Below are 72,089 nucleotides of genomic sequence, written 5' to 3'. Positions count from 1 at the left end.
ATCAGCAGGAGAGAAAGTTAAGAACCACTGAGGTCCATTTTGAAGAACCCTAAACATGTCCTGATTCAAAGGCCTACACTCAGCAAAGTGCAGCATGTTCGAGAGCACTGAAAGAGCAAGGTACCTGGCTGGTGAAGCCACATGGGGACCCAAAGTTCCTAAGGACTGTTTTAAAAGTCCAGAAGTCTTGACGAAACGTGATCAGAAGCTGCTTCCGAGGGCAGGTCTAGAGTGCAGCAGTGGAGTTGCATTTTGCTATACAGGTGTCCATTGCTGGTTTGAGTTCCAGCCATTGTACTTCTGATCCAGATTTCTGTTAATGAGTATCTTGGAAGGTAGGAGGTGATGACTAAAGCTCAATTGCTTATGTCCCTACCCCTTGAATGGAAGACTCAGAATTCTGGGCTCCCACCTTTGACCTGGCCCAGATGTGGCTGCTACAGGCATTTTAGGAGTGAACCTTGGGAGGGAGATCTCTCCTTTTCTCAATATTCTCTCTCTCTCTCTCTCTCTTTCTCTCTATATATCTCTCTTTCAGTTACACATACAATGAAGATAAATACATTAAAAATTATAGACAGTGCCTCAGGACTCAGTTAACCTTCCATCAAAGCAGAGGAGTCCAAGGCAGCTACAGAGAAATTTTGTAGTTAGTTTTGAGTGTCTCCTTGGCTGAACTGAGGGGCGCCTTGAGAACAAGTAAAGCAATACATCTAGTTGTGTCTGTGGAGGTTTCAAAACACATTGGTGTCTGAGTCAGCCAGTGGTGAGATCTAGCCTCACTGGGATGGGCTGGCTTGTTGTAATAAGGGTAAGGGAAGGTTAGATGGAATGGGAGAGCAGAAGGAGGAAAGTTTCTTCTACTCTGTCTCTAGTTCTTTTTTTCCAGAACAGAGTACATTTCTCCTGGTGCCTGTGTGCCTTGGACATCAGACTCCACGTTCTTTAGCATTTGGATGCTGACCTCCAGGGTCTTCTGTGTTTTCTTTGGGCATGGAGGGAAGATCATTATCCTTGTTCCTAGGCTTTTGGCTCCTTGGACTGAGCCATGCTGCCTACAAAATTCTGTAGCTATTGCGTTGGTAGATGACCACAGTGGAACTTCTGAGCCTTTGAGATTATGTGAGCCAACCCTGTAATAGATCTTTTATTATATATACATTGTATTGGTTCTACTTCTCTGCAGTACTCTGACAGGCACACGGACTCTGAAATCTGAATTTTTTTTTTCAGTTAAGTGTGTTGAGAGGTTCAAACTGGATCTAATTTAATTTAAAGTAAATAAAATATGAGATTCCCTAGACTCTGAATTCTTAGTTCTCTGGAGCCTTCACATCTGCTACAAAAATATGAAATGCAGTTCGGTCTCTACTCTCTGAAGGAGCTTACAGCCCTCTGAAGAAGACAGATGGCAAATACAGCACATTAAGTGATGCTTCCGAGGCCAGCACATGGTGCAACGAGAGCTCCAAAGAGGATTAAGCAGGCAGGCTTCTTGGAGCAGGTGATGTTTGAGCCAGACTAAAAAGGATGAGTGTTTGCATGGTGAACTTCACCTGTCTCTGTGCTGCCTGCCTGTCTCGTTCCATGGAATCCTTTAAGCAGCAAAAGGCATCTTGATGGCAAAGGTTTCTTCATTCTTCCAGGTAGATTAGGCTTTTTTGCCTATTTGTTAGACTTGACTTAATATCTCACCTTGTTTTTCTCCCACATGTGTACTTGCCTTGTCTCCTGAATTGAATTCTATTAACTTCCCATATCTGTGTTCTTTGCATGCAGCACTCAATAAGGTTAAAGTAAATGAAATGAAACCTAATTCTAAACAATAAACACAAAATTTGTGTCTTCACCTTTTCTTGTCTAGAGCGAAGCGTAATTTATGACAAATAGTAGGTGTTCAAAGAGTACTTGTTGGAACTAAATTGAAGGATACTAGATTTTACACCATTACCAATACCTGCAAGGCCATAATCTACTTAAATAGCAGAATGTTGAACGTGTAACTGTTGCTGAAGGACTGCACTATTGTAATAATATGGAGGAAATAGTAGGGGGGAGGGAATAAGAAGGGAGGAAACGAAGGTGGAGCCGGGGATCCCTATTACCTACAAAACCATATCATGGAAAACAATAGCAATACAAAAATGGAAAAAGGTAATTGAATTGAAGATACAGAAGAGAGAGTTGTGAAGATAAATGAAGTAGTTCCACAAATGTCTTTAACAAACATGCTGGGGAATTCTACTTTCCTGGGCACAGAATTTGGTCAGATTCTCCAAACTGTGTTACTTTTTACAGCTTTCTGGCAATATTCTAGTGAAAAGGGTTGAGTTATTAGAAACAGCAAAGGAGCTAACCTGGAGTACTCAATTTAAGATTTCATGCAGAACCTCTGATTTTGTCCCTTCTGTGCAGGTCTACGCTTAGGATTTGGGGGAGAAAAGCGCATAAGACAGATGCCAGCTCATGTTCTTACAGTAACTCAGAGGATTCTCTCAGTCATTCTTTTAGGGAGTTACTATAATGCTTATTTCACAGATAAGAAAATAAAGACTCAGCAAGGCATTTCTCAGAGGTCCACAGTAGGTGAATGGGAATATCACTAATGGAGCCCTAGTTCCTCTTATTTTAAAGCACACATTTTATCTTTGAGAACAAATGAAGTCGTGAATGGAGACTCCAGAGACAGAAGTTTAGCTGAGAGGTCTGGTTATCCCAGTTCTTATGACATAAAAGTTGGTCTGTTACCACCAAATATCAAGTTACCAGGAGATGGCAGACCTGAGGTATCCAAAGCAAGAGAAATTCTGGAGAAAGAGTTCAATAAGGTGATTACAAGCTGAGAATTGATTGAAAATAGGCATGAAAAATGTGTTGAAGTGTGGAAAGAAAAGTAGGCACCCTGAGGAATAAAATGTAACAATTTTTTTTGGAGCAAGTCTACGTATTTCTGGAAGAACTAGTTGATCCAATCAACCACTGAACTCATTTATCAACATTTTATGCCACTAGTGACATAATTAAGTAATAAAAATTATTTGCTTGGAAATGCAACAAGAAGAAAAACAATTCATTCAGATGTTCCATTTTTTGAAGACTTTAGCTTTAAAAAGCCTTATATTTTTTTTGAAGTGAAGCATAATATTGTTACCTTCAAGTCCTCTACTGTTTGAATATAGCTATCTTTACATAGTGATTGTCTATAATTTTCCCATTTATAATTTTAGTTCTTTCCTGGCATTTACTAAACATAATCATGTAAGCTATTGTGTTATAATTAAGGACACTACTCCCTCTCAGAAAATAGAATTTCAAATAATGCATAAGTGAAGAAATATGTGACTGTATATTAGCAGATATTTTTAAGTTAAAAATGATCCTCAATGCAACCAGATATAAATAATAAGATTTTCTTTGCCAAATATTCCCAATCTGGAGTTGTTTGGCTGATGTAGAGCTTCTGAAAATGCATTAGAAATATGCAGTATGGGGCAGACATTTGACCAAATGGTTAGAACACTTATTAGAAGGACTGTATCCTACACTGGGGGGTCTCTGGGTTGGATAACCAGCTTTGGTCCTTGACTCCATCTTTCTACTAATGAAGACACCTAGAGATGGTGATGAGGACTTATTCAATCTGGTTCCTGCCACCCACATGATCTCTTGGCTGTGGCCCCAGACGGGGGACCTTGTTGATATTTGAAAAGTGAACTAGCACATGGGAGTTAGTACCCTCTCATAAATAAATAATCAGCATATTAAAATAGTAAGTAGGGCTTTTAGCCTTAGTTGTTAAACCTGAAACTTCTGTTTAACATTAGATGGATTACAAGTCCCTATTTGTACAGAGATGCTTGCTTTTCCTAGCCATATCTAATAATCTTTTATTCAAGTCTGTCTTGTTTAGAACTTACCTTGTTCAAGGCACTATTGGTCTCTGCCTTCTTCCTTATTGCTTGCGTCAGGGGGTCATTGTTGGCCCAGGGCAGCGTGTCTGGGTGGTGATGGCTTCTTTTTGCTCAAACTATTTTTTAGTTTGCCACAGGTGTTTTATTTGGTTCTTGAAGTGCAATAGGGGTACTCTCACTTCTCAAGAGGTGCCTTGGTCGGCTCTCAGTGTTCATGAAGTATCACTTTGCTCTAGCACATAACTCCCTGACTATTCTGAGATCATTCCTGTGACAATTGTGACATTATCTCCATATGCCAGCAGGTAGGCCACACCCTTCCGTTGGTATTTAATCTGCTTGTCCTCCCAAGTGGCCCCTCAGTGCTTTCCTGTTCGGCTGCCTGCTGACTCACTTCCAGGCTTCCAACAGCCCATAGGAACTACAGCCAGCTTCTCGTCAATTAAACAACATGTAAAAGCCCAGGAGCTCTGAGCCTTTTGCAATCTAGACAATGTATGCACCATTTGTATTTCCACTTTACACAGATGTTGGCCTTGTTGATTTTTCAGACAAGACTCAAGATTTTCAAAGTACACCAGTGTGAAAACTAGATACAAATTTCCTTATTGTTGGGTTATGGTCTGTTTATGCGGTTTTGAGTTATGACCTGAATTGTGTCTTCCCAGAAATCATCATGTTGTGGCCGTAAGTACTTGTATTTCAGGATATGACTGCATTTGGAGATAGAGAATTTTGAGAGGTGATTTAGAATGAGGTCTTTAGGGTAGACCCTCATCCAATGGTGATTAACATTCTTTTGAAAAAAGGAAATTAAGTCAGAGACATGAAGGGTGGGAACATAGGACAGGTGGTGGAGGTCCCAGCAAGAAAGTGGCATGTAACTTGTAACTGAAGAAGTTGAAGTCAAAGTTCCGATTACTTGATCTTGAACACCTCCATAACTGAGAAATACATTTCAATTTTTAAAAAATATTTATCTTTTTATCTGAAATGTGGAGCTATATAGAGAGGGAGAGAGAGAGATATCTTCCATTTGCTGGTTTTTATTCCTCAAATGGCCTCAGTTACCAAGTTTGGCCAGGTTGAACCCCAGAGCCTAGAAGTCCATCTGGGTCTCCCACATGAGTGGCGGGGTTACAAGCAGTTGGGCCATCCTCTGCTGCCCTCTAGATACATTAGTCGGGAACTGGATCAGCTGTGGAACAGCTGGGGTTCCAACAGGTTCTGAACTTTCTATTGTTTATGTAAACCAGTCTGTGGTGTTTTGTTATGGAAGTTCTGGCAAATGATTCTAATGTTTTTCTCCACATTAAAATTCGCTGCCTCTGAAAGTTAACTTTCTTTTATGCTTACAGTTCAGTTAGACCTTCTTCATGGCAGATGTAGGCAGTGCAGGGAGAGGGTTAGTTCCTTGTGTTCACATGCAGTACCCGTTCTAACCCATTTTTGGGCTTATGCTGACTAGAATCATCAATGTTTTGCTCAACAATCTGGAGGCTTTGTCGTCAAATTGGATGACTGGGAGAAGACAAAAACAAAGTGAATCTTTAAGTTGCAGATTTCAACTATGTTATATATCATCCCACTGAAAATGGCATGTTAGTGTGTCTCTAAATGTGTGTGTGTGCGCGCATGTGTGCTTACAGCCTTCTAGAAAATGATTTCACAGCTCTCTTCACATTGTCAAAGGCATTTATGACCACAAGAATGTTTAGATTCACCACCTTATGATATTTAAAATACGATCCCACTTCAAATATGGAATTTACATATGATTTCAGAAATATAACTGGCATGTAAAGTGAGAGCAGAATGTTTATCTTCAATAAATGTAAAATTTTATCATGCTCATTTGCTTCATTTTTTAAAAGAAATCTTATCTAATTTGCCATGCTAAAAGAAGCTAATGTAAACTGAACAAACCCTGATTCCATCTTCATGCTTATCCTGTCCCATGTGAAGAAATCATAAAATCATACTGTCGCTTTTCCTGAGACAGGCCATAGATGAGAACTCCTGTCAGAGGGGAGACTTCCAGCCTTCTCAGTCTTAAGAAACATACATGAATTTGTGTACTGTATACATTATCACCTCTTATGGTTTCCTCCTTAAGAGCCACTGCTGATGAAACAAGGAATGCAAGATTTCAGAAGTGGTCAGTAATGGCCTAAACTATCGCCCCCATTTTGATGTTTTTATTCTTTTCCTCCTCCTTCGGCCCACAACTAGCATTCTGCTCTGAGAACTTGACTTGACCACCAACCCTTGCCATTGATAGTTGTCTAGGCAAGAGTTTACTAGCTGGAACAATTATGGCACTTGTGCAAAAATGTGGAAATGATCCATTAGTTAAGAAGCTCATGGGTTGTTTATAATCTTCTAACTTTGTGCATATCATACCAAAGTGATAAAGAAAGTAACCCTGGCCACAGGGAAAATCACAACATATGTGGTTTGACCTTGGAGTGCCCGTGTTGGGACTGGGCCTCCTCAGCTGATGTTGCCTGTGCAGTGGACTGTATGCCCAGATGCAAATGTGGGTCATGACAGCCAGCTCATCAAGGTCAGCAAGGGGATGTCAATTCCCTCATAAGGATGGAAGGCAGAGCAAGTTGGACAGTTTTCATTGCCAAGCATTGCGTTATGTTCCTGGGTCTGTGGATGCATTAAGGTGGACTTGGTTGGTCAGCCAACAGATGTTGGAAAGATTTTCTCAATCCTGGTGTAGTGAAACCAATGATATCTCAGAATGATCAAAACCACCCAAGTCACACCCTCAGAACACTCTTCCCAACTTTGGGGTTCCTAAAGTGTCATCAAATGACCATCCCCCCCATTTCCAGGTACTGATAGCTTGACAGCAAGGAGGAGTTATCTCACCTTTCCTTCCTGTGGATACGGGCGGCAGGGGGTGGGGGGAATGAAGCATTAGTCCAACCCACATTCCTCTATACCCTGACCCTCCCCACCCTAATTTGAGAGCCAGATGGGCATGCACTCCTCCCAACTATGTAAACAATGTTAAAAATAACAGCAACAACAACAGAAGTAAGTATATGTTTGGGGAGAGGGAGAAATGGAAAGACTGGAGCAGGTAATGTAGTAGAAGAAAAGGGAGAGAAAAAGCCCCAAATGACATGGTTGTGTTTTCAGTTTTCCTCAATGCCTAACTGCATTCTTGTTCACGGATTCTACTGGGCAGTTAAGCATCTTCACAATCGTTTATCACTTTTATGTTCATTAGGCCAGTTATTTGAAAGGCAGAGAGTGAGGGAGGGAGAGAGAGCAAACTGTTACCTCTTAGTTTGCCTCTCAAATGCCTGGGGGCTGGCATCATGCTAGGTCGATACAACTCTCCAAGGACAATTATTCCCAATACCAAAGCCCCCTTCAAAGCCAAGTTTGCATTTCTAGTAATATCTCTCTTACTTTAAATGTACACACAAACACACAAGAAGTCTTATGGCGAACAAATATCAAAGTTTAACTTTTGACATATGTGCCTTTTTAAAATTTGGAGTGAAAGCAAGGGCTTCCTTTATAAAGTTAAAATGAATTTTAGTTTACAAAATACATATAAACTTCTCGGAAGAGATTGTAGAGAGTGAGGAACCTTAAAGGTGTTGATATCAATGGTTTCCTATTGATCTCAGCTGAGATAGAATTCTCCAGGAACAGCAAGTCCAGGGGAGGAGTGTGAGCTGGCTCACTGTCAGGGCAACGAAGGCACTAGCCCTACAGATCCTGATTGGGTCCTACTGAAGTCGAGAAACTGCTGGAGTCACCTATGACTTCTGCTGCCATGAAGATATTTCTAAAGGAAATGAAAAATACCATATCCTTCATTGGCAAATGGAGTTATTCTTAGCAGAACTCAGTGAACAAACTCAAGATTTGTAGAAGTTGAGGCTGAGTGAGTCTAATAAGCCAAGGGTACCTGATTTCTTTAGGGTTTATTCAAGGGAAATTCTACCACCTCAAAAAAGGTAAATATCAGGCTTATTGATGGGTTCTTTAAAAATGTTAAATGGTACATACATCTGATAGAGTCCTGATTCAAGTATTCCCATTAATTCTCCCTTCCCTTCCTTCCTCCTCTCTCCCTCCTGTCCTAGATAATGTATCAGGTATATTACATGTTTCTCAGTAATTCTTTAAAAGCCTCGGTCAGCATGAACTATGTGCATATTTTAATCATAGTAGGGTTTTCTGCATATCTTACTGTAAAAGTGTTGATTTCCATGGAGTCAATAATTGCATCTGTCATACAACTCCTTTAATACTTTGGGTGCTGGTGGGTAGTCCTCAGTAAACATACTTCCCCTTCCACTTTGAGGATAGATATGCTAATGCTATTTTCAACTTAGTGACAAAGCTCTGGCAACCTCATGTTGTGTGATTGTTTTAGTCTTTGTGTATTTTAAGAAAAGTTTGAGTCTGTTGCCTAGAGAAATTTGTGTGATCTTTCCAGCAGATCTCTTACCATGCTGATAGGGTCTGTATGCATGGTCCCTCACCTTCCTGCCTCTCCCTCACCTGTGATGGGGGCTGAACATAGCAGAAGCAGCTTGAAGAAAGGGAAGGGCATCAGGAATGAGGAACAGAAATGGCTAAGTATAATTTTTGTCCTGACATTCATTTATTCATTCTATAAACCGGTTATGGAAACTAATAGCACGTGAGGTATTTTTTTTCCAACTGGGAGAACAAAATGGTTAGCATAACACAACGAAATAATGCCTAAATGAAAACAGCCCAAGTTTTGCTCTTGTTGACTCAAGTTCTTATTTAGGGAAAGTTCAGTGTTTTTGAGTACATGGACCTGTGGAAGCAGGCAGTGACTGATAGCAAGTTTGTGAATTGGCTAGGCACTGCTTAATCCCAAATGGATCTTATCACCCTGGTTTTGGAATTACCGTTCTTGAGTGGCAAATGTCACACCTGTAGACAAGTTTTCACATTCTATTTTATTTAAAATGTGAATTTAAAGCACTCTTAATAGAGGAGCAAGGCCTAGGGGGCCTAAGGTGTCTCCCTTTTAGTAGCTCCACCAAAACCTTTCCCGGAGAACCACCAGGTGGCACCTGTAAGGCGCAGATGGAGAGGGCCGTTTGCCCCACACCCACAGCTGTGTGCTTTCCCCCCTCCCCGTGGGCTTGTTGGCCAGAAAGCTAAGGAGACTTCGTCTCCACCCAGCCTGCGTGATTACATACCCCCTCCTGCCGACACCCCAAACACGCCAAGGGCGGATGCGTCTCCACGCGCCCAAGCTGTCAAAGGCAAGTCACGCGTGTGGCAAGCAATTCGACCTCAGTCTCTCTCCGTGACCTGGAGGCTGTCGGTGGGTGACCTCCAGCCGCTCTGAACTGAGAGCCTAGACCTTGCCTGGTCTCGCCGACCAGAGCTGCACTTGGGCTGAGGGCGAGGAGTGACGAAACAACTGCGCTCCCCACTCCTCCCTGCCCCGCCACCAAGACCACGGCGGCCAGGAGGTTAGTGGAGGTGGGACACGGCTCCGCTCGCCCCTCTCCAGGGTTGGGGACCCCGCGGCCAGCGGCAGTTTATAGGCGTCTCTTGCAGCCGGTTGGTTCTCTGTGGCTTCTGTTGCCCCGGTCCTCAGCTTGGCAGCCCCAAGTCACCCCTCCCACCACTGAGCAATCAACCTCAAAGCCCAGGCGAGGTGGCCTTCCGCGCGCGCAGGAGGATGAGAAGCGTGCGCGCATTGTGCCCTCGGAGTGTGGTCCTTTAGCTGGGGTGGGAAAGGCCGGGTCGTCAACTCAGCTCTATCAGTAGCTGGAGGCGACCTGCGCTAGTCGTGCGTTTGTCGCTGCAGCCTTTGCTGGTGACATTGGGAGGAAACAGCTTAGAGCGGAGAAGAAGAGGAGGAAGGGGAAGAGTGGAGGGAGTGGGGGCGGGGGCAGAAAGTAGCTGCGGTGCCAGGGGGCGTGTGAGAGGAGGAGAGGCAGCCGCGCCGCGACAACTTCTCCGTGGCGCGCGCGGCGGGGCGAGCGGCCGGAGCCGGGGGAGCCGCGACCCGCGCCCGGCGCCGCCGCCTGCTCGCTCTCTCCTGGTGCTCGGCCCCGGGTGCTGAGGCGCTGCTCTATAAATAGCAGGTTACAGCTCTTTGTCAGCTCGCGCTCACTGGCTGGCGAACGCAGGAAAGTCGGGCTAAAGTGTCTGCCGCCGCCGCTGCTGCCGCCCCCTGCCCCGCTACCCCAAGTCTCCGGTTGAGGTAATGACCTGCGTGGGGTCCGAGGGCCCGGTGGGCAGTTTTACAGGATGGGGTGGGGGTGGGTGCGGGTGGGCCCCGGAGAATGTCTGAGAGCGTGGAGGGCGCGTCTTGGAGGGGGGCGCCTGTTTTACGTCAAGTTTCTCAGTCTCAGTCCCGTCTCGCCCTCCGAGCGAGCCCTGCCGCCCTGCCGCCCTGCCGCCCAGGGTGAACGGCGGGCCGCGTCTCCGGGGCTTCTGGGGCGCCGTGTCCCGACGCTCACCCCTTTGCCGGCGCCCCTCGCCCCGCCGCGCGCCTGGTCCTACTCGCACGCGCGCACTCGTGGGGCCCCGGGGGAATCCGGCCTCTCTGACCTTCCGAGGCAGCGCTCCACCTGCGAGTTCCCCCTGTCCCCCAACTCCCCCCGCCGGAGCCGTGGTGGCCTCGGGCTCCTTCTCACACCTCAGCGAATCCCAAGCCGCTAACATCCTGGAACAAGTGGTCCTTAAGCGGGAGTGGGGAGTGAGAGCGACTGACTAAAAAGTCTTCTCCAGGACCACCCTTCCTCCCACCCTCAACAGGCTGTGCTTGTTAGCACGCATCTCTTGTCCTGTGCCAAAGAGAGCTTCTGGGACGTAAGGGCTCAGGTCTGGGGCACAATTGGGAGTTAGTTTGGAGTCTGAGCCACGCATACTGCAGGTCCCCCAGGCTTTTCTGGCGTCTCCAACAAGGCCCCTGCTCGTTCTTGAAGGGACACTGCCAGGCTTGTAACCTGTACCAAGATGAAGACCTTTGAGCAGCTCACACCATATTCTACCCCTCCCTGTGCCTTCTAAGCGCGGCTTTTGCCTGCCAGGACACTGGAGGGAGGGACCCAGCAGTTTCTGTCTGGGCACAAGAGGCTCCTAAGGATGAGAAGGTGCATACTGATTAGGTTGTTGGTATTGCTACACAAAACTTATTGGGAAAATCTGGCAGAGTTTTCTGTTGCTCTTTTTCTAATGCTACAGACGGGCTGACTCCTTGACCCTGTAGCTTCTCCTGAACCAGCTGTCCTCCGTTGTGAAATGGTTTTGGAAGTCAGTAACATTAACAGGTTTACAACTCCAGGTGTTAGGTTTTGCTTGTCTCCTCTCAGTGCAGAAGTTGGCTTTTGAAGGTGTAGTTCTACAAAAATAAGGGAAAACCTAGGAGACGAGGATGAATTCATCCTCCCTCCTTCAAGATAGGCACCAGCTAGACCTTTTATAGGTTGACAAGTGCGTGTCAAAGACCTTGCTGTTAAAGGAGTTTTCTTAAGCAGTTCTAGATCAGAAATGGTACGACTACTGAGACGGTAAGGCGGGAGGAACCGCCACCAGGGGTAGCTGGCTGATGGTGTGTAAGAAGTTGAGTGAGGAGAGGCATTGGCAAGTGGGCACTACCAGCTCACGGTGTGAAGAAAGGCATGGTCTGGTGTTCCTGCGAGATACTCTCCATGAAACATTGCTATGAAGTCAGAGTAAATGATCAATTCCTGTGCGGTAAGCACCTGGGCATTGAACAGCATGCTTTGTGGATGCGTAATCCCATCAAATGCTATTGCAATGAGATTCAGTGCATTTCTTTAGCATGTTCTTCTGAAGGTTGTCCTTGAGAGGTTATGAAATGTGCCTGTGTAGAGAGGCTAGATGTTCAGTGTTATTAGGAAGTGTATTTGCTGAGTGAAATGCTGCTTTCATTTTAGAAGAATGCTCTCTCTGGGTAGGCGAATCAGTGAGTGATAAACTAACGCAGGGAGAGTGTGCCTACCTGTATCTGCGCTTCACTTCTGCTTTCAATACAGAACAAGATAGAGACCAAGTTTAATTTTGTTCGCCAGATATTTAAGGAAACAATTCAGTTAGGTGGGAATACTTCCTAAATATTTATTTGTGCTCCATTTTGGAAGTACAGATGGGCTGAATGATTTAATTCCTCATAAAATTTTTGCCAAAATACTAATTGGTTCTTGTGCTGAATGCTCTTGAGTTGTATTTAAACATAAAATAATCACATCGTATTTCAGTTATGTGAAACATTAAATAACGTGGCTTAGAGAAAAATCAGAGCTTTGTTCTCAGTCGTGCAAGTCAAAAGTAATTTATTCCTTTTCTGAAAACTTCGAGTATCTTTTGGTACAAACATAACAACTCCCACATGCGTAACATGGCTAGCTTTCATTAACTTGAGGCAGAATCCAAGAGGGCAATATAAGGAGAAAAGAATGCAAGCTGTTTTTTGTATCTCTTAGCAACCATACAGATGTCAATTACTTTTTCCAGGTATGTATCTGGCATCTGAGAATATAAAACTAAAGACAATATGGAGTCATAATTAGTAAGGAAGGTGTTGCTGAAATTATGTTTTATGATTTCATAGTGAAAATGATCATGAATGCTAATATTAGGTATATAAGTATCATGAGTTTTGTATGGAATAAATTGCACAACATGGAGATATCAAAATAGATGAAAATACTCTGTTTCAAATTTCAGGCTGAATAGTCAGTTGAAAGATAGACTGTGTTCTCTGCCTTGATTTTCAACTTGCCTTATCTTTTTAAAGCCCTGAAGAATCTGATCCTTAGGCCATTTTTAACTACTTTTTTATGTTGACTTAAAAATCTTTGAGAGTTCTTAGGCCATACTCATAGGCATAGATGGTTTAGCATTTAGGGTTATGCAGTGAAGTTATTAACTAGATAATATGTTTTAAACATTTATTTCTAAATATATACAAATTATGCTATTTGCCATCTACTGGTTTACACCCCAAATTCCCATAATAGCTGGAGTCTATAAACCAAAAGCCCCAGATTCCAAACAGGTCTGCCATGTTGATGGTAGTTACCCCAGTACTTCTGCTATAGGTTATATTCTATAGGTTATATGATGGCCTATATTCTATAGGTTATATTCATATTGTATATGAATGTATGTGATTATACACACACACATATTTAGCATAGAACTTTTTCTTACATAAGGTACAATTGTATTATCTTCTTTCCCATGGACCGATTGATATAGGTGGTATACCATAAAATCCACAAAATATCTAGAAGCTATACTTAAGATAATTTTACAGTTGACTTTATAATCTTTTAAACATTGACTTTTGTGGTAAATACCATTTTAACAAGATATGAAAAATTAGAATTAAATAGAGTATATATTCTGTTTCTTGACTCCCAACGTTTTGAGTAAGTTCTGTCTTTTGCATCAGGTAGCAGAGTGGGACAAGTAATAGCCCAGTAGTTTTCTTAATTTGGGGCTGAAAACTTTAAAGTCTCCTATACAGAAGCAAAGGAAATGGATTTGGCAGTCATTTGGTATAACTGACTAAAGGAAGTCTTGAGTTTTCTAGATCCTGTGATTTTGATCAGAAATTCTTTTGGGAATTATCTAAATTAATGACTTTCAAGGGGGGTGTAGGAAACTTCCCAATTAAAGGGAGAGGCTTTCACTTCTTTTCCCTGCATTGCTGGATATGAAAACCAAGTCTTGCAATAGGTGTCACAATTGAGTTACTCAATGCTTTTCTCTATGATTTTCAAGAATAGTAAAGTTCAGGTGGAATGTTCAGGCAGCTTTAATTGCAAAGCAGATTATAAATGAGGAAGCAACAGCAATGAGAAACACCTTTCAGGATAAAAAGTTTAAAAAATTCTGTATGTCAGCTTTTTATATTTATGCATTCTAAAGAGAGCCTGAAATACTTGTGTTTCTTAAAAGAAAATGAGTGTTTCAGTTTCTTCTGATTAAATTCTTCAGTGATTCATAGATCATACAGTAGCATCATTTTCTTCAAGAAGGTTCTTGATTTTATTTTCATTTCTTCAACGACACATTAGTCATTCAGTAGTATGTTATTTAACTTCATGGTGGTGTTAGTTTCTTTTTTCTTCCTGTTGTTGATTTTGTTTTGTGGCTTTTAATTTAAGGGGATGTATAGTAGCTGTGTAATGGAGACTAATATATCTAGTAAGATGTTATTTAACTTCATGGCATTGTAAATTTCTATTTTTCTTCCTATTGTGGATTTTGTATTGTGGCTTTTCATTTAAGGGGATATACAGTAACTGTGAAATGGAGACCAATATATCCAGATGTGAGGATACATGTAGTGTGTATCTCCACTTCCAAAGATGGACTTACAATGAAACTGTTTACTATATCTTGACAATAGGATGCTGAACTCTCTGCCATTGTCCATGCCTGCAATGATGGACCTATGACTGTGTATGAAGAACTATACTTTAATAATGATATAGGGGAACTCAGTGGAGGGTGGAATTGGGGAGGGGATAAAGGAAATCCCAGGAGCCTATAGAACTGCATCATAAAATGATAATAATAATAAATAAAATATTTTTAAAAAAGAAAATGAGTTTTTAAAGTTAAGGGAATTGTTAATTTTTGTAAACTTTTCATTTTGTTAAATAAAAGCATGGATATTTTCCTTTTTTAAAAAAGTTAAGGGATAGTGATTTAGAAGGAGTTTTTTCATTGTTGAAAATGGAATTAACAGAAATATACCACAGTAGTTCACACAAATGGGTTCCCTGACCATAGCAAAGTCATATACTGAAACCTTTCCTTAGTGCTTTCTGCATGGTTCTTGTTTCATTTTCATGGGGATTTTTTTTACTTGCCAAAAGGTCATAGTGAAGATTCAGCCACTAATATAACCAAAATACATGTAAAAGCAGATATTGGAAAAACAGATACAAACAAAAATGAATGCATTGTAAGTCGAAATTATAGCTGGCAGATGAACAGAGAGTACAGCTGTTTTCAAAGAAAGTCTTAAAATATAATTAACAATAATATACCTTCCAGTGATGCCTCTTGGCACATGTTCAAATGCCAAGCTTGAGATGGCCACATGTTTCACTTACTGATCATGGGGCAGGTGCTGTGGCAGTGTGGGTTCATGCGTAAAAACAGCTGCCTGTGGCACTGGAATTCTGTATGGGTGTTGGTTTCAGGCCTGGCTGCTTCACTTCAGATCTGGCTCCCTGCTGATGTGCCTGGGAAAAGTCATAGAAGATAATCCATGTATTTGGGCACCCAAACCCATCTGAGAGATCTGGAGGAGGATCCTGGCTCCTGGCTTTGGTCTGGCCTAGGCTTAGCTATTGTGGCCATCTGGGAAGTGAACCTGCAGATGAAAAATTCTCTCTTTATGTGTCTCTTGTGTCTGCCTTTTGAAATATATAAACTGGATATTTTTTTAAAGAGCTCAACATATATTATGTTCATACTAGACTATGCTAAATATTTGATGCACTATGTGAAAAATCATCTTGTTCACAGGATGTTTCCTGGGTTTGATGATAAACATTCAAATTTTTATATTTGCTAATCTAGTCAGGTCTTGTTTTAATTTGTGAGACAGGGTGTTTTTATGAAATGTATAATCTGATTTAGTTCCTATATCTTCCTTCTGTTGAAGAAATTATGATTAAATAGCTTTTTGATCTGTCTGAGTAAAAGTGCTTAAAACATAACATTTTCACATTCTTAAAGATATTCTTTGTACATTGGTGATTAAAGAAGCATTCAGCACTAGGTGGCAGTGTGTAATGCTTAGATGCCTTAGGTAATTTTCAATATGAGAATATATTCATTTCTAAAGATTTTCTTTTAAACAAAACTTATTAATAACAAAAATGAGTTAGTAATATTAAAATAAGCATTCAATCCTAAACCTAAATCCTTAGGACTATATTTAGAAGATTATTATCTGTAATACTTTAAAGAGTTGATTGTGATATTTAACACTCTTATGTGGCATCTGTGTATGTGAGGAACTGTTAGAATTAAGTACGGTAATTGTGTAAATTCAGCTTCTGGCTGGATAAAGAAAAGGGAAAATCAAAGAATATTATAGGAAAAAAAATGTAGATATTCCAAAATAGACATTATGTTGACTGTTGGCACTTTAATCTTCATCCCCTCCTAACACTGGCTGAGCAAATACCTTTTTCAAGTGTCAAAGTCTAGCATGACTAATTTCTTTTCGTCTTGTAACCTTTGATACAACCTGAAAAAAAAAAGGGTGTTGGTTAACTCACTGACACTTCAGCAGATCCCTCTGTAACAGTGGACGTTCTGGTCAGCACAGTGACCAATCGGGCCAGTCATGTAGCATTGTGATTTGTTAGCCACAGTGACATCTGGATGTCATGTAAATAATTTCTTGTTGTCATCCCTCTCTGTGGTTGAATGATTAAGCAATGGGTCACAGCAGCGTTGACCTTCCAGCCATCTGACTTGTGGAAGCTCAGGAATAATACAGCAGGCTTTTCCTTTGTGTTCATTGGATGTGGCTATTGCACAGTGGAACCATGGGGAAAAAGGTGGTCAGCCTACATTGACATAATTAAGAATGTGAACATTTTGTTAAAAAAAAAAAAGCTTTGTATTTTGTATTTGCTTAAGTTGTAGGTAGAGGAATAGAGACATAGAGCATGAGCTCCTGTCTTCTGGTTCACTTCCCAAATGGATGCAGTGCCTGGGGCTGGGCCAAACCAAAGCTAGGATTTCTCCATAAAGGATAGGAACCCTGTTACTTGAACTATCACTGCTGTTCCTCAGAGTGTGCATTAGCAAACAGCTGGAGTCAGGAGCTAGACATATGAGCTGAACCAAGGCATTCTAGTATGGGTTTCTTTCTATGAGACTCAACTCACTCTCTCACTCATTTTTACAATTATAAAATATTCCAATGGTTAAAAAATAGAGTAGGGCAATGAACGCATGTCCTTATCAGTCACCTGGAATAATTGTCCAATCATAGCCATCCTTGTTTCAGCTACAGTCTTAGTCACTTCTCACCTGTAGCTTTTGGAAGCAATGCCGAGAAATCACATCAAAAAGGAATGCATGTGAAGCAGTTATTCACAAGAATAGATGGCATATGAAAGAAAATCTCAGAAACCTTGCAATGAGATAAATTAAGTATGTGATTAGCTTTTTCATATAGAATATGGTAGACTTTATGTAATACAGAACAGTGTTCTGTTTAGGACCTATATGATATTTTTAATCTTTGGAAGTATACAGCAATGTTCTTTGATCTTGTTAGGTATTTAGTATGTATATGAAAAATAAATGAATTAAGATTCTTAAATATTGACTGCATCATTGTAGTTCTTTGACATAAAGCATTACATTTGTAAGCAGTAGAAATAATAGATTCCACAGACCCATGGGATAAAGGAACTTAGCGTGACTCAAGATTTGACATTTTTCTTTTTTTTTTTTAAGATTTATTTTATTTTTATTAGAAAGGCTGATATACAGAGAGGAGAGACAGAGAGGAAGATCTTCCATCCCCAAGTGAGCGTAATGGCCTATGCTATGCCGATCCAAAGCCAGGAGCCTCTTCCGGGTCTCCCACGCAGGTGCAGGGTCCCAAAGCCCTGGGCCAACCTCGACTGCCTTCCTCGGCCACAGGCAGGGAGCTGGATGGGAAGAGGGGCTGCTGGGATTAGAACCGGCACCCATATGGGATCCTGGGCGTGCAAGGTGAGGACCTTAACCACTGCGCCACCACGCCGGGCCCTTGACATTTTTCTTAAAGGTGTGTGACCTAGAGTAATTACAGTGTTACTGAGGTGCAGGAGTCCAGTTCCAGCTGAGTTCGGAGCTCGAGGAGGGTGCATGAAATAGGCATAGGGAAAAGAAATGGACCACTACAGTTCCAAGATCATTGTGGACAATGCGAGAAAGCTGTCCACTTTATTTATACAGGAGCAGTCACAAGCTCCGGCACAGACCTTTTACATCATGGTGTTGCATCCACTCAACCACAGAGTGTGGCCCCAAGTAATACAATTAAAAAATTTCTTTAGGGGCAGTTTGACATAGCTTCAAGAGGGGCATAATGTAAAAGAGCTTGAGAGGTGAGTGGTAAAGGATTACGCATTCCTTGCTTATTTCAGCTTGCCAGCCCCCTCTCTCCCCCCCCCCCCCGCCCCCTCCTCTCCTCAGGTCTGGGCTCTAACCTTGGCACTGCCTGTGACAACCAGACCCCTACCTTGAATTATCTGTGGGTTAGTAAGGCTGGGGTCTTGGTTTATGAGGATTGGGTTCATTGGCATTAGTTGCACATTAGGCCTGTAAGTTCACACCGTTTGTTAACTGAGCAAGGAAAGCAGGAGTTACAACAGCAAGAAGAATTGCAGTTATCAATGAGCCATGTTTATTTTGGTTTCAACTCTACAATGGACAGGTGGGTGCTTCCGAAGATAACTCTGCAAATTGTTTCACCCTAAGATAGGGAATTATCCATTCTGATGTTGCAGCCAGTAGTTCCTCAGTAGACAACACATATTAATCAGTAATACACTCCTGCTACAATTCTTATTTTACAACTTATCACTTATTGGGAGAAATACATCAGAAGAGAAAAACAAAGATCTAAGACAAAAAGTTTCAAACATTAAATCCCCCTATAACTGCAGGCTCTACAACCTCATAAACAATCAAACAATAATCTAAAGTATATCTTTATGATAGTAAAATCGTCCTATATTTCCTCTAGTTAAAAATTATGAAAGTAGCTAAAACAACTACATTTTCTATGTTCTAAAGAATTGTGAGGACAGGCTAACATTTAAGGTCACAGTAACCGTATTTTTTTGCCATAGCAGGATGGCTGTTAGGGTTATAGTAACAAGATGACCTTTAGGGTCCCAGTAACTATATTTTTGTTATAGCAGTTTCAGCCCATACTCTCATCACTTCCATTAGTTTGTAAAATTCTTACCAAGCCATTTCCCAGAAGACATGCTCTATGTCTGGGCCAGATTTCAGGGCAATGGGTAGGCACACAGCAAGGTGTACAGAAACGGCTTGGGTTTAATTGTACTCCTGTGTGCAGTTAAAGGTTCACCCACCAAGACATTATCAATAACATTAACTTTCAAGCTCATGTTTGTTGCAAAAGCCATCTCTCAGGGGCAAACAATGCCTCAATAGATAACAAAATTCTTAGTGGGGTGGTTGAGTGTCTATACAAAAAGAGTGGAACTGTGTCAAGGTGGTCAGAGAGAAATCTGCCAGGCCCTGCCAAACAGCTGTAGGCTTCCCCGGGCCCTGCCAAGCAGGGAGCTGTTCTCTTCACACCTTCGTGTTATTCACACCTACTGCACGGACCCCAGCACTGAGGTATGAATTTAAGTTGCAAAGTTATAGGAGGTAGACTTTGAGGGTGTGAATCTAGCCAGTTCTTATAGTCTCAGTTTACTTTGTTCTCTGATATGATATATTATGGTGTGTTTGGGAAATTGGGAGTCTGAAACATTGCTTTTTCCCTTTGAGAATTCTAGGGATCTCCTGAAATATACCTTTTAGATTTTGTAAAAGTTCAAATTTCAAATGAATAGAATTTTTCAGTTCTGAAAAAATTGACAGTAGCCACTATGTATGTAAGTCTTTCTGGAATTATGTATTTAAAAGAAAATCCCACTGTAGAGAAAACAGTTTGTTTCTAAAGGATTTATGCCAGGTCATATTTTTCTTGTGTATAAATTATGTAGGGAGAAAAGCACCTGTATCATTTTCTTAATATTAGATGCATGGCTTGTTTGACTATTTTTTAACTTAATATGTTTACTGGGTTTTGTTTCAATGACTCTTTGACAATCTATTAATGCTATTCATATCACTCTTCCTGTTTGATGTGGATAGGAATGAAGAATGGCTTATATGACTCCTACTTTGTTTCTGTCTCTTTTTTTTCTTATTTTCATTATTATAGAAGAAATATATTTCCACTAAGAGGAGAAACAAGTAAAGAAAAATCAAAAGAGGCCTGCAAAGAATCATTCAAAGACGTTAGTATTAACATCTTCTACATCTGCCTAGGTGTTTTTTTTAAGAAGTTGAAATTATAATGTGTATATGGAGAAAAGTGAATGTTCTGCTGTTTTCCATTTACAATTGCATCATCTGATTCAGTTCACTTTGAGAGCTGCTGTTTGCCAGGTGCTGTGTTAGACCCTGTTCTGCTTCATGGCATTGAATGCGAGAGAAACCAGCTTTTCCTAGGCCTGTGCACACCCTGTCTTTTGGATTGCCATCTAGTAGTGAGACATATGAATCACTATTGTTCTTTCATCATTCCTCTTAGACTTTGAGATTGTGGGTAATGTTTTGACTGTTTCCATGCTGGGGTGAGTATTTTCTGTATGGCCTGATTACCTCATTTACCTGTCACGTTTTTCACAGTTTATTTTCTGTGGAGTGATTTCTAAACATGACATAAAAGGAGTGAACCTTTTAAGGAACCCCCTGCTTATTGTCACAATGTTTTCCTGAAAGCTTGCACCCATTTTCACTCTCCTTGGAAGTACATAAGTCACATTGCCATCCTCACTAGCACTGTGGACTCTAAAAGCAGAGCAATACCATCACTGTCATTGTAAAGATTAAGAAACACATTTAGAGAGACCCAGTAACTTCCCTGAGCTTTGACAGCCAGCAAGTGATGGGGTTGGTTTGTGGACCAAGAATGATTTTGCTTTAAAGACTGGGCATTAAAATACTACATTTAAAATTTTTATTCCTGTTGATTTTGTTTTATGGTTTTTCATTTTAAGGGTGTGTATAGTAATTGTGAAATGGAGATTATCATATTCAGATGTGAAAATACAATGCATTATACATCTTTACTTCCAAATCAAAGATGGATTCCCAATGAGACTGTTAAATATATCTTCAATAGGATGTTAGACTCTGCCAATGTCCATATCCACAATATCAGGATGCTCTTAAACAGTGGAATGCTGGACTTATGAATGCTTATGAAAGACTATACTACTGTAATAATATAGGGGAAGTCAGTGGGGTGGGGAAGGGAACTTAGAAAAGGGGTAAGGGAAATTCCAGAGCCTATGGAATTGTACCACTAAAAAAAATGGAAAAAATGTTACATTATTCTTCTACTGTTTTCTCATGGGAGGCTGATCATTTTTGAAGTGGCTATTTTAAAATTTAAGCTTAATTTTTTAATACCAATTCATACATCTAGTTGATTTTTATATGATCTTCATTTTCCCTTCATCAATTTTTAAGTGCCCTCTTTAAGATTATTGACCTTTAGTCATTTGTGTGATTTACATTGCTGCTGTTAGTAACATACAAAAGGTTGGAAATGGGATGGACCTAATCCAGTGAGTCCAGTGGGTGAAGACACTGCTTGTGATGCTGGCATCATGTGTCAGAGGGCTGCTTTAATTCTCAGCAATTTGATCCAGATCTCTGCTCTTGTGCACAGGAGAGCAGTGGATAATGACCCCAAAGACTAGGATGTGCTTCCTTGTATTAGAGGTCTGGAAAGAGTTCTGGCTACTGCCTTTGCACTGAATCAGTCCAACCTGTTCCAACTACTTTAGGAGTAAACTAGTGAATGGAAGATCCCCTCTCTCCTTTCTTTCTGTCATGTTGCCTTTCAAATATTTCCTACACTAATTTCTCTAAAAAAGAGTTGAAAATATGTTGTGGTTAAGTTGAATGTTATGTTTTCTGGTGTGCTTGTTTTTGTATAGAAAATTCTTTCATTTGGATTCGTTGAATCATGTAAAATTTATGGAAATTATTTTTTCTTTTTTTTTTGAAAGATTTATTTTTTTATTGGAAAGTTAGATATATACAGAAAGGAGGAGAGACAGAGAGGAAGATCTTCCGTCCGATGATTCACTCCCCAAGTGAGCGCAACGGCCGATGCTATGCTGATCTGAAGCCAGGATCCAGGAACTTCTTCCCGGGTTTCCCACGTGGGTGAAGGATGCCAAAGATTTGGGTCATCTTCCACTGCTTTCCCAGGCCACAAGCAGGGAGCTGGATGGGAAGTGGAGCTGCCAGGATTAGAACCGGCGCCCATATAGGATCCCAGGCAAGTTCAAGGCAAGGACTTTAGCCTCTAGGCCACACCGCCGGGCCCGTAAATTATTTTTTCTTAGGCAACTTATATTGAATTGCTTAATGACAATTCAAAAAAAAAATCAAGTGCATCTGACATTTTTAGGGTATTTGGATTCAAATCACATTGTGTTTATTTTTCTTAAGCTAAATATTTTCCAACATCAATTATAATTATTCATGTTTGTTACCTATTTGTGATTTTATCACTTTATATCACACATATGCACCTACTCACACATAGTGGGTTTCTGGTCCTGGTGTTATCTTCTAATATTCTTTTTTTATTAACATCACACAGGCTTCAATGCAATGCATTTTTTCATACCGTTTGATTTTCTCTTTCTGTAAATAAATATGAGTGATTACAGATAATTTTTTTGACATTCTTAATGATATTTTTTCCTTACCAGTCTTAGAATGGATTTCTAAAGCTCCACCCAAATATCTTTGGATTGTAGTTGAAATTCCATTGAGTTAATGGATGAAATTTGGGAGAATTGGCCACCTTGGATTAGTTTTCTTACCTAGGAACCTGATGTATCTCTAAATAAAGTTTTGATTTTGGAGACTTTCATTCTATGTAGAAAACCCTGAGTTGGATGTCAGTTATTGTGCCTACATGTTTTTGGTTTTCATGATTCACTGTTCAAACTGATGAACCAATTTTGCATCATCCCTTTGTGCTGTTGGCCCATGTTAATTGTACTCATTGAGGTTTAGATGTTTGGTCTGATATTATCTTTTTTTAATTATTATTAATTGTATTGCATTATGTGACACAGTGTTATAGGCACTGGGATTCCCCCCCACCCCTCCCCGAACCTTCTCCCCATGGTGGGTTTCTCCACCTTGCTGCATTACCACAGTTCAAATTCAGTTGAGTTTCTTTCATTGGAAGTATTTACCAAGCACAAAGTCCGGCATCTTATTATTCCAGTGAGTTCAGCGATTTCTTGGTGAGACCATCTCTAGTCTGAAGGTAAAGCCGGCAAACTATTGTCCCAATCAATTAAAAGCCCCAACATAACATCAACAACCATTTACAGCATTATGGCATTAATTGACATGGTATTGATTACCCTACATGTTAATAAGAAAATGCAGGTTCTTAACTGCATCCTGTGACTTCTTTATAGACATTTCAGTTTTGGTTTATATTCAACCGGGTTCTATACACCTCAAAATGTCTATAGATTACTATTCAGCTGTCTTGTGTCTATTTTCATTTTAGTATTTAGCTGTTTATAGTGTTGGAGCATGATTTTGCTGAACCTGGTTGTTTTTCTGGTGGTCTGAACTGGCTTATAACTCTAGCAAGACATATGTCATCAGTTTAAGTGTAGAACATTTTTTTTTAGGAGGGGTGTGCAGAGAAATCCCCAATACCCCAGTGAGGCCTAACTAATCTTTGTGTCCCACCTAGTGAGGTATGAATGAATCCCCACTGACTGTTTCCTGTCTGATTCTAAGCTTTCCTTGGTGTTATCTGTCTGTTCTAGGTTTTTTGTTGGTTTGTATGTTTGTTCAATTGTTTTGAGGCATTTCTGGAGTGATCCTAATGGTCATCGCAAGAGAGGGTGGGGACCCAGAGCTGGAGCTAGGCGAGGGCCAGAGAAATCTCGCCTCCCTAGTCCCGAAGGAAGTTTATTATTCTTCTGTTTCTGCGGATCATTCAGTGCTCCTGGTTGTTATTCCGATGACGCTGGTTTCTGCATGGCAGAGTTTGGACTTCTTCCATCCCCTGTGGAAGCTCCAGATGGGGGTGGGTGACCTCAGAATTTTCGATCTCCGAAGGTACTCCTGTTCCCCGTAGTCTCCTTGGCAGTTTGGATGTAGTCCTTGGTGTCTGTACTGATGGTCTGATGTTATCTCATGGTCCTCTGATGGACAAGAGAAAGCCTGAATATTCCTGTTTCTAAATATGAGACTATAATCTAGTATTCACTCTACATTTGGTTTAAAATATTTTAATTCAATTCAGTTAAGATACATGTAGTCACCAATATGAATATGGTTAAATTTCTGAAGTGGCTCAACAATCTTGTGTTTATAACATTGTCCAAATTATGTATTAGTTATATGTCAGCATAGAACAATGTAGAAAACATTGCTCTATGTGACATTTTGTTCCTTGTTTCACAACTGACAAAAATTCCATCTAAAATAGTCCATTTTGCCTTAAGAAAATGCAGTGACAAGACTGGGTTTCTAGCCTAAAGCTGTAGTTTAATCATTTGGGAAGGTTTTCTAGTGAGAGAGATTTTTTTTTTAAAAACTGAAAACAGTCCAGATATATTTTTATACATACAGTTTGCTTATTTTTTTCTTAAATGCTGTGTCACCATGTACTCCAGCTGTCTTCATTCGATCATGGCATATGAACAATTGCTTATTGGAGGCATGCAAGACAGAATATCTTGCTTTATTTATTTATTTTTATTTCATTTTATGACAGTTTCATAGGCTCTTGGATTCCCCCAACCCTTACCCACACCTTCCCCCCATATTGAATTCCTCCATATTGTTACAATAGTACAGTTCATAATCAGTCATGATTCCTTCATAGTGGGCATGGACCATGCAGAGAGTCCAGCATCTTGTTGTCCAGATAAATTCAGCAATTTCCTTGGGAGACCATCCTTGGTCTGAAAAAAGAGCTGGCAGAATATCATCCCCGCCAATGAGATATGACTACACATGTTCAGCAACAGGAAGAAACATGGAAATTAACAACATCATGAAGTTAATTGATATGGTATTGAGTGACCAATGTGTTATAAAATTCAAGTTTTTAACCATATCCTGTAACTACTTCCTTGACATCTCAATTTTAGTGTATTCAAACTGGCTGCTGTACACCTTAAAATGGTGATTCAGCTGTCTTGTGTCTTTTTCATATTTGTATTTAGCAGCTTATAGTATTCAAGCATGATTTTTACTGAACTTCACGAATTTTAGGATAGTCCAAACAGGTCTATAACACGCCATTTCTTTTTTCAACAATTGAGGAGCAGAACAGTTTTAGGAGGGGTATGCAGAGAAATTTATGTACCTTAGTGAGGAGTAACTGATGTTTGTGTCCTACCTAGTGAGGTATATGGTAGTCCAAACTGATTTTATCCTGTCTTTTCTAAGCTTTCCTTATTGGCCTCTGTCTATCTATCTGATCTAATTTTGGGGGCTCCAGAGCCCCAAAGGTCATAATGACAGACACTGCATCCATCAAGAAAATAATTAGGAATTACTACAAACAACTAGTCCAACAAATCAGAAGACCACCAGGAAATGGAAAGGTTCTTGGACTCCCACCACGTACCAAAACTTAGCCCAGAGGCAACAGAAGATCTGAACAAACCTGTAACTGAGGCAGAGATTGATTTAGTGATTAAAGATCTCCCAACAAAGAAAAGCTCAGGCCCATACTGTCTCACTGCAAAATTCTACAAACCATTCCAAGCATAGCTAACTCCAATCCTCTAAAATCTTGTAAAAACAATAGAAAAGGAAGCAACCCTTCCAAACTCATTATATCTTCCTTTTTTCACAGGCCTTCTCCATATATTCTTGAAGCTGACTTATTTAATTGCAGATTGGTGTACCCCAGTATGATGATGTGCTCTCTCAGAAAGATGCAATAATCAAGTGGAAGAAGTAATGTGTGGAGGGATCCTCAAACCTACTCATGTATTCTTCCAATTCCAGCTATTAATTGCTGGGACAATTCTGTGCAGTGAAAGTGTGTGGGTGATTTATGCATGAACCTGTGAGCACTGGCAATGTAGTAGAACAGCATTTATCTCCTAGTCTAGCATTGTAAGGGTTTTCATATGAGTGGGTAAAAAACTAAGATTCTGTGACATCTGTTTCCCATATCAGTCCAGAACTCAGTAACAAGTGCAAACCACTGAAAAGTTTATACTTTTCCTCTGTTAAGGTTTTCTAATTTCTAAGCTTAGGTTTATGTTTCTTTTCGGTTGAGTGCTTGAAGCAGCAATACATGAGCAGTGACAAAAAAATTCCCTCAAAGCCTCAAGGGAGATTTTCTCCCACTTGTTTAAATTTCCCTGTCAGAAGCTCCTGGTGATGTGACACTAAGAACAAGTGTGAGAGAAAAAGTTTAGTGCAGATACTGTCAAGGAAAGAATCTGCAGTGAGATTCCAAGTCAGACATTAGACCTGTGATTTTAACCCACATAGGTGTATCTGCAGTGTTTTCTACCTATAGCATGTTGGTTCGTGTAAATATAGTCATAGCAAAGTAAAAAATCTAATATAGACATAAATCAAGATAATGCCATATGGACTTTTAATGTACGTCTCTGTTGAATCTTAGCTTGATCAACTTCTCAATTTGCTTGGGAGTAAGGAGTTTTAATTCTGGAATGAAGAGAAACTTGGGGAAAATAACAAACTTGGTCAATTGAACTCCACAAAATATGTTTGAGAAATAGGAGTGATATGCAGCAGTTTTCGAATAATTTTTCAGTAGAGAAGTATCTGGAAAGTGTTAATTGAGCATTCCAGAAAAAAATAATCATGCCAGAGACATTAAAAATCTGGACACATTGTTATTTGGTGGCAGAAACTGCATATTTCCTATTTATATATTTAATTATTCATAATTTGTTCTCTACATACTTCCAAAAGTACTTGGAGATGTTTTAGAATAGAAATCCAGTTTTTACAGAAGTTTAGTAGTAATGTAAAACATACATATTTGGATCTTGACTAAAGCATGCTTTTAAGATTAAATTTCATTATATGAATACTAACAAGGTGCTCAAAGTAGGAAAATACATTGTGACTTTAAAAACTACTGCGTATCTCCCTGTGATTTCAGATAATGAGTCATTTAAGCTGTTACTTAATTTTGTAAAGCTACCACCAGACTGTCTAGTTAAGCTATTTACATGAGGCGTGATGTGGAAGATCCCTGAGCCCACTCGAACAGAAATGGCCGATGTTGTTTGCATAATCCACACACCCTAGCATTAAACATAGTTGTATTGTATTGGAAAGACTGCTGCATTTGTTAAAGGACAAGTGTAGACCTTTGTACTTGTAAAGAAATGCTTTACTGACTATGACAAAGTCATTGTCTTCTACCTGACCTTACTTCTTCATCTGTCAAATAGATACAATCAATATCTCATGGATTATAGGGAGAATTAAGTGAAATTATGTGCAAATATGAGTTGTAAAAACAGTTAAAATAGGGAATTAATACCAACCATTAATAACCATAATTTTAAACTCAAAATAGTCATCTGGGGTTTAATTTTAACTTTTACACTTGATCATAGCCAAAAGGCTGAGAAGCAATTAATTGTCACTTCTAATATGTCCATGAAACTTGTATTGATTAATTTACAGTGGAAGTAGATGACTAAATACAATTCCAAAGCAGATATTTGTATTTTAAATTACCTATATGATACATTTTGAGATAGTTGACAGCTTAGTTACTATACAAAATGTTATAGTCTGTGTAGCACAGACCTTATGGATGACAAAAACAAGTTTTAAAAAATTGTATTTGACTTCTATAGACAGAGCTGGGAAAGAAATGTTTTCTTAAAACAGTATATCATAGAAATTGAAAGTATAATTATTGCTAGAAGGTACTGGGGGAAAGGAATAGATGGAAATGGGGGATGAGGAAAGACTAGTCAAGAAGTACTAAATTACATTTAAATACCTGAAATAAGTTCTGGGGTTTCATTGAAAAATGGAGTGTAAATGGGTAATAATGAATTATATATTTCAGGAAAGCTAGATGGGAGCATTTTTGTTTTCGTGTCAAAGAACTATACATGTTTGGACATCAAATACATATATGTACATATCACATGACATCTAAAACATGTGTGTAAATTTTATGTCAATCTTGACATTTTTAAGATTCAAGCATTGACTTTGGCCATCTTTAGAATACTATGTGTTCCAGTGCCCAGCATTTCTCCAACATCTTATATCTGGACAATTTCATTTATGTGTATTATGTTCCTAATGCCTCTGGCATTTGAACTTACATCTTCTTAACTGAAAAAAAAAAAAAGAAATAGATTACAGGTTTCTGAAACTATCCTTTATGGATGTTATCTCATAGAATAAAACTCTGATAAAATATTAATTGCATATATTTCAACATTAGTGGTATTAGAACAAAGTGGTTCAATTTCTGAACATAAATATGTAAAGTCAGGACACATAATGATAGTTTCACCTTCTGTGCCATCATGCAATTCATGGTTTACTTTGTTTCTTGATTTTCTTGATGTTTGTATTTGATCTTAATTTCCTTTGCATTTTGATTTTGTATCTTTATTTAATTTCTTGCTTGAGATTGCAAACTTTTTGAAAATGAGGAAGCTATTAAATGAATCTTTTGGACCCAGTTCCCAGTGGAATCCATATTACCTACCAGTTTTTTTTTTTAATAAATAAACAGCAGAATGGGTTTAATTTACTTGAAAAAGTAATATTTTAAAGGTCATGTTATGGTGAAGACAATAGAACTGGAAAATGAGGAATTGATGAAATAAGATAGAAAATCATGCTTTTCGATGAAGGTCTAGGTGAACTTATATCCATTATGAAAGCTTCCCCTATATTAGAAAAGTTTCTGTTGTGCTTATGTGTGCATACATATGCTGCTGCTGACTCGAGTTGGCGAGGGTCAGAATGAAGTTGGAAATGGGAGCTAGCATTTGTGGAAGGTCTAGGTGTTAGATACTTACAAATACTTTCTTCTTGAATATGGTTTGCTTTTCTGGGGAGGACTTTCACTGCATCAGACTTCTTTGAAATAGAATCAATGAAATATTTATCATACTTTGGAAGGTGGACTATGGAAAGCTATTTTGAACTATTTAAACAATTTTTATCCTTATAAGAATGAGTAATTTCCTGTCCTCTCTATGAGAACCAGTAATAAAAGCTAGAGGTAAGGGCCAGTGTGATGGTTCAACTACCTTATGCTCTGCCTGCCATCGCACATACCATATAAGTGCCATTTGTGTCTGAACTTCTCCACTTTGCTTCCAGCTTCCTGCTTATGGCCTGGGAAAGCAGTGGAGGATGGCCAAAGTCCTTGGCCCCTTGTGCTAGCACAGGAAGGGGCTCTTGGCTTCTGGCTTCAAATCTGCCTTTCCAATAATAAATTTATAAAGAATTTTTTTTAAGCTAGAGGTAAATGGGTTGAAAGAATAAAGTGTCCTTAAGGAAACTCACATAACTCTCCTATACCGATAGAAGTAATAGCTAAAGTTTCATATTATGTTTTCCTCATATCTTTTTTTAAAGGTTTATTTTTTTTAAGTGTGAATCTAATTTATTTTGTATTTGAAGTTCTCCTTTCCTGAAATCTTTTCAAATGGCTTCAGGTGGAGAATCACTCGCTTTTCACATCACTCATGTAGTTGAGTCACCAACCACAGCCAGCCACATTTCTCAGAAGCTACTGAACATGGTGGCTGGAAGGGTGAAAGGCCAGATGCAGTGCTGCAGGCTCAGGTGCTCTTGAGCCCTCCATGCCTGGGAAGAGTCCAACCTCCAGGATCTCGTTCCAGCAAATGAGTGCCTTCATAAAGAGTAGGCACAGGAAACAGTGTGGATTTCCACCAAGGCTGCCAGCTGCTGCTCACAACACAGGCATTGTGCATCAGAGTGTTGGTTCAAATCCTGGCTAATCTGCTTCTATGCCAACATCTTGCTGTGAAGGCAGCAGACACTAGCCTAGGTGTTGTGTCTGCCACCCATGTTGGTGACCAGATGGAACTCCAAGCTCCTGGCTTGTGCCTGACCCATTCTCAGCTGTCCTGGCTCTGAGGGAAGGGGCAGGGAAGGGAGGGGGAATGAACCAGCAGATTGAAACTCCCTTTTCTCTCTCTTGGTGATTCTGCCTTTCAAATCTATAAATAAATCTTAACACAAAACTTGTTGCTGAAGTATCTATCTTATTTGCAACGCAAGACAAGAACAGGTGTTTCTCAGTGTTACTGTGTTCTCACAAGTGGTTTATGTAGTTGGATTCCTGAAGGCCTTCCTGTGCCTGGTTGAATTTATTGCTTTTCTGGCCTCTGTGGAGAGAAAAGTCACTTCAAAAAGATAAGCTTTGGGCGGTACAATGACAAACTCTTGTATTTACACACTTTTGTATTTTTTTTTTTTCTGGAGCCCATGGAATTTGCTTAGCAGATTTAAAAGAAAACCATCCTCTCTGAAATCTAAATAGAATCTTATTTAAATTAATTCTACTCACATCTGTGTCTCAAAATTTGACTTGTTTTTTAAACTTTTGTAAAACTTTCCATGAAATACATAAATTGTTTTTTAAAAACGATCCATGTTACAAAGTACTTGGCTTGGCTTACAGGAATTGCATATGTAATTGTACTGTTATTTAGATTACAACCTCCACCTGAATCCTTCTTTTTTTTTATTAATTGCATTGCATTATGTGACACAGTTTTATAGGTACTGGGATTCCCCCCACCACTCCCCAAACCATCCCCCATGGTGGATTCCTCCACCTTGCTGCATTGCCACAGTTCAAGTTCTATTGAGATTCTTTCATTGCAAGCATATACCAAGCATAGAGTTTAGTATATTATTGTCCAGATAAGTTCAACGGCTTCTTGGGGAGACCTTCTCTGGTTTGAAGGTTGAGCCATTAGAGTATCATGATGATCAATTAAAAGCCCCAACATAAAATCAGCAATAATTTATAACGTTATGGAATTAATTGACATAGTATTGAGTAACCAATATGTTAAAAAGAATGCAAGTTCTTAACCACATCCTGTGACTACTTCATTGAGATTTCAGTTTTAGTTTCTATACAACAGGGTTCTATACACCTTAAAATGCCTGTAGATTACTATTCAGCTGTCTTGTGTCTATTTTCATTGTAGTATTAGCTTTTTATAGCATTGAAGCATAATTTTGCTGAATCTGTTTTTTTTTTTTTTTCTTCAGAAAGTCTAGACTGGCTTATAACTCTGAGAAGACATATTTCAACAGTGTAGGTGCAGAACAGTTTTAGGAGGGGTGTGCAGGAAAATGTTCAATACCTTAGTGAGGAGTAACTAATCTTTGTGTCCTACCTAGTAAGATATGTGTGAGTCTACACTGACTGTTTCCTCTCTGATTCTAGGCTTTCCGTGTTGTTCTCTATTCTAGATTTTTTTGTTTGTATGTTTGGTTATTTGTTTGTTTTGAGGAGTTTCCGGAGTGATCCTGATGGTCATTGCAAGTGAGGGTGAGGACCCACAGTTGGAACCAAGCAAGGACCAGAGGAAGCTCCCATCCCTAGTCCTGAAGGAACTTTACTGTTCTTCTGTTTCTTTGGACTGCTCAGGGCTCTTTGCTGTTGTTCTGATGTTCTTGGATCTTGCGAGGCAGGATTTGGACCTCTTCCATCCCATGTGGTTGATTCAAGGGGGAGTGGATGACCTCAGAATTCTTGGCCTCCGCGGGCACTCCAATTCCCTGTGGTCTCTTTGGTAGTTGGGATATAGTCCTTGGTGCTCACTGTTGGTCCTTGGTGAGGACCTAGGAGTCTTTAGGGTTGGGATACGTCTCCTCCTGTCCTCTGCTCCGCTCTGGGGTGACCCCCTCCTTTTTGCATATGACCTCCTATTAAGAGGTTGTCAGGATCGCTCTTGGTTCCCCCTATATGTCTTTGTAGTTTAACTATTGTCTAATTCTGATTCGAGTCTGTTGTCTGTGAGTTACCAGTTATGATCCTGGTAGGTTGTATTTCACGTCTACCTCACACATTCTAGGCAGATGGAAGATTTCTCTGCTCTCCCGCTCCATTACAGAATAACATAGGGTATTAAAAGTATATTAGGTTTTACAGTTCTTTGTAGTAGATCTGACTCACATTGATTGTTGGTTCATTGGTCATTTCGCAATATCTTATTGCATGTGGGATAGGCTGTTTGAGGTTGAGATAATATTACCTTTTACAGGTACTATTTTTCATATTGACATCATTTCATCTTAAATTAAGGCAAACGTGGTATCTAATCTTTTGGGATTGGGTCATTTCCCTTAGCATTATTGTTTCCAGTTGGGCCCATTTGGCCACAAAGAACATGCACCCCTATGTTCATAGCAGCACAATCAGTAATTGCGAAAACATGGAAGCAACTGAAATGCCCATCAGTAGAAGACTGGATAAGAAAGCTATGGTTCATCTACTCCATGGAATACTACTCAGCTTATTAAAAAAAAAAATGCAGGTTTATCTTTTTTATTTAAAAGGTTGTGGGAAGGAGAGGCAGAGTGAAGATTTTCCATCTGGGTTTTACTTCACAGATGCCTACAGAGCTGTGCTGATCCACGCTGGGAGCCAAGAGCTTCTTTCAGCTCTCCCACATAAATACAGGATCCCAAGGACTTGGTTCATCCTCTGCTGCTTTTCCAGGCCACAAACAGGGAACTGGATTGAAAGCGGAGCATCCAGGACGTGAACTCATGTGGGATGTTGGCTCCAGTGCTTTCCTCATCTTAACTCCTTTACTCCCCACAGTTTGTAAAGTAGGCATGGCTATTCCCTTCTTTTGCAGATGGAAACATTCGGAGTACAAACAGGTAATAGATCATACTTCAGTTGTGTATTTAGTAATATTTCTGAACAAATTCACTAACCATAAGGCACTCAGGTCTCAGTCCTTTCAATCTTGTTGCTTAAACATCCGCAGCAGAAATGAGATGAAGCCTCATATGCTTCTTGTCATTTTGAGGTTGGGCATTCTTTACTTGGATTTCAACTGATGGAAAAGGAAAGTAATTTTACCTTGAGGACAGTTTGCACCTTTGGAGTCAGCAAGGACAAGGTGGACTTTTCCTGTTGTGGAAATTACATGCAGAGATGACTATGCAAATGTAGGCATGAGTCAAGACAAAAACTATTAAGTAAAGAAAGCCATATTTTGCCATTTGTCTCTTTAAGTTGGAAAATTGATGATTTAGCTCAGATTGGATCAATCTGTTGAATATTTGCCTAATTTCTGTGGATCTATGATTATGAGCACAAAATTGTCCAGCAATTGGAAACCCTTAATTATGCACTATGAACATTGGAGCCATTTTTTTCCCTGTGGCTTAAAAAGCATCATAGTTGGAAGGAAACATCTGCTGTGTTTTTCGTGTGAGTTTTGAAATCCAAAATGCTTCATTTCCATGATCATTTTATGGAATGGAAGTGAGCATTGGGTTCTCTTAAAAATTTTACTCATCAATGAATTTTCTACTTGAAATATTCCATGAAGGTAGAAATAAATGTTAACCTCTCTAAAATCTACTGATTAAAGCCATCTTTGAAAGATGATAGGTAAATGTAAAAAACAAACAAACAAAATACATGGAAGAATGCTGAATTGTTTTCCCCTCCTGCTGTCTTAGAATGGATGTCTAGCCACAAAATGTATTTTATTTTTAGGAAGGATTTGTTCACACCGTGTGGTGCCAAAGCTGCTGAGGTTTATTTGTGCCATGCCAGCTTATCTGCACTGTAAGAGCAATATATTTGGAAACCATGAGCACACGTTGGGTGACAGCTCTTTATGAAGATAAGCATGGATGAAGGCTCATCCTATGAAAAATCTCTCTTAATGGAAGATAGTTGCAAACTGGCAGATTTCTCTGGTGAGGTTCATTTGCAGAGGCTTAATCTTAGGGAAAGAAAAAAAACCGAATGCTTTTGGAAAAACTTAAGAGGAATTGATGTTTTCAGCCTGATCATAATTCATTGAAAGCACAAGGGATCTAGATGTACAATGTTCCTTAAATTAATGGTTAGTGAGGAATCTTTCTTCACCCATGTGAATTCTTGGAGGAGACATTTACAGAGAAATTACTAGAGCTTCTCCCCATGGGGAGATTAATGTTTTAATATGCAAAAGCAGACAAGTCACAATTGCTATGCTCAACGGCAGTCTTTGCACAGTCTTACTGCTTTATTTTCCACTTATGCCTAGTCTTCCTAACAGCTTTCATAGAGTCAAATAGAGCTACTTGTACAAAACCTTTCCTGGCTACACTCGAGGACCCAGGTTGCTATGCGGAGTCAATAAGGAATGTAATCTAGATCTGGTGGGATAAATATCTGCATGAAGATAATGAGATTTTCCTGCTCATCCAGCTTTAAAAAATGTATTCCTTATTCACTAGCCTCAAAGTTGGTTATTAAAAACTATTCTTAGACCCTCTTACCTCTTTTGTTTACAGAAAGTGTAAAACCAGGTAAAAGTAGTTCCTTTATTTTTCATTTTTATTTAAAAGGTGAAGAAAGATAAAGAAAGAGACAGACAGAGGTATGTCTTTGTCCCTCGATGAAATCACTTCCAATGCTTAAAGCAGTCACGGCCGAACTAGTCCAAAGTCAGGAGTATGAATTTCCCATGTGGTTTAGAGAGACTCAGTGACTTTAGCCATCACCCAGTACCTCCCAACCTACACATCCTTAGGAAGCTAGATTGGAAGTGTAAGGGCCAGGTCAAGGAACTGTGACATACAACATGCCCATCACAGGTGGCATCTTAATTTCTGAGCCAAGCCCCTTCCTCTGAAGGTGTTTTCTTTCGTAATACTACAGAATCTGCTACACGCACACATCTCTTCCTCATTGTGCGTTATTCCTCCCTTCTTGTTTTTGCTTTTCCTCCTCTGCCACTTTTCTTTGAGCAGTGAATGCACTTAAATTTTTCACATATTAAAGAGAATAGAAACACCTCCTTCACTCCCTCTTTTTTCTCTTTCCATCTTCCTCTTGACCATCTCTCAGTTCTCTTGGATGGAAGAGCCAGGCATCTTGGAAGAGAATGATAACATTTCCTGTATCTTCCCATTTCAGTGTTGCCCCAACTTCAAGGCTAGAATGCCAATGGAGCTGGCCATTAACATTGTCAAGGCCATTAGCAATGATATTTTGTGCTATGTTTCACAGATCCTAAGAGCTTCTTACCATTCATTAATGTCAAATAGTGTTAGATATTCCTTTAGATATTATTCCTTTGAGTTTGTTTTTGCTTTTTAATTTGTATAAAGGTAACAAATTTCCTGTGTTGCATATATATGCAGTTTTAAAGGAATAGTGATGTGCCCCGCCCTATCATTTCATTCTCCATCACACCAACTTCTCTCCTCCTTTTTTGTTTTTCTTTTTTATAGCACTGAATTTTTGTTAAATTTAATTGTTGAATATATGATTTTTGCATGTATGTATAAAGACGTGTATATATGTGTGCGTATGTGTTATTGTAGGTGCACTGGAAGAAAAGAAATCAGACATTTTTGTATTGTCATGTAACACCCCAAACTGGTTGGAGGTGTTTTAGAACTCCCAAACTGTGTCAATTAACCTGATATTCAGAAGACCAATTACTGAAATTGTGTGGTGGTATAAAGTAGGTCTTTACTGAAGTGTGCAGAGCAAGGAACTGGGCAGGTATTGCTCAATTCCCAGGCTTCCTGAGTAGTTAGGAGTCAGGGTTCTTATAGACAGAAAGGATGGGAGGTGCATATTCACAAGATTCCTGATTGGCTAGTGATGTTGTGATCTTTAGGGAATTTATCATGGTTTGGTGGGCTCCAGCCAATCTTGTGGGGTAGGGTTATTTGAGTGCAATTACATTTACTGCAGGATTTTCCAGCACCAGAATACTGGCTATTAATGTTCTCTACAAACGGGAGACTCCTTATGATTAGAACTTTATAGGATCTGTTTGCCTTTCTCTCAGTTTAGTGAATTCCTTTTGATTAAGGGCAGGAGGAAGCCTTGTGCTAAGGAAGACAGACAAGGACACCTAGGGCTGGTGAAGGGAATGGTCCTAGGCCTGCTTATATAGGAGTTTGATTTCACTTGTGCCTATTCCTCCCAACTATATCAATCTCTTTCATTGGAATTGTAATATATCATTAGGGCAGTTTGGTTATTTGATGTGTTATGGAGTTTAATTTTTATGTGATTTAACATAATGTACTCATTCTACAGTGTTTTTTAGTAGTTTAGTTGCTGTGAAGATCCTCTATATCCTATGCTGGATTGGATTTATTCAGATGCTCTTTGTTTTTATTATTTAACAACATCAAGCCTGAATATTTTCTGGTTGTTTTTTAGTGATATATAGAAATGGTTTAACTTTGTCGATCTCATTATCAGCAAATTTATAAAATTCTCATTTAATGCTTTTCTGTAACCACTATTTTCTAGGTATATTTATTTTAATGAAAACCTACTGCTAGTAAATGCTCTTGGTTTATCTTAAAGTGCTTTCTACACAGCTTGCTGTTGAATGATAGTGTTACACAATTCTAACTTGACAGTTTTTTCTTTTAGCACTTTAAGGATATTGCTCTACAGCTTTCTGGCTTCTATTGTTGCTACTGAGAATTTTGCTGTCAGTCTAATTGCCATTTTTTTTTTGGAGTGTTCTATTTTTTTTTCTTTCTGGTTACGATAAAGGACAACCACAGGGAAAAGTGCAGAAACTCAGGAATAGCAGCAACAGAATTGTTAAGAGGGAGAGGTTACTGGAGCTGGAAGGAGGGCGGGATGTGGAAAGCAGGCTGCCGTGAGCAGAGTAATGATTTCTGTCAAGCATCACAGACAGTCCTGGAGACCTCACAAGGGCGTAAGCACCTGACCTTTCTCTCTGTCGTGATGGTCTAGACAAGTCAGCTTTCCAGGGGGCAAAGAGTGTGATGACTTTTGGTAGATTTTCTCTTCCAAATCTGTTACTTCTTTAGGTACCTCATGCACAGGGATCGCATTTTGTCTGTTAGGTCTGATATCTTAGGTTTACAGGTCTTACAGTTTTGGGTTTGTTTCTGCTGACTCTTGTTCCCAATGGCTTGTTATCTTGGGTCGCGTTTATTTTTCAATGTGAACCTACTCTTTTTGGCCAAAAGTAATCTGTAACATTCTTTTAGAGCCTGAACTGAGGATCATTTCCTCTGAAGATGATTTAGATTTGTTCCTGCAGGATATCATGGTTCTGTAACAGCTCCCTGTGTTTGAATAGTGTCACTTAAGCCCCAGACTCATATAAAAGAATGACTGTTTATATAAGGTTTCAGATAAGGCTTTTATTTTCCCCTTGCTTAGAGCTAAGAGGGAAACGAATCTTCCTGTCTGTTTTCTCTGATGTTTTAGAGCCCCCTTTTGTAAATGGCACTTCACTTTCAACTATTGAAATTCTGTGTTGAGTTCAGATCATCAACTCTGTAAGACATAGGCCCAAGGCTCTCATGCTTTCACATCTGTTCTTTTATACCCTTGAATTCCTCAAGATGTAGCTTATTGCTGTTTCACATTTGTCCTATCCTTATTTGACTTATTGTTTGTTTCAATATGTCATTGAAGAATTTAATGTCTTGTAAACTCAGCATAGTATATGTCATGAAAATTTATCTGAAATCCAGAACCTGTTTTCCCCAACAGATCTCCAGTTCTGCTTATTTTCCTCTTTTCTTATCTTACCTTCTTTCTCAACATCACTTCTCTGCTTATGTTTTAAATTTGGGTTATTCAGAGTCCTGCCCAAGTCTTCCTTTATGCATCATCTTATATTTCTAAGGCACTTACTGTCTTAATTCATAACCTACTGTAATGTCTTCTTGAGCAGAAATTGTGTTGGCATTTGTTACTATCCTCTCCCTAGTATTTAGCCTACATCTAGGCCACAGTAAGTGCCCAGTTCCTATTTGTTGTGTGAACAGGAGAAAGGAAGAACCATTAATGTGTCTCCAAAAGGGAAACGGCTAGTAGTTTTATCTCAGGTTGGAAGAATTCTAAGTGATGGACGGGTAATTTCACTTGTTTCCTGATGTTTGCTTTCCTGAAGGAATGTCTTTTTGCCTTTACTGATGAATGCTAACAAATTCACTTTGCCTTTTTTTCTATGTAGTATTAGGACCTTCTAATTTGTAGCTTTATTAAATTTGTTTGTTGGCCAGAAGATTTAGTTTCTAGAGCAAGCAATGAAATAAAGTTAACTTTTGTTAATATTCAGGGATAACGCCTAACTGTATGGAACAGTTGCATAGAGGGAGAGAAGCAGGCTGAAACCTAACTTTATCAGTATTGCAGGACTCTTATACTAACAGCATAGGGCTGACTGGCGTCTTTAGATTGCTCCCTGTAAAGAACTGTGTGGACAATGATCTGCTTTTCAGAGGCAAGCAAAAAAACTGATCCTCAAATAAAGAACTTGAAGTTTTTCCAAACAAAAGGTGACAGAGCTTGAAACTGAGTGACTATTTGATACAGTACTGCAGGATTCGATTTGTATTCTACAATAAAGTCTTGAAAAAACGGTGGGGAAGATGGCTTTAGGAGTAATAGGGTCTACAAAAAGGTTCATGTAGACATATGGACAAAGCAATGCTGTTACCAATTTCAGTAGCTGCAAAGTAAAAGCTATTTCTACTACAGTGACTAGCTTCCAGAAAACATTTAAAGATGAAAATGGCCATTGTACTTTATCTTGGCTATTTTCAAGAGCTTGCTGGGTAGTTCATTCTTCTTGTGCATTAGAAGCTGGAGGATTGAGTTTGTGAATACAAAAGTGGAGAGAGCTCTTGTCAAAGTGAATAGAAACAAGGCTTAGTTGGCCGTTTCTACTGAAAAAATGGAAGTTGAAAAGAACAATTTCCTGGGCAAAGACATTTCAACCAAAACATCAGAGAAGCTGAATCTGTTAAGAAGGACAGACATATTATACAATCATAAGAGAATGAATGGGAATTTTTTTTTTTAAGAACACAATTTCACATTAGGAGAAAGGGAAAAAGGACCATGCTCAGTGCCTACTAGAACTCAGAGCTTTGGGAACAACCAGTGAAATATCCTGGGAAGAAACCTTAAAGACACCTCCTTCCCGGGTAAAAACAGGAGCCGAAGGTACAGGTTCTTCTGTGGTGACACCCTGGAATATAAGATTATTCAAAATGAAGGACTTGTTCTTTGAATTTGAGTATGTATTAACTTCATCAGCCTTTAAAACTCAAGTAAATTTATAAACTCAATCAGTGCTTAAAGAGAGTATTTATTGGGTTCAAAATTTTAGCTCTCAATGCTAGTCCAAAAGATTAAATAATTATTTTAGCTCCTATATATATTTGACAGATGGATTTGTTGAAATAACTTTCACTTGGGCTGTTGGCATAGAAATTACATTTGAGCCTATCACTATGAAGGGAGGAACATAAAGTAATAAGTTCTTAGGGCGTGAAGGAAAGAACATAGGAAAAGAAATTTGTGTTTTTCAGTTACTGTAAAAATAGGTGTGACAGTGATGCTGAGATCCTTACTTATGTGAGCATATTCTTTCTCTGAAGCCATCCATTTTGCATTTCATTTCCTGTTTATTCTTTGCTGTGCCTGATTTAAGAGTGTCCAATTTTTCACAAACATGTCTCCTATATGTTTGTGAAATATTCTCCTTTCTGTGTGCTATTTTCTTCCAACTCTGTTTTTCAAAATTTTAGTCCTACTGTTAGGGTCAGCCGAACTGAATGGTATCCTGAAGTTCCCTAGTTGAAAGTGACTTCTGGGTTCTGGGCACCACAGCACTTGTGGCTTGAATACTTTCCACATGTTTCTGTGTTGTATGATTTGTTGGCATGTCCCCTCTTATTAACTCTTTTTGAGAAAAAAGCTTCTTGGAGCCAGGGATACTAAGAACCTCAGTGATGTGCAGTCCAGAGATTTACACACACAATGGACACTTTGTATTTACACACTGGATTGAAAGTTGAACCAAGAAAACAATTTGATGACAGCTGCATGCCAACCAGCTAGTTACAATAAAATCTTCAACTTTTGTAATAAAATGTAGTGAAAATAATATTCAAATTCTGTGATGTAGAATCTAAAACAAATAAATGGGAACTCTCCTGGAATCTTGATTTTTAGATGATGATGAACCACATGGTCAGAACTGACAGTTATTCTGGTGACCATTTGTCTTTTTGAAAAGCTATTAAGACCTTTAGAAGTCAAAGAAAAAAAATAACCTATTACATTCACAAAATGCAAATAGCCTGTCCTTTAAAATATGTCACAATGAGCCTAGTTACCAGAAAAGACCAACATGTACTTTAGCTCATCAAAGAAAAATAGCACTGAAAGCCAAGGTAGCAGTGGTATTACACAAAATTTCTACTGTTTTTTTCCCCCACTCTAGTGTATTTCCTATTGAAAAGTCTGTGGTGCTAAATTGTAAGTCACTTCACTGTGTACATTTTGTTTAGTGGTTAAGGCCTGCTTGGTTTACCTGTGTTCTATAATGAGGCACCTGGGTTCAAGTCCTGGTTCCAATTCTGATTCCAGCTTCTTGTTATTGAATACCCAGGTGAACAGAAGAGATGGCACAATTACTTGGGTGCATGCCACTCATATGGGAACCTAGATTGAATTCCAAATTCCTGGCTTCATCATGATTCAGCCCTGGCTGTTGTGGGACACTGAGGAGTGAGACAGTAGATAGAAGATCTCTCTTTCTCTTACACTGTTACTCTGCCTTTCATGAGATTAAAATAAACATTTAGAAAAAATAAATGAGAGTGACTTGACAGAAGTCCTGAATAATTTGTTACAAAAGAAATCTTTAAATCTGAGGACAGATTTCCATCATGAACTATTTTTAATTTGTATTATTAAAATTAAAGCATCACTTTTTAGTTCAAGATTTTTAAAGAAAAGAATTTCTTGTTTCAAAAATTCACTTGTATAGAGTGGAATAATATTAAGGTTATCAAATGAGCTTTTTTTGGTGGGAGGGGAATAGGGGAAGGTGGAAACATTGGTATCCTGGATTAAAAAAAAAAAGACTGGGAGAGAGCATTAGAGGTGGTGATGACAGCCCATTACCAGCACAATGATATGTGAAGACAAAGTGTTTAGATGGTGCCTTTGGAAGGAGTGATTCCTATCAGAAATGCCATAATCTTGGAGTTAGTGCCATGATTAAATCAATTTCTAAGTTATTGTTTATTTGATTTAATAAGTTAGTGCAACACTTAGTAGCTACTGTTAGTGTGCTCTAAAACCTTTAAGGAAGAAATATTGGGAGGACAGAGTTTTAGAAAAACAGTCTGGAAGACTGCCACAGCCAGAGCTCTCCAGAATCATCTACACAAATAAAGGTATTTATTATGAGAACTGGCCCACTTGCTTATGAAAGCTGGACAGTCCCATAGTCTCCCTTCTACAAGGAGACCCAGAAAAACTGGTGGTATAGTTCATTCTGAATCCAAAGGGCTCAGCTGAGGAGGACCTTTGGTAGAAAGCCCAGAATCTGATGGCATGAGAACCAGGAGAGTTGACCAAGAGAAGGAGAAAATGGGTGTCCTGTCTCAAGAAGTAAATTCTCCCTTTTCTCTGCCTTTTGTTCTGCTCTGGACATCAACGCATTGTGTGATGCCCACACAAATTGACAAAGATGTATGTTCTTTATAGTCTGCTGATTGAAATGTGATTTTTTTTCTTGAAATATCCTCAAACACACATCTAGAAATAATGTTTTATAGTTGTCTGGGTGTCCCTTAGCCCAGTCTAGTTGACACATGAAATTAAACATCATGGGGCTGATTATTCCTCCCCAGTGGAGTCTTTGCTTTCTCAATTGAGACTTGTGGAATAGAGAAAATGGCATTCATCTTATAACACTACACTTCTTACTAGAACAGCCACAAAGCCTTGTTTTGCGAAGAAAGCAGATTCATTTGTGAATTGGTTCTGAAAGTAGAGATCACTTAGAAGAAAAAAAAATGTTCAGTGATTTATATGATCTGTAAGCAATAATGTAACATGTCATCATTTAACATTATCAAAGTTAGAAAGTAAGCCTATGCTTTTAAAAAGGGCTCCCTATTGTACTTATATCATTCTTGTTATTCCATTGGTTTTTTTGGAGGGGAGTAAATGAATTATCATATTTTCATATCAGCTTACATATTGATCTTATTTATGTTAGAAGAATCCTGTAATTTTGGAGGAGGCATTAATATTTTGAAAGAGAAACAAAGAGAAAAACATTTCTGGAGGTTAATGTTTAGAGAAATTGTGGTATCAGTGATTTTTAACTTTATTGTTGCAAAGAGAACAGATTTTATACATTCCATAGATACATTTGCAAGTACATAATCACACTTCTCTCACTCCTCTGCTTCATCACCAGTTCCCCACCCCCCCCCTTGGTAAGCAATACTTGCAAAATCATTCTTTTATTCGATTCTGTATTTATATGCTTAGCTTACTACTAATCATAATATTCAAGTAAAAAGACCACAAGAGGATATTTCCAGTGGAGTATAAACATGGGCTAAAAATGACACTCCTAGCCCTCAGTGAATATTTCATTCCTGCCCCTTTTTGTGCATTATCTATTAACTATCACAAATCACTGGATATTATGCTAAGCATAATAATTTCCAGTTGCATCAATTTTGCTGTAGAAGGCAGGATTTCATTCTTATTTTATGGCTGAGTAATATGCCTTGGTGTAAATATACCAGTTTTTTTTTTTTTTCATGCAGACATCACTGATGGATATTTGAGTTGCTTCTGTATCTTAGCTATTACAAATGGAGTTGCAATAAACATTAGTGTACATATAACTATTTTACCTGATTTCATATTGTTAGGGTAAATTCCCGAGAGTGGAATGGCTGGGTCATATGTTAGATCTATTTGCAAATATCTGAGAAATTTGCACACTCCCTTCCATAATGATTGTACTAGTTTATACTCCCATTAACACATCAACAGTGTATTAGTATACATTTTCCACAAGTCCCTTTCGATGTCTAATGTCTGCTTTATTTTTAATTTTAATTTTTAATTATTTTTTATGATACTCATTACTGGGATAAGGAAAGCACCTCACTGCTGTTTATATTTTCCTGATGGCTAGTGAACTTGAGCATTTTGTTTATGGGTCTTTCTGCCATTTCTGTTTCTTCCTTTGAGAACTGCCTGCTCATGTCCTTTGCCTGTCTCTAAACTGGGTAATTTTTTTCTCATTGAGCTTCTTGTGTTTTGTATAGATCCTGGATGTTGAACATCCATGCGTCACATAATTTGCAAATATTTTTTCCATTATGTTGGTTCCCTTTTCTTGAAAGTTTTTTTCTTTTTTTTAATTATTTCATTTTATGACAAAGTTCCATAGGCACTGGGATTCTCCCAACCCTTACCCACACCTTTCCCCCATATTGAATTCCTCCATATTGTTACAATAGTACAGTTCATAATCAGTCATGATTCCTTCATAGTGGGCATGGACCATGCAGAGAGTCCAGCATCTTGTTGTCCAGATAAATTCAGCAATTTCCTTGGGAGACCATCCTTGGTCTGAAAAAAGAGCTGGCAGAATATCATCCCCGCCAATGAGATATGACTACACATGTTCAGCAACAGGAAGAAACATGGAAATTAACAACATCATGAAGTTAATTGATATGGTATTGAGTGACCAATGTGTTATAAAATTCAAGTTTTTAACCATATCCTGTAACTACTTCCTTGACATCTCAATTTTAGTGTATTCAAACTGGCTGCTGTACACCTTAAAATGGTGATTCAGCTGTCTTGTGTCTTTTTCATATTTGTATTTAGCAGCTTATAGTATTCAAGCATGATTTTTACTGAACTTCACAAACAGGCTTATAACTCAAACATGTCATATGTTAATGACTGAGGAGCAGAATAGTTTTTGAGGGATGTGCAGAGAAATTTTAAGTACCTTAGTGAGGAGTACTGATTTTTGTGTCCTATCTAGTGAGGTGTATGGTCGTCTAAGCTGACTTTTTCCTGTGTATTCTAAGCTTTCCTTATTGGTCTCTATCTGATCTAATTTTGGGGGCTCCAGAGTGACCCTGATGGTCATTGCAAGAAAGGGTGGGCAGCCAAAGTTGGAACTAAGTAAGGACTGGAGAAAGCTCCTGTTCTGAGTCCCAAAGGAAGTTTCCTGTTCTTCTGTTTCTGAAGACTGTTCAGGGCTTCTGGCTGTTGTTGCAATGACGTTAGACCTTGTGAGAAGGGCTCTGGGCTTCTTCCATTCCATGTGGGAGATCTGATAGGGAATGGTTGGCCTCAGAGTTCTCAGCCTATGGGGGCACTCCAGTTCCCTGTGATCTCCTTGGCAGTCGGGATAAATTCCTTGGTGCTGATACTGACAGTCCTTGTTGAGGTGCCGGGAATCTCTGGAGTTAGAATACAAGCCTCCTCCTGTCCTCCTTTTTCACTCTGGGGTCCTCTCCTGCTCTGTGTATATGAGCTCCTATTAAGAGGCTGTTAGGATCATCACTCTTGGATCCCACTGTATCTCGTTGTAGTTTTTGCTGATGTCTAAAGCAGATTCGAGTCTGCTGTCTGTAAGTTATTTGTTATGTTCTTAATAGGTTATACTTAGCATCTTCCTTACACACTCTAAGAAGGTGGAAGATTTCTCTGCTGTCCTGTGGTATATTAAAAGCATATCAGGCTTTTCAGTTCTTTGATGTAGATCATAAGCTGTCTGTCTCACATTGATTGTTGGTTCATTGGTTACATCACAATATCTTATTGCATGTGATACAGGCTGTTTGAGGGTGTAATAATATTGTAATCTACAGGAACTGTTTATAGGATTGACATCATTTCATATTAAATTAAGGCAAACATGTGGTATCTAATCTTTTGGGATTGGCTCATTTCCGTTAGCATAATTGTTCCAATTGGGCCCATTTGGCCACAAAGAGCTGTATATCGTTTTTTCAAATAGCTGAGTAGTATTCCATGGAGTAAATGAACCATAGTTTTTTTTTTTTATTGTTGTTAACATTGTATTATGTGATACAGTTTTATAGGCACTGGGGATTCCCCCCACCCCTCCCATCCAGTCTTCTGTTGATGGGCATTTCAGTTACTTCCAAGTTTTTGAAATTATTGATTGTGCTGCTATGAACATAGAGGTGCATGTTGGTTTCTCATGTAACAGGTGTTTTGGATATATTCCTAGAAGTGCTATTGCTGGATCATATGGTATGCAGATTTTCAGTTGTTTGAGCGTTCTCCAAACTGATTTCCATAGAGGCTGTACAAGTTTGCAGTCCCACCAACAGTGGAGTAGGGTTCCCTTTTCCCCACATCCTTGCCAGCAAGTGTTGTTGGTGGCTTTTTATATGTGAGCCATTCTTGCTGGCGTTAGGTGGTACCTCATTGATGTCTAAATTTGGATTTCCCTTATTGCCAGGGAGCTTGAGCATTTTTTCATATGTTTGTTTGCCATTTGGGTTTGTTCCTTTGTGAACTGTCTGCCCATTTCTCATGTCCATTTCTTCTTTTTAATTATTATTAATTACATTGTGTTATGTGACACAGTTTTATAGGATTGCCCCCACTCCTCCCCTAATCCTCCCCCCATGGTAGATTCCTTCACCTTGTTGCGTAACTATAGTTCAAGTTCAGTTGAGATTCCTTCATTGCAAGCATATACCAAGCATAGAGTCCAGCATCTTATTGTCCATATAAGTTCAACGGCTTCTTGGGGAGAATTTCTCTGGTCCCTGTTTAGCTGGTGGTTGCAATTGCTGGGTTGATTCCGTCTTGAGCCTCGACTTCCACTGGAATCAATTGGTGTTATAGTCCGTCCTGGTTCTGCTTGTCATGTACTCGGCCCTCACACCAACCACTGGGAGCTGCAGCCTAGTGGGAGCGATCCCCAATAACCCCCACCTGGCCTGCCCCTGCCCTGATTTGCCAGCATGTGTAGCAGCCTAGTTCAGTCTGCCCCATATCCCATTGGGCTCTCATAAATGTTGAAGGGTACTGGAGCTTAGTTCCATCCAACCAGCTCAACTGTGCAGCCCTCACAGATGTTGTTAAGTGCCTCTCTGTCTAGCCAACCCAGCCCCTGTTCTAGTTGTTATTGTGCCCTCCCATGGGAGTGTTGACCCAGGAGGGGGGAGCCCACTATTTCTCTCTCAGGTCACTCTCACTCTCGGTTGTGGTCTCTCCAGGCGGCTCTGTGGTTGGACTTGACAGTAATGGCCCCTAGTGCCAGCTTCTGATATGGCTAAGCCCTGACAACTCTCACCCCCTCTCGTTTTGTTAACACTACAAGGAATAGTCTGCCCGCCCTGGCTCTTCCTCGATCTGGTCCATATGAGGCACACAGGTGCTGCAGCCTTACCTAGTCTGGTCCCAGTGGGAATAGCTATTCAGCATGGGATCCACCCTTTATTCCCCTGTCGGCTCTGCTCCCTCTTCCTGATTCTCATGTGTGTTTGTTGGGTGCTGTGGTCTCATCTGGCACAGGCAGCCTCACCTGGGTATTCTGTGTTGTATCCTGCTTTTGTCGCGACCGAACCTGGATCGACCCACACTCTGCTCTGGCGTTTGGATTTGCCAGTGGATGACGCAAACTGACTCAGCCTGGTCCTCCCCCAACCCATGCCAAATGTATGGCAGTGGTGCCCTTTTTCCGGCTGTTTCCTTCCGTGCTTCTTATGCTTATTTGAAGGATCTGTGTCCTGTCAGAGGAGTTGCTCAGACTCCTCTCTCAGAACCCCTCCTGGTGCCAGTTTTCACGCATACCAGTGGGTCTGTGGGCCAGCACCACTCAATTCATCTCCTGTCCTAGCAGGAGCAATGGCTTTTTTTTTTTTAAACTGGCCTTCAACCCATTCTGGTTCTTGCTGCTGGATGTTTCAGCCCAGCCACGGCTCATCCATACCTACATATAGCACATACATGGCTCAGTTGGGGTTGAAAGCCAGCCTAGTCCATCCCACATCTACCTTGGTCCTCCAGAACACCAGAAGGTGTTACAGTCTGACCTGGCCCGGTGCGTCAAGTCCCAGTCCATGCTTGTACCAAGGGAGGCTACAACTGTGTCCCGACCAGGACGCAGCCCCATTCCAGTGTGTGCTCCCCTTGGTGGAACCTTCACCTAGTCAGGGTCTTCCCCCAGCTCCCCATCTGGGCCTGATCACAGCCAGTGCTAAGTGTTCCAGTGGTTACTCTGGCTCAGCTCAGTACAGCCTGTCGCCTGATGCAATCCCTGCCCTAGACACTGTGGCTAAGCTCCTTGTTCTCACCCAGTTTAGACTGTCACCCTCCCCTCTCCTAAGTCTCCCAGTGGGGTTAGAATTTCCACAAGGTGTGGCCCACACAACCCCCATCCATTGCACTCCCAGATATGGTTCTCAAGTGCTAGTTAATGTCATGGCCCTGCCCACTGTAATCCCTCTGCTGATCCATCATTATGGCAGATAATGGGGACATCCTGCTGGGCATGCCTGGAGTCTGAGCTTTTGAATGAACCTGTATTCGGTTCCCAGCATTGTTATGTAATTACAAGTTCTTCAGAGGAAGATTTACTGTCATTGGGAATCTTTAGAGTTGATTCACTGCTCCAGAGCACTGTGGTTCCAGCATGGAACTACCTAAACAGCACATCAGAGAACCAAAATCCCAGAGCTCCCCTGCCAGGCGGCCAGCAGACAAAGCATGGTGCCAAATGGGAGCGGCTCACCATGTACATGTGGTGGCTGGCTCATGTAGTAGGCATGAGGCGACTGTCTTGCCTGGTGGACTCCGCAGCTAGGTGACTGCCGGAGGTTAAGATCTCCAGACTCCAAGATCTACCCCCTCCCATTCCACACCCCAGCTCCAGCCAAAGGGGGCAGTAGGTGGGATCAGACTTACCTAACAAAACTCAGAGCCTCCCCCCTGAGAGGTCCACTCCTGGAGCTTTGTTAGTCATGCCCATTTCTTGAGTGGTTTATTTGTGTTGGTGTTTTGGTTGTTCTGGAAATCTTTGTATATTCTGGAGAGTAGGCCCCTATCACCTACGTAGTGTGCAAAGATCTTCTCCCATTCTGTGGATTATTTTTTTACTTTGTTGATTTTTTTCCTTTGCTGTACAGAAGCTTCTTAGTTTGATGTAGTCCCATTTGTTTATTTTGGACTTTATTGCTATTGCTTTTGGTGATGTTTTTAGGAAGTCAGGGCCTACACCTAAATCTTGCAGGGTGTTTCCAACATTTTCTTCCAAACATTTGAAGGTTTCTGGATGTAGGTTTAGGTCTTTTATCCATTTAGATTTGATCTTAGTGTATGGTGAAAGATGTGGGTCTGTCTTCTTGTTTCTGCAGGCTATCAACCAATTGTGTTTGTTGTAACCCAATTTTTAAATTTTTTGTTTTCATTGCCTATGTTCCTGGGATCTTTTCCAAGAAGTCTATGTCAAGGTATATGTCTTGCAGAGTTTTCTCGATGTTTTTCTTTAGTAATTTGATAGTATTTTATTTTAGGTTTAGTAGCTTGAATTAATTTTGTATAAGGCAATGTCTTGTTTTGTACTTCAGCATACATAAATACAATTTTCCCAGCAGCATTTGCTGAAGAGACATATCTTTCTGCCTAGAATGACTTCATTTCACTTGTTAAAAATTAGTTGCTGTTGATGGTTGGGTTGATATTTAGAATTTCTGTTCTGTCTCATGATCAGCAGGTTTTTAATTACAGAGGCTTGAATAAAATTGTAGGGAAATTTTGTTACTCAGTAGTTTCGTTTAGAAAGTATTCCTGGCCCTTGGCTGCCTCGGTTAGGATTGCATTTCCTAGCCACTTTGGTTGGATGGAAATGTAGTTAGTTCCAGCAGTGACTCGTGAGCAGAAGTGACATTTGAATCACTTCTTGTAGATTGAAGCACTAGTGTTTCATTTCCAGAGCACTTTTTCCCTTTGCTGTGATCATGAACATCTTTTGAGGTGGTATACCATCATCCCAAATGAGTAGTGTGTGCTGTAGAGCCAATTCCAGAGGCAACCCATGATAAAAATGTGTAGTGAATAAGAAAAAAAAATTAAGATGTTTGATTTGGAGACTGTTTGTTACTATTGTGTGTTCTGACACACTGGCAGAGAAACAATTCCAGGCTGTAGAATCAGATTTTGAGACTTTGTGGAAACAAGATGGAAAATCACCTCTATTATTACTATTTTCTTTAATTTGCGAGTGAAGAATACCTTCTTTTTTACACTCAAAATCTGATGATACTGTTAATAATTACTTTAGTCAAAATCTAATATTTCAGTTGAAAAGTTACTCATTAAATACTATTAAGGTTACTGTCATAGAAGTTATAAACTTTCCAGTATGTTTAATTTTCATGGTGTATTCAAGACCGATATATGTTACATGCATCAGAATTAGGTTACAAGTTGTTATAATTATCACCATCACCATATTTTTCATGTTTTATTTCCAATACATTTGATGATTTGCTGATATTACTTTGTGGTAACACTGTGTTAGTGCCAGTAAGAATGCTTGTGGACCCAGTTAATGGTAGAATAATCAAAACATTGATAACTGCCATTATTACAGGAATTTTGTTTTTATGATAGGGATCTATGAAGTAGGTGACTGTATTATAAGCCTTGTGAGGGACTTTGGAGTTCCTATTTTTTTGTTTTCTTTATATATAAATTTTATTTTTTTATGACATTTACATAGTTGTTTAGGATGAGAAGGTCCGAGGGTTAGATGAAATTGGGTGAGACCATTGTTTCCAAATTTTTTTTTCTTCCCCCCATTTCTGGGGAAAGTGGGGAGATAGGAAGGGAAGCCACATCCAGCCTCCCAACTGCCTGGGTATGGGGAACGGCCACCTGATGTCATCCCAGGAACCCTGATGTGGAGCGTACACCGAGGGTTCTGCTCTAGTGGATTTGGTAGTTCTGAAATGCTGTTGTTCTCATCACTCCAAGGATGAGGAAATCCTTTCAAGATCCATTGGCTGACATGGTCCACCTTAAAGTCTCCATTTGCCCAAATATTTGCTGTCAAAGCTTGGCTGGGGTAATTGACCAATTTGTTCTGTTCTCTTTCCTCAGTACTGGTACCAAATGTCCTTTGTAGCTCCCAGTGAACTGCCATATCCTCCATGTGCATCTGAGTATCCACTCACTGTTCCATCTAAGCGACTGAGGGGACCCAGTTTTGATACATGCACTCCACGTTCCGACCATGGAACCTGCAATTCTCTCCATGATTGGAATTCTGAGTCCATCTGTTCAGATGGGGTTCCTCAAAGAAACATCATGAAGTGATCCCAGACCTGACTCATGTGTGCTTGTCAGTATGGGGTCAGGCTCAGTTCATCACCAATATTAGCCTACATATACACACTGGTAGTTGCAATTGCTAGGTTGGTATTGTCTTCAGCCTTGTCTTATACGTAAACCAATGTGCAGTAGGGAAACTGGACATTTCTCTGATGGGCTGCAACTCCTGCTTGTGAACATGAGAACCAGGGCTGGGGTCAGGCATGGCTAGATAGGCAGTGGCACCTGCCGGCTTGAGTGTGGGCTGGTTAATGGGGTTGGTTGGGTTGAGCTAGGCTTCCACACCCATTGACATGTACTCGTTCCTATTTTAGTTGAAATAGACAGACTGTGGGGTTGGTATTCCCAGTGTTGAAAGACTTGGTCTGTTAATAATTGAACCAACACATAACTGGAACTTGGGGACTGTTATTCCATGTAAGTAAGTGCCTTTGTCATGAAGATTGAAGCCTGTAATTTGAATCCATTAATATGTATAGGGTGGCAATATAGGATCTGAATATGGATTAGTTAGTGGTGAAGCAGAAAGATTTCTTTGCCTCCAAAGAGGTAATAAAATGTCTCCTAAGGGAGCAGAAATTGAGAACTGATCATATAGCATTTATATCAATAGTAATGTTCACATCATTACCTGAATACATTTTTGCATCACTGAGAATTGTGGTGACATATTGGAAGGCAGACTCCAACATTTAATTTATAACCCCTGCCCCATGCCCCTGAATACCGATATCCTTTGGTATTTGTGCCACCCTCTGCGTTTTTTGGGCTTTTGGGAGAGGACGTTGCCAGTTCAGATAATATCCTGAGCTAAGTCATTCATATCTGTGCATTTGATACCCAGTCCTGGTTCCTGACTCCAGCTTCTATCTAATGCAGACTCCGTGGGGCAGCAGCAGCAATGGCTACTCTGGGGTTGCTGCTGCCCTGGACTGAGTTGCTAGATCTGTGCTTTCCTTGTACTATCCCTGGCTCTCCTGGGCATTTGAGTCATACATCCACAGATGATATCTCTCTATTTCTCTCTTCTTGCCTATGAAATAAATAAATGATAATAAAAGTAAAAGGAAATACTCTAGAAAATGTAAGTGGATGCTATCTTCTCATAGCTTTCCACCTCTTTCATCTCAATCTGGTGTCTAGGGACATGCAAAATAAAATGCTGTTTTTCTTCCACAGTACGGAGTGACCTTGCTCACATCTCTCTAGGTGATACGACTCTTCCTCACACTTGCTGCTTTGATGTGTCAGTGAGTGCTCAAGATGCTTGTACATAACTAAAGACATGAATGACACTGAAATGTGACCGTTCAGCTAGTGCTTAATAAGCACTCACTATCTCCTAGGGTATGTCTTCCCTACAGTTCTATGAGATGATTTTTGTTATGGTGTCCAATTTATATTTTGAAACTGAAGAAAGTACATGCATATATTTCTGTAAGTTCACTAAAAGTATTTAATAAAAAGGAAGATATTTATATATAGACCTATCTTTAGATATAGAAATAAACAGTAAATAAAATATATTAAATAAAACTATGCAGTTCATAGCAGTTCAGAAAAGAATATATAAACTACATATTAGCATCAGTGATGTAAATAATGAGTGTGTACTTTTGTCATGGTTATTAGTAGCTTCTTAGGTTACTGTAGGCAAACACATATTTATATACTGAATATGTAATATATACAGTATATGCACTGAAGCAAACTGAACTATAAAAATAAATTCATTATAGAAATATATTGAATTCAGTATATTTTCAGTTTCTAAATTAAATATGTATTGAAATGTATATTTAACTGCTTCATGAGAAAGTAGTTTATAAATCAAATAACTTCACTTAAGAAACTTTAGGATAAAAAAATGTATTGAATACTGTACCTTCAGTGAAGTTTTTGTAATACTATTACCAAAAAATGAACAAAAACTGAGAAGCAATTGACCAGATTCTCAAGAGGCATAATAATTTCTGAGAGAAGTGACTGGCCAGCAAGAAGCAAGCCTCAGTATTGTAAACATATTGTAAACATAATTCATGCAATTTGCTAATGAAATGCAGGAAACAGGGTGAATTTTTTTTAAAGATTTTATTTATTTATTGGAAAGTCAGATATACAGAGAAGAGGAGAGACAGAGAGGAAGATCTTCTGTCCGATGATTCACTCCCCAAGTGAGCACAACGGCCAATGCTATGCCGATCCAAAGCCAGGATCCAGGAACTTCTTCCAGGTCTCCCACATGGGTGCAGGGTCCCAAGGCTTTGGGAGATCCTCAACTGCTTTCCTAGGCCACAAGCAGGGAGCTGGATGGGAAATGGAGCTGCTGGGATTAGAACTGGCACCCATACAGGATCCTGGCGCGTTCAAGGTGAGGACTTTAGCCGCTTGGCCATGCTGCCAGGGCCCAACAGGGTGAATTCTTAACTCATAACCAATCTAACCTTATTATAGAACCATTAGAAATGATTCTATAATAGTGAACCAAATACTCAAGACAAACTTCATAAAATAAGCCAAAAATTAAAATTACACCAAAATAACTTTAACTTAGGAAAACAGTTGTCTTAAGATTCCTGAGTCACTTTTCTGTACATTGAAAAAATTTTTTTAAAGATGTATTTATTTGAGAGGCAGATTTTATAGAGAGGAGAGAAAGAAAGAGAATGAGAGAGAGATGGTTTAGCTACTGCTTCATTCTCCAAATGGCCTCAAAAATGTGAGCTGGACCTGTTTGAAGTCGAGAACCAGGAGCTGTTTCCAGTTCTCCCAATGTGGGTGTAGGGGTCTGAGGAATGGGCCATCTTTCACTGCTTTCCCAGGCCGTAAGCACAACATTGGATTAGAAGTGGGGCAGCCAGCACAGGAACTGATGCCTATCTGAGATGTCAGTGCCAAAGGTGGAAGCTTAGTGTGCTTTGCGACAGTACTGGTCATCTCTGCATTAAATGATTAAAAACATAGCAAAGGAAGTCAGCTAACCACATACACAGTAAAGACTCAAAGCAACAATGCAACCACACATCATGATCACTCATTTGACTACAACATGCTTATTTCCTGCCAACTGAAATAAGGGAAGTTCTGCCTGTGAATATAATATATTTGTAGTTCCAAGAACTTAGTATCAGTTAAATTTTGGGCTAGCATGATGGCTTAGCAGAGTAATCTTCCACCTGCTAGTGCTGGTATGCCATGTGGGCACAGGTCCTGGCTGCTTTACTTCTAATCCACTTCTCCTGCTTATGCTTATGCCCTGGGAAAATAGTGGAGACTATTGCAAGTCCTTGTGTCCCTGCATGCATGTGGAATATTCAGAGGGATCTCCTGGCTCCTGGTTTTGGATAGCTTCAGTTCTGGCCATTTGGGGAGTGAACCAGCAGATGAAAGACCTCTTTCTCTCCTTCTCTCTGTAAAATCTGCCTTTTAAATAAAAATAAATAAATAAAAAAATTTTTAAAACATCCATTAAACTTATATAAACTTAAAGCATAACTTGTTCTTCTAATATAAATTTATTTAAGCCAAATTTATTTGCATTTGAGTCAGTAGCTTAACCTACTGGTATAATGTTCTAATCTTCATTTTGGGAACAGAGCCTGAGACAGGGAGTCAGATTCCATGGTTCACTGAGGGAATGCTCTTGTGGGAGAGGAAAAGGGGGATTAGGTAGTGCAGGCTAGAGAGGGAAAAGGGACTGAGAAAACACGTGGTTTCATTTAAACATTAGCTTTTGTGAGGTTTGGGATAAATTCTGAAACTAGATATAGGTTCACTGTGGGAAGAGAGGGAGGATGTGGAGGCGTAAACATGCTGTAAACCACATCATACGTTGTCTGCCAAGGGTGTTGATCAGTCATTGGCTGTGAGCTCTGTGTGTGTGGAGAGAGAATGCACAGGTTTCCTTCCTGAGTTCACCTCTGTTGGCATTGGCCCAGGAAATGGGGATCACATCAGGGCATCAACACATTTGAATTTTAGCTTTACCCACTCACAGGACCCTTCAGAAATTAGTTTATTATCTACCTTGCTGGGAGGGAAAAAATGCAAATAGATATTGTAGCTTAATTTTACAGTGTGTGTGTGTGTGTGTTTTATCCAGTTGGATAGGTAGATTTGGGTGAAGTAAGAAGTCTCAATTTAGAATTCCAGTTTTGTAATCCCTTAAGACTCTCTTTGAATTTTCTGGTTGTCAGTTTAAACTTCATATTTTCTGTGCTCAATTTCTTTCCCTGTTGCTTGGAGACTAAATGACAAACCAGACTCCATGGTCTGGTCTCAATAGGGGACAAAGCTTTATATGTTCGTTTGAAAGAAATGGATCAAACATGTCTGCGTATTTCCCTCTGGCTGTGTAATAAGGACAGGACAAGGACTAGAAGAACCCTGGATGTACCCCTTCAGGCATCTTGGTCTTTGAAAGTGAAGTGGTTTTTTTTTTATTAATCAGATGTCTAAGGCTGTTTGTGGCTTTTATCAATGTACACACTCACCTCTCTTCTACCTACCCCAGGATGTCTGACAAGGTTAAGTGTCTGGTTACTTTTTCTTCTACAGTAAATATTGCAAATTAATCCCAGTACTCAAAGCACACATAACTGAGAGTCCTTCATTCCTTAACAAATCTTCATCTTGAGCCTGTGACAGCCTAGTGTCTCGTAGGTGCTGCACATAGATCCAGCAAACCAAATTCACAACATCTGTCCTCTTGTCACCAACATGCTAGCAGTCAAAAGCTCACCAAAGACAGGATCGAGAATTAAGGTTCCTTGCTCTTTTCCATAGACTGGTGAAAGGCAGGGGATCTTTGATTTAGGAATAGTTGAGCAGTAACCTGCCAGAGCTGTGGTGGTGTGGGGGGAAGAGATGCAAGCAGCGGACACGGCTTTTGACAGTGTATGGGGACTGGTGCTGAGCGAGTAGCATGGCTGCAGACACGAGCCAAAGTCCTGGCACTCTGAAGCTCACCTAGCTGCAGACGTTTTATTGTTAATATTGTATCCATTTTGATTTCTGCGTGGTCAAAGTAATTTTTACAAGAAACATTTTAAAATGTATTATTAACATCATTTGTATTTTGATTTCTGTAGTCATTTTAATACTGAAACACATAAATCCAGATTACTTTGGAATTACAGGCATATATAAACACAGATAACTGTTAATGTGTTTACATTGCCTTTGTTTTTGGTAGAAAAAATCAGGCCTTAGAAAAATCTTTGAAAGAAAAAAGGCATGGAAATTTTACTTTGGTAAAATGTCATTAATGACATAATTACTCATGTGTTGTTTCTGGGAATATAGGCATTTACTGGTGAAGGAGTAGTCGTCTTTGAATTTGGGATGATATTAAAGATGAAATAAAGTGGTAGGAGTAGGGAATTAGAGCGACTTGAGAAGCAGTGTGGTCGGATGTGTGCATCTCACCTTCTTACCTTCAACTGTGTGATGCTAGGGGCAGCTGGATAGGTTCTATGACATCCTCTAACGTTATTATAATTCTGTTTCCTAGTTTTCAACTTGATGTTTTTACTATCCTATTGATTTCTTTTTTAATGTCTCTTTTCCTCTCCCCCCCACCTCCCTGCTTTCACTCTGTGTTTTCTTCCTTTGATTTTACGTTTTGGAAAGCTGGCTGGTTATTATTATTATTATTATTTTTAATTTTTGTGAAAGCAAGCCAAAAATCCACACCCATAAACTTATCTAAGAAATCCCAATTTCCAGATATCTTTCATTGTGATTTTAGTTTATTTTCACGTCAGTGAAGAATAATCATGAAGTAGATTTTAAGGCTTTTATTGTTATTATTTGTCAATTCAAATACATTCAGAATATGAAATGGCATAAAATGGTGGAGGAGATCCAGGAAATGTTAAGGTATTTAAAACAGATTTAGTTCTACTTGAAAGCTGACTTCCTATGTGATGTGAGGTTCTGCAAAGGAGCCTTAATCCCCCACGCTGTGGTTTATGCAGGTTGGATTGGTAAGCATTTAATTGCTTAGTCACCATTCTTTTCTGAGAGCTTGTTGAGGCTGAGATATTTTTATCATCTGGCTGCCACTTACCTGGATGTGCTCTTTGATAAGGAGATGAATTGGATCCAAGAAAAATGTGAAAGGGCTGGGTAAGTCTGACTCAGCTGCACGTTCAAAGATGAAAGCATCTCATATGCAGTTTGACTTTGTGAGAGCTGGTGAATTGAGGGGAAGCAAGGGGAATGAGCAAGTCGTTGTAGGCTGCAAACTTGAATTTTGGGTACTCATAAGGTCTGTGACTGATAATTTCATTTCATGCGTCTTTAGTTGTATGTTATTTGTAGTCATGGCTGGAAACCTCACTAAAAAACTGTGATCTCATGATCAGAGTGATCAACCACCTAGCTAGCTAACTGAATGAATGTAATGCAAGATATAGCATGGCATATAAACAACTGGGGAAATAATTTATCCATTTTTTCCATTTTGAAACAGAAGGACTGGTTGTACATCAACATTTTAAAGTGATCCTGTTCTCAAAGAATACTTGGATCTATCTAACATATCTATAAACTGCGTCATTTGCTCCTTATGTCATTTTCCTGTATGTACTACGAGAATTACCACCAATTTGGCAGTATCAGAGTAGAGACTTATTCAGTCACATTTCTGAAGGCTAAAAATCTGAAATTGAGGTGCTGGTGGAGCCATGTCCTCTGTGAGGACACTAAAGAGAGGATTTACATGCCTGTCCTAGCTCTGAGGGGTTCTTTTTTTAAAATTACATTTCATTTTATGACACCGATTCATAGGCTCTTAGTGAGGTTCCCCCAACCCCTCCCCATACCCTCCCTGCACCCTCCCCGCATGGTGGATTATTCCACCTTATTGCAGTATTACAGAACAGAAACAACAGAATGGAACACATGCATATACAGCTAAATAAACTTTGACAGAAAAACGGACGACAATCCATGCAAATGGGAAGGTCTCTTGATTAAATGCTGTTGGACAATTGGTTAATAGCCTGCAGAAACAAGAAGATAGACCCACATCTTTCACCATAAACTAAAATCAAATCTAAATGGATAAAAGACCTAAACCTACATCCAGAAACCTTCAAACATTTGGAAGAAAATGTTGGAAACACCCTGCAAGATTTAGGTGTAGGCCCTGACTTCCTAAAAAACTCACCAAAAGCAATAGCAATCAAGACCAAAATAAACAAATGGGATTACATCAAACTAAGAAGCTTCTGTACAGCAAAGGAAACAATCAACAAAGTAAAAAACAACCCACAGAGTGGGAGAAGATCTTTGCATACTACATAGGTGATAGGGGGCTACTCTCCAGAATATACAAAGATTTCCAGAACAACCAAAACACCAACACAAACAAACCACTCATGAAATGGGCATGAGAAATGGGCAGACAGTTCACAAAGGAACAAACCCAAATGGCAAACAAACATATGAAAAAATGCTCAAGCTCCCTGGCAATAAGGGAAATCCAAATTAAGACATCGATGAGGTACCACCTAACGCCAGCAAGAATGGCTCACATATAAAAAGCCACCAACAACACTTGCTGGCAAGGATGTGGGGAAAAGGGAACCCTACTCCACTGTTGGTGGGACTGCAAACTTGTACAGCCTCTATGGAAATCAGTATGGAGAATGCTCAAACAACTCAAAATCTGCATACCATATGACCCAGCAATAGCATTTCTAGGAATATATCCAAAACACGTGTTACATGAGAAACCAACATGCACCCCTATGTTCATAGCAGCACAATCAATAATTGCAAAAACTTGGAAGTAACTGAAATGCCCATCAACAGAAGACTGGATAAGAAAACTATGGTTCATTTATTCCATGGAATACTACTCAGCTATTAAAAAAAAATTAAAAAAAAGCAACGTAATGCAGCTCTGTGGCCCAATTGGAAGCCATTATGCTAAGGGAAATGAGCCAATCCCAAAAGATTAGATACCACGTGTTTGCCTTAATTTAATATGAAATGATGTCAATCCTATAAACAGTTTCTGTATATCTGAAAAATAGTACGTGTAAATTGTAATATTATTTCAACCTCAAACAGCCTGTATCACATGCATTAAGATAACTGTGATGTAACCAGTGAACTAATAATCAATGTGAGACAGGCTGCTTATGATCTACATCAAAGAATTGTAAAACCCAATACACTTTTAAGACCTTATGGTACTCAGTAATGGGGTGGGAGAGCAGAGAAATCTTCCATCTCTTTGGAATGTGTGAGGAAGATGCTAAGTATAATCCTATCAAAGTGGAAAGAGGTAACTTACATACAGCAGACTCCAATTAGCATTTGACAATAGTGAAACTACAAAGAGATACAGGAGGAATCATGAGCAATCCTGACAACCTCTTAACAGGAGGTCGTATGCACAGAGCAGCAGGGCACCCCAGAATGGAGCAAGTGGACAGGAGGAGGCTTGTATCCCAGTCCTGGATACTCCCGGATCCCCACTAAGGCTCTGAGGAGCTCTTAGGGTCTCTGCCTCTGTCGTGATATGGTTGTGTTTTTGAGTGCATTTTGGTGCTTTGACTTTTGTTTTTAGCAGGACAGAAGTCATTAGATTAAGGTCAATCATAGTACAGTATGATTTCATCCTACATTTACTCATGAAATCTACCAAGAACTTATTTTTAAAGAAAACTTCATTTATTTTACTTGGAATGTAGGTAGGTGGAGAATATGGATATGAATGAGACTCTACCACACTCCAGATGTCCCTAACAGATCAGGCAGGGCAGGTGAAGTCAGGAGTTGGGAACTGAATATGACTTTCCTATCTACCTTTCAAGGACTCAGGTATTTGAGCCATTACCTGCTACCTGCCAGGGTGAGCATTGACAGAGCTGTGATAGGAAGCTTAGCAGTGGCTTGAACCCAGGCACATCGAGCAGGAGATGCAGGCATCCTCAGTAATGACTTAGTCATTGCACTGAATTCTTTGTTGGATTTCTACTCAAGCGCACATTATTAAATCCAAATAGATTCGCATTTGTGGAGGAAATACTACCCAATTCAGTACTCATCTAGAGTCTATTCAACCCGATAACTAGATTCTCAGCTTATGTGAATCATGATGTAAAACCTTGCTTGTTCATGTGTATCTCAGGTGGCATTTTTAAGTCAGTAAGTACTTAATAATTATGGCTATGTGGCTGTTTGATTTTAAAATTCGACTGTGCTAAGATGAAATAATTATCAGAGATTTAAGTGATGTCTAGGAGTATTTCTGTGAGGTAGTGAGCTTTTTTCACCATTTAGTGTATGCAAATATAGTCATACTTTAAAAGTATTTCAGTATGATTTTCTAAAGAAATGAGCCAACAGACTATAATAATTAGTTTTTTCAAGATAGAAAATAATTAAAGACCACTGCCTAAGTGAATAATTAGATTCTTTTCCCTTCTCCCACTGTTGTTAAGATTGATTGATTTATTCTCATTCAGTTTGAAAAGCAGAGGGAGAAGGAGAGGTTTCTTTTGCCTGTCTACTCCACGAAGTTGAAGCCGGCTGAAGGCCAGAGCCCAGCAGGTTTCCTGAAGCGGAATGGAAACTGGAGTGAGGACCCCAGGTAGAACATAAGCCTCCTTTGTACTGCTCTTGTTAACTATTCCTAACTTTTCCTACAACAGAATATTTAGGGCAGAAGAGTGGGAGGTGTGAGAACAATATACACTTTTTAAAAGTGTCAACACAATGAAAGTGATGAAATCATATGAACTAGAAATTAGTTACTTTGAGTTTATTCTGCTCAGATTTATTCTAAGAAATACTTTTCCTCTGTGTGTTACAATCCTCAAATCGGAGGATGACAGAATATTCTTAACTACTTTAGACTGAAGAGGCAGACCTGCATACACAAGTGTGGGTCATTTTCTCTGAGGGGTGACCAAGAAAAGGAAAAGCAGAAGTGCACTTCTTTTCTGTCCCAAAGTCAGCTCTGTCACTTTTTTGGCTTCATTCTGTTGCCACAGAAACTGCGGTACTCACGCAAATGTAAAGTTGTGACTTTGCAATAGAAAGAAGACCTTAATTTTCTTTCACTTTCTTTACTCAGTAGGTGGACAACATCTGTGAAAGAAAAAATTCATCCTGTTTGGGTACAGAGAATAATTTTCAAAAGTAGAGATAAAATTAAAGAATGAAACTGCTACATATGAAAATGTATCTTGAATTAAGCCAGTGTTTTTCAAGACTTATGAGTGTGAGTTGCCTTCATAAAGTTAAGAGTCTAATGAAAACCGAATCCTTATAGAAGATATCAGTTGGGATGCTAGATGTTTTCCTTCTCATAACAGACTACATTTAGTAGAATGAGTAACTTGAAGTGTAACTTCTTGTTAAACTGAACCATAAGTGGAACAATAGAGACATATTTGTGGAGCATTTGCTAAAATAGACATTTTAGGATACTACTGGGCTTACAAAAATATTAGAGCATTAGAGAGTTTCCATGAACCCCACACCTAATTTCCCTGTTGATAATATATTTCATTCCTGTGGCGTGCTTGTTTTAATTAATAAGCTGATAGTCACTGTTAAATTATCAACCACAGTCCAAATATATGTCAGAATTCTTCCCTTTTTGAAGAATAGTTTTATTTGAAAGGCAGAGTTACGGAGGAAGAGAGGGAGAGACACACAGAAAGTGATCTTTCATCCACTGTTTCCATCCTAAATGGTTGAAATATGAGGGGCTGGGTCAGGCAGGAGCCAGGAGCTTTCTCCAGGTCTCCCAGGTGGTTGCAGGAGTCCAAACACTTGGGCCATCTCCTCCACTGCTTTCCCAGATGCATTAGCAGGGAGCTAGATCAGGAGTGGAGCTGGCCACAATGTCAGCTAGATGGAGTGGAGCTGGCCATAATGTCAGCCCCCAGAGTTCTTGAGTTTTTAGCTAATATTGTTTTCCAAATTCCCATCCAGGACATCACATTATGTTTAGTTACCATGTTCCTGGAGCTCCTCTTGGATGTGGCAGTTTCTCAAACTTGTGTTTGATGACCTTGATAGTTTTGAGGCATTGTAGTTACAATGCAGATGTTCTTCTACTGTGCTGTTTTCTGATGCTATTGGATTTAGGCTTTTGGGAGGAATAAGAAGTAAGGTGCCATTCTCAATACCTCACAGCAAGAGTACATGCTCTCTGTGTCATTTAACACTGTTGTGGCTAACCCGGGTTCCCTGGGGAGGTAGTATTGCCATACAGTTCCATTTCAGCTCCATAGTATTGCTGTCTCTCCCCAGTTCCACCCACATTTGTTGAGAGGGAGCTCCTGTGCCCAGCCCTCCCGAAAGATTGCTATAGTAATCTGCTGTCCAAGATTTGGTGGTGGAGAAGCTGTGGGTGATTTGTCACTTTTGCTTTGATTCATTAGTTTACCTCAATGTGGACTCAGATACTTATTTTTGGGTAGTGTCTTATGCTATTTTATGAATTTTGTTGCTCAAAATGTTCTAGCTTTGGTGAAGGAAATTTATCACTTGAATCTCAAGTCCTATGTATTTACATTGTTCGTAGGTCAGCCAAAGTGAATTTAAAAGGCCCATGACAGCTTTTTTTTTTTTTTTTTTTTTTTTTCTGTTCAGTAACTATACCTGTGAAGTAGTTTTGGGTGGTTGGTGTTGTGGTGCAGTGAGTTGAGCTGCAACTTGAGAAGTCCACATCTGCTGTGGAAGTGCGTAGGATAGAGTCATGCCTCTGCTTCTGATTTAGCTTTGAGCTAATATGCATACATCCGGGGCAGCGGGGTAATAAGTAATGACTCAAGAACTTGGATCCCTGATGTTCACATAGGTGCTTGGGGCAAGTGAAAGAGTGGATGGCTTACTCAGCTCTCTATCTCTACTTTTCAACAAATGAATACACTTAGAAACAATTTTTTGTTGTTGTTGTTGGATAGGAGGACTGATTATTTGGCAATGGCACTTGTAAGTACATCAATCAGAGAGAGATACTTTTCTCCTATCTTTGTATTCACTTAAACATCCTCAAGAAAAATAGACATGTTTTATAAATTGTTAATTAAAGGTCCTGGTGCGATAGCCTAGTGCCTAAAATTCTCCCCTTGCATCTGCCAGGATCTCATATGGGAACTGGTTTGTGTACCAGATGCTCTGCTTTCCATCCAGCTCCCTGCTTGTGGCCTAGGAAAGCATTAAGAGGATGGCTCAAAGCATTGGGACCCTGTATCTTTGTGAGAGATCCAGGAGGATATTCCGGCTTCTAATCAGCTCAGCTCTGATCATTGTGGCCACTTAGGGAGTGAGCCAGTGGAAGGATGATCTTTCTCTCTGTACATCTGCCATTTCAATTTAAAAAATAAATCTTTCAGAAAATTGTTGATTTTGTTTGCCAATCTCTTGCTTTAATATATACATATATTAAATGTATGCTATACATGTATACATGTATTTTAAGCTTTATTTGCTTAAAAATCCTAGTTACATATAAAGAGGAAGATACAGAAAGAGATTTCAACAAGTTACAAGTCCATAATTCTATCAAAATTGCTGAAGGAACTATATTATTATTTTAATAATATAGGGGAAAATAGTGGAGGGCGAGGGTCAATGGGGAGGGTGGTGGGGAAATCCCTGAGCCTATTAAACTGTATCATGAAAAACTAACAAAAGTAAGGCTTTTAAATTTTTTAAATTAAAAAAATAAAAAAATAGAAGATTTTGTTTGTTTAAAAAGGTATGTTCTGGGAGTTCATCCTTGATTTGCAAGTAGGGATGCATATTGTGGTTTATCTTCACATCTGGATATGGTAGTCTCTATTACTCCTTCACTGTACATTCCCTGAAATGAGAAGCCATCAGATTAAGGTCAACAACAGGTATGAAGTTAAAACAAAAACAAGAAAAAAATACCCAGTGGAATTTAGGACATATCTAGGCAATGGAATGCTGAACTGTCTGACATTGTCTGTACCAGCAATGTCGAGGCAGAATTAAATAACAGACTGATGAAAGCATAACTCCATACGAAGGACTATACAATTGTAGCCATGGGGAAGATCAGTCAGGGGGTTGCAATTTAGTTGGGGGGAATCCCAGACTGTACAGAATTGTACCATAAAAATTTTTTTTTTATTTTTAAAGATTTATTATTATTATTTTTTTTTATTGGAAAGGCGGATATACAGAGAGGAGAGAAAGAGAGGAAGATCTTCCATCCGATGATTCACTCCCCAAGTGGGTGCAACGGCCGATGCTATGCTGATCCAAAGCCAGGAGCCTCTTCCGGGTCTCCCACGCGGGTGCAGGGTCCCAAAGCTTTGGGCTGTCCTCGACTGCCTTCCCGGGCCACAAGCAGGGAGCTGGATGGGAAGCGGGGCTGCCAGGATTAGAACCGGCGCCCATATGGGATCCCGGGCGTGCAAGGCGAGGACCTTAACCACTTGCGCCACCGCGCCGGGCCCTGTACCATAAAATTAAAAAAAAAAAATACCACCCCCACAAATGTGTCATGCTCCATGATGGGAAGAGTATGGATTAAAAAAAAGTATGTTCTGTCCACTGGTTCATTCCCCAAATTCCCACAAAGAGTGGCACTTGAACCATCTTCCACTGCTTTCGCATGGCACATTATTAAGGAGTTTGATCAGAAGTGGAGCAGGCATCTCTTGAATGAGGTGTCCATATGGAATGCTGGCATTACAAGTAAAGCTTTACCCACGAAGCTAAAACACCAGCCCCAACATATGCATTTTTTTAAATAAAAAAAAAACCTCTGGGATATTGATGGAAAGCCTTAGAGTGTGAATGATGGGAGAATTTCTCTTCCTTCCATATCCTCCAGCATTCCTCTAACATTTTTGTTTGAAGATATACTTCAAATAAAAGTATCTTCTGTGGGGTAGGAGTATGTGTGGCTCCTTTATCCCTCTTTTTTGCTGTTTTTGTTGTTGTTTGTTTTAGTTTTTTTTTTCCATTTTCTCATCCCCCCTTTTTTTTTTCTCAAAGATGGGGAAACTCTGCTTGGTCAGGGACTATATTCCTTTCTCCAGCCATTACCTGTTAGCACTGCCCCCTTGCCTGTCCACTCCAGGGAAAAACTGATAGCAAATAAAACCGAGCAGCAAGCTAGGAGCAACTCTTGCTCTGAATTAGTATTTATAGTTTTGATTAGAGAAACGGTGTCATTGATTTTTAATGTTTCTTCTGTGTTTTCTTGGATATTAGATTTTTAGTTCTGAACATAAATACTGCCTAACAACACAAAGTGAGTCGTGATAAGAAGTGAGAGATCAGATGTCGTGTTCTTCAGTTGTTTTGTAGTGTGGAAGATGCCAATCTGTTGTAAATCACTGGCTTAGAATTTGTTTTAAATCACTGACTTAGAATTTAGTAGCACTAGTGAAACTTTTTATCACCTTAGATCTATAAAATGCATCACTTACAAAGCATTGCTAGCTTCTTTTTGAGATTGTTATTTCCAATGACAAGACATAGAGCAAAGCTCAACTGAGTATCAGAAAGTGCTATTACATTGTTGACTAAAATAAGTTTAAGGAAAAAAAAAACTGGTGTTAGAATATGATTGTGTTCAACTTACACTCTGCATTAACTCAGCGGATTCCTACAGTAAAGTCTAGGGTATGTTCATGTGGAGAATTTTAGTGGCATGCTAAGAATTGTCTGGGAGGTTTTTCATTGGCACTTTGTTGATCTTATATCAAATGAATGGTAAAGAATGACAGAACAGGTTATTCCGAGTGTCCAGAATAAGACAGCAGTTCCCATTCTGAAATGACATAACATTTCTGAAAGGGCTATAAGACTGTCAGATAGTGGTATTTGGTTTATTTTCAGCTTTGGATAGGAAGATTGCCATGTATGAATCTATTGGCTGGATTTAGAAAAGTGGCATAATATTAGAGAGGAGTGGAATAAACTCTCTCTACAGTGCGAATGGTTTTAAATTTCATTTTAAGCATTTTTAGGAGCTAGATCACAAACCCATAAGGAGAAGTTATGGCACTGAATTGCCTGGATTGCCTTATGTTATGAGTATAAATTCAGTATTGATCATAATAGGGCCTTTCACTTTTGGCAGCCGAGGGAGAGACAAAAATCTCCATCTATGACTGGCAAGATATATTTCAGAAGATGTTCCTGTAATAATTACAAAAATTGTCAGGGGCCGGCTTGTGGCGTGTTAGGCTAAGCCTCCACCTGCAGTGTCAACTTCCAAACTGGGCACTGGTTCAGGTCCTTGCAGCTCCAATTCCAAACCAGTTCCCTGCTTATGGCCTGGGAAAGCAACAGGCAATGGCCCAGGTGCTTGGGCCTCTGCACTGATCTGGGGCCTTGGGAAAAAACTCCTGGTGCCTGGCTTCAGATCAGATTGGTTAAATTCTGGTCATTGCAGTCATTTGGGGAATGAAACGGTGCAAGACCAATCAATCTCTTTCTCTCTCTCTCTCTCTTTCTCTTTCTCTTTCTCTCTCCCACCTCCTCTGTCTCCTTCCTGTAGCTCTGTATTTCAATTAAAAATTAATATAAAACAATTCTTATGCTTTACTTGTAGGAGTACAACCATCATATATGCAGCTGAATGGTGAAGTGCTATAAATCTGCATTCGATCAACTTGACATATATTGTTAATATTTCACTAAAATTAGGACCTTCAATTTCTTTTTACCTTATTTTGTTAGAAATAAGTATGTATGTCTCAAGTGAATTGTTATAACTGAATCTAGTTTATCTTCCCTATAGCTTTTTACTGTTTAAACCCTTAAAGCATTACTACTGTTTGCTTCTCAAATTGACCAACACAGACACCCATCTGTTCCTACATGTTAGGCAAAAAGACCCACCAGATTGTAAGGATGGAATTGAAGAGATTGTAATGGAATTTATGGAACATTTACATTTATTAATGTGCAGAATTTTATTTTCTAGCGTTAAAGAGGGAAGAAGAAAAACAAAAATAAGAACTTTGATGATCAAGTGGCTGTCTTGACCTAGAGCGCCAGAAGCAAGCATAACATTTCCATGTGAGAACCACAGCTGTGAGGGGAACATGATTTCTGGGGGCAATGTGGGAGAAAACACAACTCTAAAATTACAAATCCTTTATTCCCTGTCAAGTCTAAAAAGCCACAGCTGTGTGGCCACGTGGATGCTGTTGGGTATGTCATTTTCTGAAGTCCCTGTTGCTGCTGCTGAAATATAGAATTCAGGGTAGATGCGCACATATCAGGGGCTTCAGTGGTCAAGATGGTCTCGGTCATTTTAGGCCGAGAACACGTCAGTGTTCCTCTTTGCATAGAATTCTGATGATTCCTTTGGTTACTAAGTCTCAATCATTGTTTTGGAGAAATTGGACTACTGTTTAAATTCATTTTTAAAGAAAATCCCTAAAAGATGTGTTTATGTGTTTGTAAGGCAGAGTTACAGAGAGACAGGGAGGGAGGAAGAGAGAGACAAATAGAGAAAGAGAAAGAGATGTTCCATTTATTGGTTTACTCTTCAAACTACCTCGTTGGCCAGGGCTAGGCCAGTGTAAAGCCAGGAACCTGGAGCTGCGTCTGGATCTCCCACGTTGGTGGCAGAAGTCCAAGTACTTGAGCCATCACCTGCACTCTGTCTGGGAGTTGGATCATATATAGAGTAACTGGCATTTGAAGCACATGTATATTTGAGTACACGTTTTTTCGATTATTTAATCATTTCTTGAACAATGTTTTGAGGACTATTATGTGCTAGTATCATTTTTATAATGGAACTGTTGGTAAGCAAGCATAGCTGTAGATAGCACTTCATTTTCATGAAGAGGGGCAGGAGAAACTGATGAGAGTAAAATTAAAAATATTAAAATATTAACTGGTCAACTGACTTAATGTATAACTCCATGTATAAATTGATAACCAAGTGTTATAAATTAGATACATTTTGATCACACTATTCTAATATATACACATCTTGAATTATGAATTATTAATAGTATTGATGTGTAGTTTGTGGAGATTGTCTCTAATTAGAAAGCCATTTTTTCTGAATTAAACTTTTCAGTGGCCTCCTCATTAAGTCTTTCCTGGTCAGCTTATCTGTGAAGTTGGAGGGGGGCTGGTATGCAGCCCTGGAGTCAGATCAGGATATATGTCAGTCAGTAATTCTGTTATGACTCTGAACCATCTCTGTAGCCATGCTGCCTGCACTGCCATGCACACGCCCTGCTTACCTGCATCAGTCAGTGGCAGCCTCTTCTATAAATCTGCCGCAAGTACTCCTTGGAGATACGTATTTACCAGCACTGTACCTAGCTGATTGTCAGCTTCCACTATTACAGCAGGGTCTTTAAATGACTCCTTTTAAGACCTAAGTGTAGAAATTAATAGTCGGCATAAAATGAGTTACCACATTTATCTTAACTATCTGTAGAAACATGTTAGCCTTGTACTTACATTGTTAACTTAAATTGCTAGAAAGTAGCCTTTGTTTTCTGCCTGGTCACTTTTAGTTAGTAATATAAAGAAGAGATTCTGCTAAAACAATGTATCTTTATTGAATGACAATCTAGTAGCCTTTGTTTTCTACCTGGACATTTATAGTTAGTAAACTGAGGAAGAAATTCTGTTAAAGCAACGTATCTTTATTGAATGACGGTCTGTGTTCAAGATGCTTTGCTCTGGGGCAAGATTAGGATTCATATGATACCAACAGGGTATGATCTTTAAAATTTTTCTTACTACCTGTAGAATTACAATGAGAGGTTTATAACAGCCTCACGTATGACTTATACCTATAATATGTACATGAGTCTTTACAAGTTAGCTGTGGATTGGGATGATTATAAAAGCTTCAGGAATGATCATTTGCGTCCCTGGGGATTTCATTGGATATAGGCTGGACTAATTTTTTTTTAAATCCGCTGTGCAGCACTGCAAGCATGACTGTTTTCAGCTGTGGCCTCGTAAGTGAAATGTTCATGTCAGTAGTTTACCACTCACAGTGGTGGCCATAAAATACTTACACTCTAAATAACTGCTGATGGGTCCAGGTGCAGTTCAGTATTTGTAAAACAACTTCTCTCATGGGAACAATGATACATCATAGGCTGCGAGTACAGAGTGAACAAACGTAAAGTGTGTTCTCTAAATCATCGATGACAGTATGATACATGTTTGATGATAAACCCCTTTTTGTTAAACAACACAATTGACAGTTGTAACTGTTTCTGAGTGTGTAGGTAAGTGGTGTTAAGTACATTTGCATTGCTGTATCAAGTTGTTGATAAATTCTTAATGCCAAGGTAGTTTCATATCCTGCAGATTTTTATTGCGATAAATATAAGAAAACCAAGCGACTTCCTAAGTGACCGACTAATGCTTCGCTGTGTCTGCTGATCTGGGGAATAAGTCAAACAGAAGAGGAAATGAGGGAAGGGGAAATATAGATATTATGTATAACTATCATTTTGAAAGAAGTCCCAGTATACTGCATGTCCCAGGATTTTCATATTCATGTCAATGTTTTATTCACACTATAAAAATATGTTGTTGACAACTTATAAACAAAAATGGAGTCTCTGGACCCATTCTCAGTCATCTGTTTTTCATGGTGTTCGTTCCTAAAGAGATGCATAAGGATGTACAACCAGTCTTAGGTCAGCTGGAATTTTAGAAGAGTTTTATATTTACAAACAGTGAAATGAACATTAGTTCCTAGATAATAAAGCAATAGCAAAGTCAATTAAAATTTAGCACTGTTCTTTAGTCTTCTTAAATACATTTTTTATATTACGTAAATGTGAAGCAGTGGAATCTGTTTTGGAATCTTATAAACTTTATATATATATTGAACTGTCATGTTGACCGATTTATATTTTTTAATATTAAAATTCATTTACTATATCCTGAATTCTAAAGAATTATTTAGTTGATGAAAAGTATTTAGTGTAAAATTAAATTTTCCTTCCCCTTAGTGATAAAGTTTTAAACCAAGAATGGAGGGTAAAATCATTTGTATACAAGCATTTGTAAATATAATTAAAAATTCCTTGTATCTTATTTACTCACTCCTAAATCTAAATATTTGTATCTTAAATTTTTAAAGATTTATTTATTTTTATTGTAAAGTCAGATATATATATAGAGAGGAGAGACAGAAAAAGATCTTCTGTCTGATGATTCATTCCCCAAGTAACTGCATTAGCCAGAGCTGCACCAATCTGAAATCAGGAGCCAGGAGCTCTTCCTGGTCTCCCATGTGGGTGCAGGGTCTCAAGTCCAAGTCTTTGAACAGTCCTGAGCTGCTTTCCAAGGCCACAAGCAGGGAGCTGGATGGGAAACGGGCTGCTGTGGTTAGAACTGGCACCCGTATGGAATACCAGCAAGTTCAAGGCAAGGACTTTAGCAACTAGGCAATGGATCTTAATTTTTAAATATTGTGTTTAAGTATTAAATCCATGAGCAGTTATGATAAAGATATTAGCTGCGTAGGTTCTGTTACATCATACTAAAAGGTGTTGGATTATTTTTATTCTAAAGGTTTTTGGAATTTGAAAGTTTCAATACTTTAAATAGTATATTAAAGAAATAGAATGGCAAGAATAAGAAAGGAAATTCTCTTAAATTATTATTTCTCATGTGGAAAATTTTGCTTGTTTGTGATCATGAATTGATAAACAGGATCATAGGGATTTATGTTTCTTTCCTTCAAGGTATCCCACTAGTTTTGGTATGTTGTGCTTGTGTCTTCATTGATTTCAAGAAATTCTTCGATTTCTTTAATTTCTTCTCTGAGCCTTTGTTCATTTAGAAGCATGTTGTTCATCTTCCAAGAGCTTACAAATTTCCTGGGGTATTTTGATTTATTGATTTTCAGTTTTACTCCATGATGGTTTGAAAAGACGCATGGTATGATTTCTATTTTTTTTTTTTAATTCGTTAAGACTTGTTTTGTGCCCTACCAAGTGATCAGTCCTGGAGAAGGTGCCGTGTACAGCTGGAAAAAAAATGTATGCTCTGTGTCCGTGGAATGGAAGGTTCCATATATGTTTATCAGGTCCAGTTGTTTTTATTGTCTGAGTCCTGTTTTTCCTTCGTTGAGTTTCTGTTTTGTTGATCTATCTAGTGTTGTTAATGGGGTATTAAAATCTCCCACAACGATTGTATTGGCATCCATGTTTATTCTTACATCAGTCAATAATTGTTTCATATAGCTGAGTGCTCTCATGTTTACCTTGTAAATGTTTATCATTGTTATTTCTTCTTGGAGGATGGCTCCCTTTGTCATTATGTTGTGTCCATTTTTATCTCTCAATATCTCATTGTGATGTCTATATCATCTGAAATTAGAATAGCTACACTGGGTCTTTTTTTCCTTTCCACTGATGTGAAATGTCTTGTTTCATCCTCTCATTTTCAGGTTCTTTGCATATTTGTTGACTAGGTGTGCCTCCTGTAGGCAGCAGATAGCTGGGTCCTGTTTTTTGATCCATTCTGTTAATTTATGTCTTTTTGTGTAAGGAGTTTAGGCCATTTGTGTTCAGAGTTAGTATTGACAAGTTATGAATTAGCCCTGTCATGATTGTGTGTGTGTGTCTGTTTAATATTTTTTTCTTTTTATGTGTCCTCATGTGAAGATTTTCCCCTTTGCCATCTTTGATTATGGTTTATTTCTTTTCTTTCTGACTTCAGCGCATTTCTGAGGAGTGTTTTGAGGGCTGGCTTAGTGTTGACATATTCTTCCAGTTTCTCTTTACTGTGGAAGTATCTTATTTCATTTTCAAACAGAAATGAGAGCTTTGGTGGGTATAATACTCTTGATTGAGAGTCGTTACTTTAGGGTCTGAAAAATGTTACCCATTCTCTTCTCATTCAAAGGATCTCTTCTGACACGTCAGCAGTGATTCTGATTGTTTTTCCTCTAAATGTTATTCTGTCTTTTCTTCATGCTTGTTTCATTATACTTTCCTTATATTTGTTTGAGGGGAGCTTGATACATCTATATCTCTACTTCACTATATCTATCTATACTATATCTATACTATGTATAGATACCATTGTAGGCATATAGAATGCAGTAGTGAGCAAATCAGAATTTTTAAAAAGATTTATTTATTTTTTTATCACTTTCATATAGTTATTTAGGAGATAGGGATCAAGGGCTACAGGAAGGTGGATGAGACCATTATTTCTATATTCACTCTTTTTCCTTGCTATATCTGGTGGAAAGGAGGAGATAAGGTGAGACGCCACACCCAGCTTCCCAAATACCTCTGTACCCTGGGATGGAGGACAGTCACCTGACACCACCCCAGGATTCCTGATGTGGGTGGGGTATGCTCAAGAGGTCTTGATAGTTTAACAGTTCTGAGTTACTGCTGATCTCACCACTTCAAGCAAGATGAAATCTCTCCAGAATCCACTGATTGACATAATCCAACTTAGAGTTTCTGTTTTCCCAGATACTCATTGCCAACATTTGGCTGGGTTATTTGATGCATTTGTTCTGCACTCTGTCCTCTGTTATGGTACCAGGTGTTCTCTGCACACTCCAACATATTGCCATATCCTCTATGTGCACATGGCTGTGCTGTCTACTGCTCTGTCTATGTCGCTGAGGAGGCCCAGCTCTGATATTTGAACTCCACGGTCAGACCATGGAACCTGCAATTCTCTCCATGGTTGGGGTTCTGAGTCGAGTGGTGCAGTTGAGGGGATCTCCCAGAAAATCTCATTTGAGGTGATCCCAGGCCTGATTGTTGTGCGTGAATGCCAGTACAGGTCCTGCACTTCTTCAGCATATGCAGATGCTGGTGGTTGCAGTTGCTGGGTCAGTTCTCTCTGTCCCTATCTTCTACACAAACCAGTGAGTATTG

Source organism: Ochotona curzoniae, unplaced genomic scaffold (genome assembly GCF_017591425.1).
Source record: "Ochotona curzoniae isolate NIBS_2020 unplaced genomic scaffold, NIBS_Ocur_1.0 scaffold_4506, whole genome shotgun sequence".
NCBI classification, from domain to species: Eukaryota; Metazoa; Chordata; class Mammalia; order Lagomorpha; family Ochotonidae; genus Ochotona; species Ochotona curzoniae.
The sequence above is the reverse complement of the archived record's forward strand: the minus strand, read 5'-3'. Positions refer to the sequence as shown.